Source organism: Phalangium opilio, unplaced genomic scaffold (genome assembly GCF_054372755.1).
Source record: "Phalangium opilio isolate 3A_F unplaced genomic scaffold, DU_Popi_V2 ptg000217l_1, whole genome shotgun sequence".
In the NCBI taxonomy this organism is placed as follows: Eukaryota; Metazoa; Arthropoda; class Arachnida; order Opiliones; family Phalangiidae; genus Phalangium; species Phalangium opilio.
In genome coordinates this window covers 10,751,265-10,823,353 of record NW_028324218.1, presented here as the reverse complement: position 1 = coordinate 10,823,353, position 72,089 = coordinate 10,751,265, and the positions used below count along the sequence as shown (strand labels likewise).

Genomic DNA, 72,089 nt, shown 5'->3' with positions numbered 1-72,089 from the left:
ACTAGATGACAAATGAAAATGGCAAGGGGATAAGTTTACTTAAGTCAAGGCCAATGTTATGTTTATCTGTTGATTGGCGCTATAATTGCCTCGTTTTTATTTCTTAACCCTTTTCCCTTGAACGAGAGAGGGAGATAGCTCAAAGTCGCGTGGTCACGTGATGCTAGTAAGAACGCTAGATTAATAGGTGCGCTTGAGCTAATCTACTGATGAGAGGCCGAAACTTGAGATAACAACATTCAATTGAAGTCCCTTAACCCTTTATTCTCCTAGGTTCTAATATTTAAGTGTTAGGTAATTATAGCTACTAGTATGGGAATGTGTAATAACGCAAAGCTCCTTGAAGGGAGCAGACCAAGAGAAAGATTGATTCTTCTGGAGGTACTTACTGACAAATATTCTAACAAAGCTGCATTTTCACGAATCGCAACTTCAAGATAGGGTGTTTTTAAAATATCGTCTATGGTTCTTATGTAGCGATTTTCCAAGACAATGGTTGTGCTACTAAGGCATCCATAATAGCACACCATAATAACATGGAACATGAAAAAACAGACGACCAACAAAATATTTAGACTAAGATTAGAAGACTGGCAATGAGCTAGAAATATGTTCAATTATAATCCATGACTTTACTAGAGACACGCTTCTTGTCTTTTACCATTATTGAAAATCAGAGATACAGTTAGCCAGAGCGAGTTTAAAATAGCCCTTGAGAAGCTAATTGTAACATTTTTCTTTATGAAATAGGTCAACAGAGAGAATACCAAGGTGACAGATATAACTGTCAACATAAAAGCAATCCACACCTGTAAAGTTAAAATTGTATTTTTAAGTATTTTTTGCCTAGGAACTATAAAATTTTAGAGAAATCACCTCAAAAGAAAATGAAGTAAGAGAAATACGTTGAGAAAATGAAGATTCAAATACTCTAGAAAAGAGCAGCACTCTTCCATAAGTAAAGGGCTGTGTTGGGGCAAACATAAGAAATGCCACTTCCTTTGTCAATGACTGGGGTTGTAAAAGTGCGTCAACTTCCTATAAGATTATAAAAACATTATTTGCGTGATATCCAACTGTATTGATTGTTTTGCTTTGAAGTATACAACGTTTAATGTTATAAATAACATAGGGCGCTGTTCGAACGACACATAATTTTTGCTAGGTGTGGTAATGTAACCACACCTAGCCTTGTGATATATGTGTGTGTTTTTGTTTGTTTGTGGCCCCTGGTACCAAAAAAGAGCGTGGATAGTAAACGATTAAGGCAAGATTTACTACCACCTTGGAGGTCGTAATGTGAAAGAATTGGGAAAGAAATAACATTAACGCTATGGTATGAGTTAACAGCCGATTTCCCTGCCTTCGGATAGATGAAAAACAAGTTGGGCAGGACCCGCTTCAAGAAAATATCTGCGTTATGTCCAAGTCTTTGAAATATACGCGTACAATCTTTAATGCTAGAAATAACACCAGGGATTATATTAGTCAAGGACTTCTAAAGCGGTCCAACCCCTTAATAATTTCTTTCCCCCAGAAAAAAAAACATTTATCACATCTTAAAGGAATACCGAACTGATTTAAAAATTATCTCAAATCTAAAGAAAACCTTACTTTTTTGAGAGTTTAAACTCTTCTGATTCCAAAAATATACTTAATAAATATTTAAATATGAGGGAAAACACAGAAAAAACACTTCGAAAACTTGAAATTTGGGGGCAAAAGCAAATTTGCGGAGAAGATTTTTGGCGGGTTTTTCTCCTTGCTACGTCACTCACGGCATCTCGCGGAAAAGCCAAGCGCGCGCGCCCGAGACTCCTGCCGCGCGAATCTGAATAGAATAGGCTTAACGCGGCGCTGAGACACTAACAGGCGTTACGTGAGCGACATCAAGAGAAAATTTCTCCTTACTACGTCATCAAACGAAACAAAATTTAGCTAAGCCTTTTCCAAACACAAAACTTTGATTGCAATTTTATAAATTTCTACGAAACCAAATACAAAAGTAAACATATCATAATAAACTAGATTTTTCAAGAATTTTTTTTCGTATTTTAAGTTTGTGGATGACGAAAATTATGGCAGTAACTCTTTAACAGGGGAAAAACCCCAAATGTTCCAAAATGGTATACTACCGCAACGTAACTTTATTTCAAGACATGACCATCTTTACTTTTTGAATATTGGTGGTCAACATGCCATATTGGCTTCCACACCTGCAACAACTAAACATACCCTACTAGCAGTTGTTAACGGAACTTCGTCAGCTTGTTTTCCATTCTGCGGTCCTGGAGCTATTTGTATACTGACTTAATCATGATGCTTCAATTAGGTTTTAATTCGTGTCCCTTATCATTAAGTTAACAATTTTGAAATATCCACGATTAAAAAATATAATGGCAAACCTACTCTTAAGCAAGGACTAAAATTATTTTGCAGTACTCCTATGTACAGCACCCAACAACGATCTAAGGCTGTCAATTTTACCAGTCCCCTTTACGATTGCAATATTCATAGTATCACGTGGGCTGCCTTTTCAGTGCATCACAGGTCTACTAAATAACTAACGAGGCATCAGCGTATAACTCCGTTGGTTATTACATAACCACACGGGATTAAAAAATAAATCTAGCTGACAATGATAACGCTAAAAGCGCAGGCTATAAGTAGGTTACTTCCAACGACTATCTTTGTTGGGGAAACTTACCGCACACTGTAAAAAAAAGGGGTCGGAAACGCTCCTTTAAAGGTGTTTTCTTCCCCCACAGGAGACGCACCCTTTTAGGTACAAATTCGCACCCCATATATAGGGTGTTTATAAATACCCTAGTATATGGGGTGTTTTTATATACCCTAAGGTGCTTAATAGAACCCTTAAAGGAATTTAACTGGACCTCAGAAATTCTGCTTAGGGTGTGAAAAAATACCCTTTCATCTTTTAAGGGTGCGAATCGAAACCAAATATGGTATTTACCTGTACCTGATAAATTCGGTTGGGGGGTTCGAAAAAAAACCCCTTTCAATTGTTGGGGTGTGAATTGAAACCATTTATGGTATTTAAATGTACCTGATGAATTCTGTTATGGGATGGAAATTGAAACCAAATGCATTGACCTGTTCCTGAAAAATTCCCCCTGGGGTGCAAGAAATGGCATTTCGGCCATTTACGGGTACTAACAAATATAAAATTTGCTGTGAAAGGTTTAATTATTATCATACATGGTTCTTTCTTATAGCAGAAAAATGTTGTTCACTGGTGTGAAAAACTTTGGCACTTTTGTGTGCCTAAATCGCTACGTAATTTATATTACACAAGAAGTAATAAATTAACTTTTACATTAAGTCTTTAATTCGAGGTTCAGAGACAACAGTGTTATAATTCATTAAAAATAGTGAAATGACTTAGACCGCGAAATTCAAAACCAAAAACTTTAAATCATTTAAAAATGCAACAAAACTAGTATACAATCAGAACGTCACTTCGCAATTTTTCGGTTTCTTCGTTATCTGTAATGGAGTACTTCTCAGAGGCAAGTTACGTTCACCATCGGCTTTATTAATCACCCGTTCTATAGCTGTTCTGTGACAAAATGGTGACAAGTCTTAAAAACTTTGCTTGGCACTTTCTATCCATTATCTACACCATTTGTATCTCTATCCATACTGAAATATTATCCAGAGAAGTTGTATTATAATTCTCATATATCCACCACTATGTTTATAAGGAATTAATGAATAGCCATGCCTAAATCTACACGCAAAAAGAATTAAAAATTTGTTGTTCGTTATTTGATTTAATCTTTTAATCATAAATTAGTCTGATTTATTATTCATGGGCTCACGGCTTTTATTGAGACGTTGAAACTTCTCGAAGAAAACTTAAGTCAAGAATTAAAATGGTTCACATCCGCATTGGCATCAGGGCTACGGTTGTCTTCAAATGTCCACGCGATTAGAAGTAGGCAACCTAAACCACAGCAAAATGAACCCAAACTTAAAAAACCTAGCCAAAACGTAAACCTAACCAATCGAACCTAACCCTAACCTAATTTAACAAACCGTGATTACTATGGATAGTTGCGAACGTATCCCGGTCCAAGCTGTTAAAAAGGTTGGAACATTTTCATAAATAGAAGTTAAACTTACAGAAAGTTTAGTTAAAATAATTACCTTTCTTAAGTGGTTTGATAACAGTGAAACACAGACGCAATTACACCGACCGTTAAGCCTATTTTGAATTTGAAAATCATCGCGCCTCGTGAATCTGCGTTCGCGAGCTAAATAAAAGAGTGCAACAGCGCGTGCGCTGTTGTTTGGGGTATAAAAATACACCCTTTTCCCATTAAAAACACCCTTCGTGTGTTAAACATTTACTAAGGGTATGATAATACACCTTCAAATTTTTAAAGGGTTTTTATTAACACCTCAGGAGGTGCTAAAACACACCTAAAGGAGTTTTTTGGCCAAAAATACCTTTTTAGGTACAGATTCACACCCCCAAAATACCCTCTTTTTTTACAGTGCATTTATCAGAGCTTCAGCCTCATCGACTCGCGAATCCACGGGTATAATCCTACTCGTAAAAAACATCAGTCAATTTTAAAATAGTCCAAGATTATTTCACAAAAATATATTCTGAAGAGATTTGTGTGAAGTTACAGCATACATAAAACAGTTTTTCAACAAGTTGGGGAACCAAAATTAACCTCTCCGGGTCGAGCCGCAATTAAGAGGTTTTTCTTCAATAATTTAATAGTTGTAATTGATATTTATGATTTTAATCGTCATTAGTTTACCTTAATTCTAGTAAAATCGTTTTAAGAAACTTTATTCCTAAAATCATTTTAAACGTAGCTTTTGTTGACGTTTGAATTCAAGCGTATGCCTCTTAACAATTTTTGGAAATTTAGGGTATATAAAGCGATTGATTCACAATAAATGATTAGAAAAGCCGCAGTTGCGTGAACCTTTGGCGGAAGCCCTGCCATTGGGAGGCTAGACGTTTGTCGTAACCCTATCCGATCGCCGCGTACTTTTAATCCAAATGATGGGAGTATAAGCCAAAAATTTCTTTCTGCGAACGCGGTTACAGACACACTCACTCCCAATGTCCAGTGTAATACCTCTCCGTGACGTCATCGTCACTCGGAGAGGTAACAAACGATGGGAGTATAAGCCAAAAATCTCTTTCTGCTCGGATTTGCCAACTGCGAACGGGGTTTCAGACACACACACACCCCGACACGTCCAGTGTAATACCTCTCCGTGACGTTATCGTAACTCGGAGAGGTAAAAAGTGTTTTCATTTGTGCATTGGAAAGCATTTTATATAGTGATTCAAACACTTGTAAACAAAATGACACAATATTGCGACTCATTCATGCGAAACGGAAAAACTTTCGTTTAAGCCACGCATGGTGTTTTGCTATAATTTCTTTAAAAACTTGACTTTTCAATAAGTTCAACTTACGTGTATCCTAATGTGAAAAATATAAACTTTACAACAGTTTAAAACCCATTAAATGATACATCTTTAAAAGTATAAAAGTTTAAATCATTCAATTCGTCTTTAATACCCATCAACGGCTGTTAAAATGTTCTCAAAATTACAATTATGAACTTATAAATTAACATGCCAGTTTTCGTAAAGAAATATTTCACCTCTGATAGAAGCACACGTAATATTCGTGAATTATTTGCCATTTCTATTGAAGAAACCCAATAAACTTGGTTGGTATTGATATGAAAATTATATGTTGAGTTCAATTTCACGGTAAATTCATAAAGGTTGGAAAACTTCAACTAATCCGAATAGGAAAGCTTTGTCAAAGGAAATGAAGTATCTACTTCTCCGAACTGAAAAATGGCTTCTTTTTAAATACATAGAAAAAATAGCAAGGACATTGATTTACCACCCTCAGTAGTAGCTAAATTCATCACGCGCTGTTAGTATGATTCTTGATAGACTTGCGTATTCTTAAAACCCTATTCTTCATCTCCTTTAACGACCTTACACTGAACGGATGTTATTTGTTTTGTAACTTATATTTCAAAACACAAGTGTTACTATTTTAGAATATGTGTTCAGTTTTTACAAATTGTGCATAATTGTCCTTATGGTCTGTTTGGCTATAGTATATTGAATAAAACTAGCGTTAATGCATGGACGAACCAATACTGAAGGACCGATGGCAGCCCATAGAGCCCCATACTAAGCGACTAAACAACTAATGTTAAGCTTATTTCCCCCTTTTCAGCCCCAAAATGGAGGGGGGGGGGGTATAAAAAATACAGAGTCAAATCCCGGACAAAGCTAGCGCCATCTAGACAAAATAAGACGTAAGATGCTTCCCTCTTTAGAACGTTGATTCCCCCACTATCCGGTTTGCTACTATTTGCCGCTAGAAGGCGAATTAACCAGTATTTTTCAACTTTCTCCCTCTGCCATCCGTCCTTCAGTATTGGTTCGTCCATGGTTAATGCATGCGACGAAACGCTTGCAGGATTGAGTGCAGAAAGCAATTATGGATAACATGTTTCCAAGCGTTGAAATGTTTACCAAAGTATAATAGACGTATAAAAAAATTCATTTTTTTTATTAATTTGATTCCAAAGTGAAACATACGCTACTATGGAAACCAACCATCGCAGAAACGTTTCATATGACGATAAACAAAACGAAACTCAATCGAGTTTCTTCTCCCCTTCACATAAATGTATAAGCCACTCTTATACTCTTAGTCTATATTGGAGAAATGCTTCTTTGGGGGTCGCTTAATTTTTGGCGGCCAAACCTAGCGTCATTTTCGGAGGCGCAAAGCTACCTTTGTCTACCAAACCCTGGTTTCAGACACTTTTCCCCAGTATGTTTGGACTTATTGCCGGCTGCTATTCATTCCGTTTTCAGACAAAGAAAATTACTTTCAACTACTTTTTAACTAAATTGGGAACATTAATTTCAAAACGTGAATGGAAATATTAAAAACTCACAGAATACAACATAGACGATGCCAATTGTAATATTGTGCCCTCTAGTTCTCTGAACTATGAATCAGACGATAATCAGCTAACAAAACCACAGTCCACTTCCTTACGGACGTGATCGAGTTAGCTATGAAAAAAATCTTCTCTCCGTAAATGGCGTCTGATCACGTGATCATAGTTTTCCGCTGGATTCTTGAGACATGAGCGACGATCAAACGGACCAGTACTATTCCCTTCTTATTTTTCCCTACCATGTTAGTTAGTCAGGGCTGCATTTAACAACTCTCAACCTGAAAAAACGCTGTTTTTCCTCTGTTGATTTTATTTTGACATCGCTAAAATTATATTTGCTTGTTCAAAATAGACAGGGGTGTTCCATTTTAGGGTTGATTGTTCCAAGTTATAGCTTTCATCTAGCATTTTTTTTATAACACTCGAGTTGTTTGTTTATTATTATAATTTTAACGGCTGTTGCTCATCCACAAAAAGCAATATAAAATTGCGTATTCATGAATAAGTGGGGAGATAGCCGTCCTCGAGGTAAAATTTCAACTTGTCATTTTCAATCTAGGCTTAACAGGTAAAAGTTCTTGGAAAATTTCGACGAAATATAAGTTTTCAATATCAATTTCTGGAAATATGTTTTAACTAGCATTTTTAATCGATAGTGACATATTAATTCATAACAACAAATTTTTTGCATAGAAGCCATTTATTTTTACGTAAAATAATTTTGAGACATTATTGTTAATTAAAAGTAAAATTTGGTTCACTTGTAAATGGAGATAGGAACACCAAGAGACATAATGTAACAAATACTGAAACCAGTGGCCATAATCAATCAAACTAAGCTAGTCATATTTACAATGTAATCACGAATTAAACATTTTAAATTAACAGTTGTCGGAAAGATTTAAGTTATTTGGTATCTTCAAACATAACAGTGTAATGCGTAAGCAAGAAGCGATATCTAGTTTACTAGGGAGAAGGTATAAATTCGCCACATTTCTAGCTTTATCCCCAGTCCAAACGTAGGTCCGGAATTAATCCTGCCTCTAAATTACAACCAGTATCTCATTGGTTCTTGAAAATCCACTTCAGTGCGACGCGAATGCCGAAGATTACATATTTTTCGACTGAGGAGAGGCGAAATAGCCCGGCCTCCTTTTATGTGCCCCCTTGCATTTTGAATGGGGGACTGGGACTATGTCGCGCGAATACTTAGACATCTTATACCATTTCCCTAATAAACTAGATATCGCTTTTTGGCGTAAGTATGAGTCTAATATTACCGTCTACGCACAGTAGATCCAAAAATAGACAGTAATTATACAATTTCTCATAATCATTATTTTTACAACCTCTGGCGAGGCTCATTTTATTTTTTTACGATCGAAATCATTGCTTCTGAACACGCGTGAATAATATGTTTACATATGAAAGAGAATCCCGATATGGATAGACCAATAATGAAAATTGAAAAAACTGGTCTCAAATATTCAAACGAGTATCTTTGAATTCCGGACGACAAAGAGAAACTAGATGTTTTGTCACATAGATGTTCTTTATATTGCATAGAAAGATCCCGACGACAGCCCAGTTCTTGACCCGTGGATATGTAAGTGATGATTCTGAAATTCGAGCGTTAAACCATTTCAATCATATTCACAGTGTACCCAATTTCCGCAAGAAACCATTATTTTGCACCCAATTTACATATTAAACCGTAATTTTGGACCAAATTTCCTTAAGAAACCGTAATTTTGGACCACATTTCCTTAAGAAACCGTAATTTTGGACCACATTTCCTTAAGAAACCGTAATTTTGGACCAAATTTCCTTAAGAAACCGTAATTTTGGACCAAATTTCCTTAAGAAACCGTAATTTTGGACCAAATTTCCTTAAGAAACCGTAATTTTGGACCAAATTTCCTTAAGAAACCGTAATTTTGGACCAAATTTCCTTAAGAAACCGTAATTTTGGACCAAATTTCCTTAAGAAACCGTAATTTTGGACCAAATTTCCTTACGAAACCGGAATTTTGGACCAAAATTCCTTAAGAAACCGGAATTTTGGACCAAAATTCCTTAAGAAACCGGAATTTTGGACCAAATTTCCTTAAGAAACCGTAATTTTGGACCAAATTTCCTTACGAAACCGGAATTTTGGACCAAAATTCCTTAAGAAACCGGAATTTTGGACCAAATTTCCTTAAGAAACCGGAAATTTGGACCAAATTTCCTTAAGAAACCGGAAATTTGGACCAAATTTCCTTAAGAAACCGGAATTTTGGACCAAATTTCCTTAAGAAACCGGAATTTTGGACCAAATTTCCTTAAGAAACCGGAAATTTGGACCAAATTTCCTTAAGAAACCGGAAATTTGGACCAAATTTCCTTAAGAAACCGGAAATTTGGACCAAATTTCCTTAAGAAACCGGAAATTTGGACCAAATTTCCTTAAGAAACCGGAAATTTGGACCAAATTTCCTTATGAAACCGGAAATTTGGACCAAATTTAATTAAGAAAGCGTAATTTTGCGTTCCATTTCCTTAACAAAGCGTAATTTTGCGTTCCATTTCCTTAACAAAGCGTAATTTTGCGTTCCATTTCCTTAAGAAAGCGTAATTTTGCGTTCCATTTCCTTAAGAAAGCGTAATTTTGCGTTCCATTTCCTTAAGAAAGCGTAATTTTGCGTTCCATTTCCTTAAGAAACCGTACTTTTGCGTTCCATTTCCTTAAGAAACCGTACTTTTGCGTTCCATTTCCTTTAGAAACCGTACTTTTGCGTTCTATTTCCTTTAGAAACCGTAATTTTGCGTTCTATTTCCTTTAGAAACCGTAATTTTGCGTTCTATTTCCTTTAGAAACCGTAATTTTGCGTTCTATTTCCTTAAGAAACCGTAATTTTGCGTTCTATTTCCTTAAGAAACCGTAATTTTGCGTTCTATTTCCTTAAGAAACCGTAATTTTGCGTTCTATTTCCTTAAGAAACCGTAATTTTGCGTTCTATTTCCTTAAGAAACCGTAATTTTGCGTTCTATTTCCTTAAGAAACCGTAATTTTGCGTTCTATTTCCTTAAGAAACCGTAATTTTGCGTTCTATTTCCTTAAGAAACCGTAATTTTGCGTTCTATTTCCTTAAGAAACCGGAATTTTGCGTTCTATTTCCTTAAGAAACCGGAATTTTGCGTTCTAATTCCTTAAGAAACCGGAATTTTCTACCCAATTACAGCCTCATAAGTTATGGTAGATGATAACATTAATTCTTGTTAATTACCTCAGTGAATTATAAAAATTAGGGCTAATTTAATCTAAAAACATTTGAGACTTAGGCATACCTGTAATCAATTTTTTCACGTAATTGCCGGGAAATATTTTTGGTTAAAGCAAATGAAGCCCGTGTCAAATAATCAACGTTACTTTCTTCATTGATCAAAATTTTCTTTCCATATGTGTTTTTGCTATATCTATCGATAAAGAAGAAAATTTTCAACCACACAGTATGTGCTTCATCCATAACCACACTTCGTCCTTCAAAAAATTTCTTTATATCATTGTCATTCATTTTCTTGTTAAAAAAGTTGTCTTGTGTAATTCTTTTCAGAATTGATATCATCTTAGGGTTCCTTGACTCCTAAAATGAAAATATAATGTAAAATCAGGGATATATTTAATTTCAGAAGACGGGCTGAATGGTCTTTTGGGTTCGATTTGTTGCCATCTTTTTAAATGGCGGCCAGAAATTTAAAAACCCTTATTTATGGAATAATGTCCGCATGATAAGTAATAAAAAATGTCCCGACGGGCTGATGGGCAACGCCGAGTGCCTTCGCTCCTATGGTGCTACAAAGCACTAGTCATCAGTAAAATCTACCCATTCTTTGTATCATTTTGATGGAAGTTCTTATTACACGCGAGCGACGCCGCGGGTAACAGTTAGTTATAAATGGGAAACCTAATAGACTTGGTGAAGACCAAGAGGAAGCTTGATTTCTTATTCTAGAGATGCATACCTTGAAATACTGTAACACAGGTGAATTAGTACGAGTGAAAACCTCTAAATTGGGCGTCCTCAAAACATCGTCGATTGTTTTTATGTATCGATTTTCTAAGACTATGGTTTTGCTGCTAAGGCATCCAGAATAACAGACCGTAATAACGAAGAACATACAGCAACAAACAGTCACAAAAATATTAAAACTAGGTAAGTTGAGTAGACTGATAGTGAGCTAGAAATATTTTCAATGTAAATTATTGATTTAAGCACTGACATCTTTGTTATCTCATACCATTACGAAAAATCAGAGATATTGTTAGCCAAAACGAGTCAAAAATAGCTTTCAAGCTCCCAGTTTGATTATTTTTCTTGACTAAGTACGCCAACAGAGAGAACACCAAGGTCACAAGTAAAGATGTCAACACAATAGCAATCCATACCTATTGATATAAATGGTGTCATCCAATTATAATTGGTTTAAATAAAAATAATCAAATTAGAGAAATGACCTGAACAGTAAAGGATGCGAGAGAAATAAGTTGAGAATATGAAGATTCAAATACTTTGGATAAGATGACCACTTTTCCATAAGAAAAGGGCTGTGTTGGGGCAAACTTAAGGAATGCCTCTGCCTTTGTCAATGCCTGGGGTTGGATAAATGCGTCGCCCTCCTAAAATATTATTATTACAAAAAAAATTATAAACTGTTCATAAAAACGAATAAGAATTGAGTTACTATAAGAGCAATGATTCATACAGTGCCCGGCGTTGGCAATGAAACTATTCCGAAAGCCCCCGCCCCCTTTGTAAGTTTAAACTGGGTGAAACATTTTACCCCTATTAAAGTCGAGACACAGCTCGACATCAGCAGATTATAGAGGTAGTTAACACAACTTTATCCGATGAAAAATTTAATTAAATAATATTCATTAAATTCGTTAAAATTTACTTCTATTTAACTTTTGGGAGTTTTTTAAAATAAACTATTTCGTTCATCAAGACTAAAAAATTCCCCATAAGAGCGCTGAGGTCGCCACGGTACAAAAATTCATCGCCAACGCCGAACTAGGGGAGGCGTCTGATGCCAACCTTGAAGGGGGGATTTATAACGCAGTGAAACTTACCTCGTTAATCAGAGCTTTAATCACCTTCACGATGGAATTTGATTGCATATTAACGAGTTTAACCCTGCTCGTAGAAAGTGTATATTGAAAAAAAAGGTCAGTTAGAACATTTTTGTAATACGGGATGATGTACCACAAAGTTGATATCTGTGAGTGCTGGGTGGAATATATAGGTACCGAAGGGTCGGCCATTCATGAAATCCCGTACACTACCCGATAAATTCAACTTAAGAAATCCGAAATCAATAACAAAATCAGAAATCCGGAAAGAAATCAAACGTATTTTTACTGATTTTGAAATCCCATAAAAAAATCGGAAATCAGTGAAAAAAATCACAAAATCCATAAAGTAATCTAAAAAATCACAAAATCCGATAAAAATCTCAAAATCCGTCAAAATCACGAGAAAAATATCGAAATCCGACAAAATCAGGAGAAAAATATCGAAATCCGACAAAATCAGGAGAAAAATATCGAAATCCGACGAAATCAGGAGAAAAATATCGAAATCCGACGAAATCAGGAGAAAAATATCGAAATCCGACGAAATCAGGAGAAAAATATCGAAATCCGACGAAATCAGGAGAAAAATATCGAAATCCGACAAAATCAGGAGAAAAATATCGAAATCCGACGAAATCAGGAGAAAAATATCGAAATCCGACAAAATCAGGAGAAAAATATCGAAATCCGACAAAATCAGGAGAAAAATATCGAAATCCGACAAAATCAGGAGAAAAATATCGAAATCCGACAAAATCAGGAGAAAAATATCGAAATCCGACAAAATCAGGAGAAAAATATCGAAATCCGACAAAATCAGGAGAAAAATATCGAAATCCGACAAAATCAGGAGAAAAATGTCGAAATCCGACAAAATCAGGAGAAAAATATCGAAATCCGACAAAATCAGGAGAAAAATATCGAAATCCGACAAAATCAGGAAGAAAAATATCGAAATCCGACAAAATCAGGAAGAAAATATCGAAATCCGACAAAATCAGGAGAAAAATGTCGAAATCCGACAAAATCAGGAGAAAAATATCGAAATCCGACAAAATCAGGAGAAAAATATCGAAATCCGACAAAATCAGGAAGAAAAATATCGAAATCCGACAAAATCAGGAAGAAAATATCGAAATCCGACAAAATCAGGAGAAAAATATCGAAATCCGACAAAATCAGGAGAAAAATATCGAAATCCGACAAAATCAGGAAGAAAATATCGAAATCCGACAAAATCAGGAGAAAAATATCGAAATCCGACAAAATCAGGAGAAAAATATCGAAATCCGACAAAATCAGGAAGAAAAATATCGAAATCCGACAAAATCAGGAGAAAAATATCGAAATACGACAAAATCAGGAGAAAAATATCGAAATACGACAAAATCAGGAGAAAAATATCGAAATACGACAAAATCAGGAGAAAAATATCGAAATACGACAAAATGAGGAGAAAAATATCGAAATCCGACAAAATCAGGAGAAAAATATCGAAATCCGACAAAATCAGGAGAAAAATATCGAAATCCGACAAAATCAGGAGAAAAATATCAAAATCCGACAAAATCCGGAGAAAAATATCAAAATCCGAAAAAATCCGGAGAAAAATATCAAAATCCGACAAAATCAGGAGAAAAATATCAAAATCCGACAAAATCAGGAGAAAAATATCAAAATCCGACAAAATCAGGAGAAAAATATCAAAATCCGACAAAATCAGGAGAAAAATATCAAAATCCGACAAAATAAAGGGAAATATCCCAAAATCACGGGAAAAATATCAAATACGACGAAATCAATTGGATTTTAACGAATTTTTAAATCAAACGAAATCCGAAGAAATCAAATTGGATTTCGAAATCCCGTACACTTTTTCCAAAACGTCCGACCCCTCGATAGTTACTCTAAATTAAGTCAGTCAAAATTTATAATAGTACGAAGTAATTTTTAAAAATCTAGTTATGTATCTTTTATCAAAAGTGTACCTCTTTGGCTAAACACATTAATACATGGAAGCTATAGGAGTGAGACAAATCAGCCTTCATCTAAGAAATTTATTGAACCTCTATCTGTGGGCAGGTGTGAGCTAACGCTGGTAACGTGAAGCTAAGAATTCCACATGTGGGACTACCTCCTGACCCCCATAATTTCTTACAAACGTTTCAGAAACACCCTGTATATACCTTTATTGTCAGTAGCAATACGTTTGAGGATCCTTGCTAGTAGTATTACGAATTCGTTAAAAATTAAAGGTTTTAATCACACCAACTTACTTGTAACCTATTGAGATAAACATAAACTTCACAGCAATTAAAAAGGCATTTTTGGAGATTTTTTGGAATGAACAGAATTCTAAATCATTAATTGAATCGTCCATCAACCTCTGTAAAATGTTTCATAAAATTTCACATACGAATTTTAAATTAATGCAACAGTTCGATTTTTGTAAAAATAAATATATTACTTGTGTTATAAGCAGTCGGAGTGTTTGGGAATTATTGGTCATTTTTATAGTATTTATTTCAAATTTCTATATTGAGTAACAGTAAAACAAATTCTAAGAGAAAAGTTACTTTTCCACCAAACGAAATGACACAATTTCGACAGACAAAATCTGTGACTTGAAAAAGCGATTTGAAAATCCATAGAAAGATAAACAAGGACATTGATTTGATACCCTCACTAGTAGCAAATTACATCACGTGCTATAAAATTGATTCGTGAAAGATTTCCATACTCTTTCATGAATTTTTCTTTTCAATCAGGGCTGGATTAAGCCATTTTGCACCCGGGGGCCGAGATAATATGCACCCCCTTAAGCAGGGAAAAAAGGGAACAGCACATGTTGTTAGTGGGGAATAGTTTAACTCAATGCGCTCCCAACAAGCCTTGCGCCCGGGGCCAGTGCCCCCTCGCTCCACCCCCTTTAATACGGCCCTGTTTTCAATCCTAGCTTCGACTTTTCACCGACAAAGATTATTTTAATACAACACATGTAACCAAAATCTTATAGCAGCCATGGAAGTTCACATCAAAAGCCTTGACTCAGCTCGGCGTTTACGATGAATTTTCATTTCCTGCCCGTCGAAAAACGAAAAACAAATCCACTAGCTAAAAGGGGCATCGTATTTTTGTGAAAACCAGCTAGAGGGAAAGGAGGATGAGGAAAAATCCTTCTGCTAAAAAATAGATATATGCAGAGGGTACTGGGTAATAAAGTGTTTAAAATCGAGATTTGAATTTTTGATTGAATTTTACAATGTTCTAAACCCTTCTACTTTAAAAGGGGAAACGTTTTTCATTCGATGTGTATTAAAAATAGAAATGTGAAATTACCGTAATTTTTTAAAATGGTAATTTACCGATTAAAATTTTGAAATAGCAAAAATTACCGTAATTTAGGGCATTTTATATTTTCACAGGTTTTTTACCGCGGTAATTTACGTAATTACAGGTAAATTACCATTTTGAAATCACGGTAAGATATACGTCGGTAATTTACACGGTATTTTTCAAATTGCCGGTAATTTGCGGACGGTAAATTACTCACTCACATCTCTAATTAAAAAGAAGGGTTCGAAAAGTTTTTATAGCCAACGCCTGTCTCAGTATAAAGCAATGCTCATAGTAACTCCCTGTGTGATAAACTCCCGATTTTCGTAACACAAAATGTGTGCACTGATATAGCCCATTCTTCAAAGACACGTTTCGTTTTGCGAGATGGTAGATGGTAGCCCTTTTGACCAGTTTGTCTATTGTAATTAACTTAATATTAGCACGCGACACAATTCTGGCGAGTGGCATAGATTTGCGGGAAATTAGTTCTCTAGTGTCAATACCAAAGTATAATAAACTGCTAAATAAATAAATGATATAATTTTCTTCTAAAATTTATGCAAGCCCCAAAAACATTTGTTACTATGGAAACCAACCAGATTATATCGACATCGTTGAAACGTTTCACATGAAAAAACAAACAACGGGTTGAATCTAGTTCCCTTAGATTTTACTCTAACTTGCAGTGAGATGTGTTAGCAAACTCTAATCCCCTTCTTATTTGCACCTCCCCTTTTCTTTAACAGCTAGATTAGGAGCAAAATTACGTGTTTGCCTTGCTTGAATACCTAAACACAAGACGCTTCATCATTGCAGCTAGGGTCTGTGGCAAGACTAAAAATCTTTCTTTAGAAACCTCTTGTAATCCGCTGTCTTCTTGGAAAATGCATCTTCCTAACACTAAAACTGCAATTAATATTTTGATTAGTCTATAATATTCCCTTTGTTTACACTTTTTAAAAACATCCCTTTTTTATAAGTTCAGCTAGCTAATTGGACCAAGTCATCTTGCGACTTATTGCCACTTATCTAACGCCTTTACAATGCATAAAGGGGTGGTGGCTAGCCCCTATGCCACAGCTAACCGACAGCGCCTTATACTAACTATTTCCGTTAACCTCTGCAAGTTTTTGTTGGAAAGGAGAAACCGGGTTAGACCGCGGAGGAAAACTCCTTTAACAAGCGGGGAGAGAACTTGCAAACTCTACGCAGAAGGATTTCTTCCCAGATTTTTCACCCGGTGCCACAGTCCGGGATCGAACCCGTGATCCTCTTGCTGCGAGGCGAAAGCGCTAACCGCCCCTCCGTTTTTCTTTAACAGAGAGATTAGGAGCAAGATTACGTGTTTGCCTTGCTTGAATACTCAAACACAATGATTTTCATCATTGCAACTAGGGTCTATCGCAAGTTGCTTTACTATGTAATGTTTATACAAAAGATGGTAGCGTCGGGAGTGTGGCGCACTCTTTAGGCCAATTGTCTCTGCGACAAATATTCAGTGAATAGGACACATGGTTGTGGGCCTGCATCCTTTCCCTGAATGGCCATGCCCAACCCGTAGGTGGGGACTTACTTACTTAAGTACCTGATCAAACCTCTTTTCAGATACGCGAATGAACCCTAATTAATCTCACTTGACATGAAAGACCTTTGCCTTGAATATGAACATATTGAACATATCTTCATATCTACCATTACTTATCGTCCAAATATTTTTAATTATGGTACAATATGAGCCTAAAATCATCAGAATTCTATCTTATAAAAGCTTTAATTTTTGAAATTAACTTACATTTAGTGTAACAATGAATACTACAGATTCCGATAATATTATCGGTTCTCTTGCGAAATTGAAAAATATGCTCATCAGCAGAAAATCAATTAAGACCTTAATGGTTTATCACTATGTCTGCAATAAACGCAATTTGAAATCCAATTACTAGAATGGATATTACACGTGCTAACAACAGAACTACTCTTCGCGTTACATAAATTAATTTATACGTTAAAGTCTTATTTAAAATACATTTTTAAATCCAATTTAATGAGGTAGGGGGAGGGTATTTTTCTCTTTAAAATATAAGAATTTTCTTTAAAATCGGTTACCATTTCACCAACATACAAATTTTTGAAATAATTTAAAAACCAAAAATCGACTGTGATATTCGAAATGAGAGGGAATTACTTTTTCTTTTCCCTTTTGTGTCATAATTACGTAAGTGGTTGCCTCTAGCACGACATGTTTAACGGCATGTTTCAAATGCTACGATTTAAATGACGATTTGCCCTTTAATTAGAGCACATATAAATGAGAGTGCAAAAGAAAGACAGGAGAATGACAATCCATAAACCAGATTTAAGATCACAGGACTCATGAAAACTAACGAAAAACTTTCAATTTCGGATGGCAAAGCAAACTTAGGGATTTCGCTGCGAAGATCTTTTCTGAATCTCATCAAATATGCTTGGTGACATCCCAGTTCTTGATTTGTAGAAATGAAAGTGATAATTCTGAAAAATTAATATTCAACCGTTAGTCAATGCAAACGCGTTACAACAAGGGTTTAGTCATGATATGATAGAAATTGGGAACGTCCTTTTTAAGGCTAAATTATGCTTATAAGGTCTGGCATAAGTTAAAGGTGTGTTCTTTGGATCAAACTGAGTGTAAAGCGAGGGGTCGGTCATTCATGAAATCCTGTACGATACCCACGAAATCCAACTTTAGAAATCCGAAATCAGTAACGAATTCACAAAATCAGTAAACAAATCCCAAAATCAGTAAAAAAAACCACAAAATCAACAAATAAATGACGAAATCAAAAAATAAATGACGAAATCAAAAAATAAATCACGAAATCAAAAAATAAATGACGAAATCAACAAATTAATCACGAAATCAACAATTTAATCACGAAATCAACAAATTAATCACGAAATCAACAAATTAATCACGAAATCAACAAATTAATCACGAAATCAACAAATTAATCACGAAATAACAAATAAATCACGAAATCAAAAAATAAATCACGAAATCAAAAAATAAATCACGAAATCAAAAAATAAATCACGAAATCAAAAAATAAATCACGAAATCAAAAAATAAATCACGAAATCAAAAAATAAATCACGAAATCAACAAATAAATCACGAAATCAACAAATAAATAACGAAATCAACAAATAAATAACGAAATCAACAATTAAATCACGAAATCAACAATTAAATCACGAAATCAACAAAGAAATCGCGAAATCAGTAAGGATATCGCGAAATCCATTACAAAATTCACGAAATCCAAAATCAAAGGAAATCACAAAATTCAACGAAATCACGGGAAAAATCTCAAAATCCGAGGAAATCACGCGAAAAACCTCCGAATCCAACGAAATTAAGGGAAATATCGCAAAAAGCGTAGAGCTCGGCATTATCAGAAGTGAGATGAGACTAGAAGTACTGAGCTAACCAAATTCTTCACTTGGCGAAAGTGAATATACTTGATAACAGACCCTCTGGTAGCGGTTTCTGAATTTTCCCTCCAAAACGTGAGACGCTCGCGGCAGTAGACGGCCGAATTAGATTCAAACACCGGCTTTCGTGATCCGCGGCTTTAGGTTGAGGGGAAGGGGTAGGAAATGTTTTTAGAACTCGAACAATTTTTTTCTCTGTAGTGTAGGCGCGATGGAAGCGGCATAAAATCCTCAAATAGACCCAACCAACAAATTAACAAGCTGGTTCGGTCTCGTCTCCATCTAAGGGATAGGACTAACGAAGTTGACTGTAGTACCATCTGTCGTTGAGCGACGAAAATAAATCTCTTATTTTTCTGATTCGATTAGAGTCTGACTCTTGGGGTAAAACCGAGGGGGCAGACACTTAGGAACTCAGGTGTACAAGACGTGTATGACTCAAGTGAACTCAAGGGAACTCAATTGAACTCAGGCAACTCTCGCAAACTCAATCGAACTCAGGCGAACTCATGTAAACTCTCTGTACAGTTGTAGGCTTAAATTAGGAGAACTCCTGAGAACTCCCGTAAAATCAAGGGAACTCCCGAGAACTCTAGGGAACTCCCGAAAACTCTAGGGAACTCCCGAAAACTCTAGGGAACTCCCGAAAACTCTAGGGAACTCCCGAAAACTCTAGGGAACTCCCGAAAACTCTAGGGAACTCCCGAAAACTCTAGGGAACTCCCGAAAACTCTAGGGAACTCCCGAAAACTCTAGGGAACTCCCGAAAACTCTAGGGAACTCCCGAAAACTCTAGGGAACTCCCGAAAACTCTAGGGAACTCCCGAAAACTCAAGGGAACTCCCGAAAACTCTAGGGAACTCCCGAAAACTCTAGGGAACTCCCGAAAACTCTAGGGAACTCCCGAAAACTCTAGGGAACTCCCGAAAACTCTAGGGAACTCCCGAAAAACTCATTAGGGAGACCAACTTCTTGGAGGTTGCAATGCTTTTAAACTTTCATTTGAATCACTAGAGCATAGGATATGACTATCCTACCACCTTCCATAAAAGCTAATGTTAATTTTGGCCTCTGTTATGTTCGAGCTAGGGTAGATCAAACTAAGTAGGCCTAGTGCTTAAAATATACTGAATTTGCTGACTGATAATCGCAATTTGCTGCGCATCATATCCATTTCAATTTGTTGAGTCTGAAGAGTGATTTTAACCTGTCACATAGTAACCAGAGAACTCGTTTTACATTGATTGATAACTTGGTATTTTGGTAGTTCGGTCCAGTTTAGTTCTTTGATGTAACAGCCTCCTTTCAGTTTCCCGCCCAAAATCCTTGATTCGCGCGTTTACTTTATACTCGAATTCTTTGAAGGGGCTGCTATAGCCACAGCCCACTCGATCACGCTTTGGCTTTAAGCTCTCTAGAAGTCTGTCCAATTTGCCTCAAAACGCGTATCACGCATTTTAAGCCATAAATCAGAGGAATCAACTTTTAACAAGCCGTCGATGGGAGGGATCGCGTTTTTTGACCATAATTCCGAAAAACATTGTTTGAAATCTCTTGAATTTTAATGAGATTTGCAAAATAAGGTTTCTTATGTTCGTGAAAAGTTACAAAAGTTTTTTTACAGTGTTTTCGTAGAAAAATTAAAACGAAAATTAGCCATAATTAAAAGGCTTAGTCTTCAAATGGTGTAATTGAGTTTGCTTCGGTTTCACAGCTTCGAATCTCTTGAAATTTTAATGAGAGGTAAATTAAAGAGTTATACATTATCGTGCAAAGTTTCGAAGTTTTAAAACGAGTAGTTCTTTCCCTAAAAGTTACCTAAGTTACTAAATAGATCGTGATCATGCTCAGACAAAATTTTAATGAGTTTTTCGAAAAAGAACTATTTATTTTAAAACCTCGAAGCTTTGCACTATAATTCAAAACCCTTCAATATCCCTCCTTCTAAATTTTCCAGAGATTCGAAAAAGTGAAACCGAAGAAAACACTTTTAAACCGTTTGAAGACTGAGCCCTTGAATTATGGCTAATTTTCGTTTAAATCTTTTCATAAAAACTTAAAACAGGGTTTCTCCAATATGTAAATATATAAAGTAGGAGGAGCTAATTGAAAAATATAACAAATCGTCACGAGTGACGTTTCTAGTCTGGAGAAATGACGCTCGCGAAGAACGGCCATGTTAAAAGATGACTCCATTGATTTTTAGAGCGAAAAAGCCGAAAATCCCCGGTACGCGCTTTAACAAAGAAAAAATTCAATGGAGGGGCTTTTAAAGCGCGTGAAGCCATGGCGTGATTGAGTGGGCTGTGCTATAGCGAGCAGCTGAGCGCGTGATCAAGTGAGCTGTGGTTAACCATTTTCGACCAAATTTTCAGTCAATGTGTTTAGTGTTACTAGTGTAGCCGTGTAGCTCTGTCTAGGTAGTTTTCCATTTACTATCAACAAGGGAAAAAACAATGAGTCTTCAGATTTAATCTGCATACAAGACCCAATACATATGGGGACTAAAGCTAGAAATAGGCTAACTAAGCCATCCGTGGTGCTACCTTTGGGAAATAAACTTGCAAGTATAACCCATCTCAAAACACTCCAGAAGAGCGTCTCTAAGGACAAACACTTTCTTTGTGTTCAAGATTTGGATGGATCTGACCGAATGAACTTCAGATCAGTCGAAAAAATTTGTTCTACTCATGTACGTGAAAATCTCCAAAAACATGTGCCAAAGTGTGAAGGAACATTGGCTTACCTTTCTCTCATGACAAACATGATCGAAGCTTTTTTGGATAAAGATCTCAAACCATTAGAAAGACTAGCTAAAATATGGTACGCCACTTTCTTCGCTCGCATGTGGAAGATTTGGGTCAAAAACCATCCCGAATATACCCTAGAAGCTAATTTCCTCACATCAAATCTCTATTCCTGCATTGAATTAAACGCGCACGGAATGGTCAACATAATCAGAATACTAAGAGATTCTGGATGTTGTGAAAATTTTTTACCCTGGCTATTTTCAAGTCAGGCTTGTGAAGAATTTTTCCGACCTGTTAGATCACTGACAACAACGTTTTCTACCGTTGTTAGTTTTACAATGTTAGATCTCCTTCACAGACTCAGGCGCATTGAGCTACAAAACGAAATAGCTTGTAAATTATCAGGCGATTTTGTTTTTGCTCAAAATAAAAGAGCCGAAAGGAAAAAGCTAAACAGTGGTTACATACCCGATGTTTTGCCGTCAGATCTGGAAATTAAAAGGGAAGTAGAATTTTCATTGGTTTGGGCCAAAAGAGAAGCTAAAAAACTAGGAATTATTTGCAAAACTAAATTCCCACCTATGGATTTCCAACCCTTATGCACCAAATCTTCCGAAGTAGACACCTTATATACGCAAAATGACATAGAAGATCACGACATCGAAAATTTGATCCAAGAACCATCCGAGAAAACACGCCTACATATTGATGATGTCTTTAACGTAGACCCTTCTTTACAGCATGATTACCACACTCTTTCATCGGTTTCTGGTAATACTTTACTTTCATTCTCATCACTCAGATCAAGAGGTTTGTCGTGATATGAATAATGTTTATCCCAATCCAGGTGAATTGAATCTTCACGAGTTCAAACAATACTAAACCATTGACAGAGACATGCCCATTCATCCGTGTTTCGGACGCAACCGGTAAACACTTTGTCATAGGAAAATCAACACTGTGCTGGCTTTTGAGCGATGAAAAATGTACATTAAGTAGTGATCGTTTAAAGCGTGTAGTAGAGAACTCTCACGTTAAACCATATAGTATTGGTCCTAAATCCCGGCAAAATTCTAGTCAAGATGCTTGGAAGGCAGATGAAATAATAAAAGGCGATTGGTGTGCCTTTCGCAAAGAAAAGTCAAAAGAATTTCTTATTGGCTGTACAATAGATTTCAGCTATTTGTCAGGAAAAGGGAAACAACAAATGTATTCTTTAGACAGCGCTCCGATTAAGCCATCTCCTTTTATCAAATGTAAAGGTCTTGGAGTCCTCTGTACTTGGTACGAAATAAATAAAGCTGGAAATTTACAGGAGATAATAGTTGCGGCTCACGGTTTCTATGACATCAAAAATTATTTGTGTCACGTTCCAGAACCCATTATGGAAGAAAATAAACTTCGCTTTGAAATTAAAATTCTTTCTGCTATTTCACACTATTTGTAAAATAAACATAATAAACGAACAAGAAACGAAAAACATCTTTATAGTTTATTTTCTATATACTTTATTAACCAACATTAGGCTAAGATTACTTGTGAAGTCATGGGAATTCTCGCGAACTCGTGAGAACTCTAACGAACTCGTGAGAACTCTAACGAACTCGTGAGAACTCTAACGAACTCGTGAGAACTCTAACGAACTCGTGAGAACTCTAACGAACTCGTGAGAACTCTAACGAACTCGTGAGAACTCTAACGAACTCGTGAGAACTCTCTCGAAGTCGTGGGAACTTTCTTGAACTCCTTGGAACTCCCGAGGACTCGATGAAAACTCTTCCGACTCGCGAGAACTCTATCGAACTCGCGAGAACTCTATCGAACTCACGGCAACTCTAGCGAACACGCGAGAAACTCCAGCGAACTCGGGGCAACTCAAGGGAAATTCAAGTCAACTCACCCGAACTCTCGCAAACTCACACGAACTCTCGATAACTCACGCTAACTCTCGATAACTCACGCTAACTCTCGATAACTCACGCTAACTCTCGATAACTCTCGATAACTCACGCTAACTCTCGATAACTCACCCTAACTCACACGAACTCCTGCAATTATGAACTCTGGTGTACACCAAAAAGTTATGTGTCTACCCCCTCGGGTAAAACCGGTTCTGCGCATGGCAAATTCAAGCCAATCGGGCTATCCCTTTCTCACCTCAAAACCCGCGAACGAGATCTGAGCCGTTAGAAAAATTCAAAAGATTTGTTGGTTGGGTCTATTTCTTCACTAGTGCCAGGATCTATTACCAATGCTAGAGCTCTTTACTTCTAGTCTCATCTTCCTTCTGCTATCCTTACCTGTTATCAATTTTTTCTCGTAAATGTTGCGAGATGTTCCTCGACATTACAAATCCGCCAGGCATGTAAAAGTCAATATTAGTATTTTCACTGATCAGAATTTTATTTCCATCTGTGCTCATGTAGTTGTGCTTTTTATTTTCCTCTAAAAACCACCCAATGTTCATAAAAGATGTGAATGAATCATCCAAACTGACCAATTTGCCATCATTGAATTTTTTTATTTCCCCTTCAATCGAGTTCATAGACCATACGTTTTTAATAGAAATTCTATTCATCAATGACATAATTTTGGAGTTCCTTGAATTCTAGAATAAAACGTAACGTGTGTTAAGATTTTGCAATAAAAAATATTTATTGCTTGCTTAATTGTATTTCAAATGATTATGATTAATTAAATCATCCATAGACAACAAATTTCATAGCTTTTAAAAAGTTTTACTGTGAGCAGCTGTTGGTTTTCAATAGGAATACAGCATAACGTCGCCTAGAAAACTGGCGGAATTAAACTCAAGTGATCATCAATAGCATTTATGAACAAGTTGGTAAACCAAAATAAACCTCTCAGAGTCGAGACGTAATTAAGAGGTTGTTTTAAATAATTAAATAAATATAATTGATATTAATTATTTCAATCGTAATTTTTTTACCTTAATTTCTAGTTAAATCGTTTTATTCCTAAAATAATTTTAAACATATAGCTATTGTTGACAATTGACATCACTTCAAGCCTTTGCCTCTTTAACCATGTCTGTAAATTTAGGGTTTATTAGGCGATTGATTCACAATAAATCATAATAAAACTCGCAAATCGCGTACTTCTTAATGCTAACGAAGGGAGTAGAAGTCAAAAATTGCTTTCTGAGAAACGCGTTCGCTCCGATTTGCCAACTGCGAACGCGGTGTCAGACATACACAAAGAGACGTCCAGTGTAATACCTCTCCGTGACGTTATCTTTGTCAAATATTCCTACGTTTAGTAAACTAGACAGAAATAGCGTCAAATTTTGATTCATGTAGAAAATTTTACTTTTCATATGGTCAAATTATTAGAAACATTAAGTCCTGGAAACTTTAATTAGAACCGTTTGTTGTAGCTTGCTTATTTTAAATATCTTTTGCCATATTTCATAACTTACGTGTCTAACATTCTCTGCAGAAACCAAATTTTAGCACTTTGTTTCAAATGGATGGGTTCATGATAACAGTAATTTTAAAGGGAATGCGAATTTACATTTCCATATCATATTTCCCCACGAAAGTGGTATTATGTTACACTTTCAAGTCTTTACTTTCAAAATATCAAGTTTTTAATATAATTGAACCAAAGTTTCTATTTTTAAAATCCAATGAAAAATCACGATAACTCAATTTTGATATATCAATAATTTTGTCTTGTCGAGCTTGTTCGCCCGTTTGATGACATCACTGTGACGTGAGGTAAAAAAGCGCGGGAATCCTATACGCGTCTCGAGCTTCTCGCCAGCCTAAAGTCTGGGTCTAATAGCGGAGAGAGTGGCACCATCTCACGTGAAAAATACTGTATATCTGGGACTTCAGCCTACGGGAACGTTTAAGCCTTTCATAAGAAGTTGATTTCAAATAATTTCATATGAAGCATTTTCAAATGCATATTGCCAAATAACCAGGAATCGGAGAATTATAATCTTGCTATTTTTGAGTTCACAGAAATTAATTCTATCTTTTGTTATACAAATCAGGGGTTTTTCAAACGATGCTTCTCATTCCCTTTAAATTAGCAAATTTTCATATTAAATTTTGCCAACAATATTGAGTATTCTTGAAGAATCATTTCTTATTTGTTTAGAGCAACTTACTTTCAAATACAGTAACACAGGAGAAATATCACGTATCGCAACCACGAGATTGGGTGTGTTTAAAATATCTTCGATAGTTTTGATGTAATGGTTTTCCGAAACTATGGTTTTACTGCTAAGATTACCGTAGAAACAGACCATAATAGTATGAAACATTAGGCAACAGATAAATGCCAAAATATTGAAACTAAGCTGACTTGACTCGAAGTTGGCTAGAAATATGTAAGTTATCATTTATGTAATCAACCAATTTACCATGGCTTATACTTACCATTAAACAATATCAGAGTAATAGTTAACCAAAACGAGTTTACTAAAGCTTTAGATGAACTAGTTTGAGCATTTTTCTGGAATACGCGAGTCAGAACATAGAATGTGAAGGACACAATGAAAATGGTCAGCACTAAAGCTATCCACACCTGTATATAATAATCACGTTTCAATTAGTAATTCATAGATTACTTGGAATCTTTAACCGGATATTTTCTTGTCTTTCTGCTTCAAATAAATGGGCAGGAGAGTTAGAAATCATCATAGTCATGCATAATGAATTCTAATTTAGAAACAACGTGACACTAGCGTCTCTTTAACGGGACATTTTCTAGTCTCTCTGCTTGAAATAAATTGGCTGGAGGGTTAGAAATCGTCACACATGACGGCAAGTATGATGAATTCCAATTTAGAAACCACGTGACACTGACGTATCTAGCGACCTATGAGCGCTGAACCCATAGGTAAACAAGCTCTTTGCGGCCTTAGGTCGATGGTGTTCCCATATATTTAAATAGCCAATGAAGAGCGTGCGGTTTAACAAAGTTCAACCCCTTCCCATTGACTTCAATCAAATATTAGTATAGGCAGAAGTAGGATAAGGGACCACTTGGCGAAAGTGAATGTTCTTGATAACACACCAAAAGTTGGCCCTCTGGTAGGGGGTCGACTAATCTGCAGGTACTCTGAATGTCTGAAATGCAGTCCACGGTAGGAAACCTACTATTTGTAGTATGCAGGTTCGGTTCACATTTACAAATATAAGAAAGCAATTCTAAAATTCATTGCCTAACATACAGTCGAACAAAATTAGAGTCTCAACTCTGAAATCTTTTGACTAAAATGCAGTACTCTGAAATGCAGTTCTCGAAAATTATTAGTTAAACTCTGAAATCTATTGACTAAATGCAGTACTCTGAAATGCAGTCCTCGAAAACTATTAATTTCAACTCTGAAATCGGTTGACTAAAATGCAGCACTCTGAAAAACAGTCCACGAAAATTATTAAATACTACTCTGAAATCTTTTGACTAAAACGCAGTACTCTGAAATGCAGTCCTCGAAAATTATTATTTTCAACTCTGAAATCTTTTGACTAAAACGCAGTACTCTGAAATGCAGTCCTCGAATATTATAAATTTCAACTCTGAAATCGGTTGACTAAAGTGCAGTACTCTGAAAAGCAGTCCTCGAAAATTATTAATTTCAACTCTGAAATCGGTTGACTAAAGTGCAGTACTCTGAAAAGCAGTCCACGAAAATAATAAATTTCAACTCTGAAATCGGTTGACTAAAATGCAGTACTCTGAAATGCAGTCCTCGAAAACTATTAATTTCAACTCTGAAATCTCTTGACTAAAATGCAGTACTCTGAAATGCAGTCCTCGAAAACTATTAATTTCAACTCTGAAATCTCTTGACTAAAATACAGTACTCTGAAATGCAGTCCTCGAAAACTATTAATTTCAACTCTGAAATCTCTTGACTAAAATGCAGTACTCTGAAATGCAGTCCTCGAAAATTATTAATTTCAACTCTGAAATCGGTTGAGTAAAATGCAGTACTCTGAAATGCAGTCCTCGAAAATTATTAATTTCAACTCTGAAATCTTTTGACTAAAACGCAGTACTCTGAAATGCAGTCCTCGAATATTATAAATTTCAACTCTGAAATCGGTTGACTAAAGTGCAGTACTCTGAAAAGCAGTCCTCGAAAATTATTAATTTCAACTCTGAAATCGGTTGACTAAAGTGCAGTACTCTGAAAAGCAGTCCACGAAAATAATAAATTTCAACTCTGAAATCGGTTGACTAAAATGCAGTACTCTGAAATGCAGTCCTCGAAAACTATTAATTTCAACTCTGAAATCTCTTGACTAAAATGCAGTACTCTGAAATGCAGTCCTCGAAAACTATTAATTTCAACTCTGAAATCTCTTGACTAAAATACAGTACTCTGAAATGCAGTCCTCGAAAACTATTAATTTCAACTCTGAAATCTCTTAACTAAAATGCAGTACTCTGAAATGCAGTCCTCGAAAATTATTAATTTCAACTCTGAAATCGGTTGAGTAAAATGCAGTACTCTGAAATGCAGTCCTCGAAAATTATTAATTTCAACTCTGAAATCTTTTGACTAAAACGCAGTACTCTGAAATGCAGTCCACGAAAATTATTAAATACAACTCTGAAATCTTTTGACTAAAACGCAGTACTCTGAAATGCAGTCCTCGAAAATTATTAATTTCAACTCTGAAATCGGTTGACTAAAGTGCAGTACTCTGAAAAGCAGTCCACGAAAATAATAAATTTCAACTCTGAAATCGGTTGACTAAAATGCAGTACTCTGAAATGCAGTCCTCGAAAATTATTAATTTCAACTCTGAAATCTCTTGACTAAAACGCAGTACTCTGAAATGCAGTTCTCTAAAACTATTAATTTCAACTCTGAAATCGGTTGACTAAAATGCAGTACTCTGAAAAACAGTACACGAAAATTATTAAATACTACTCTGAAATCTTTTCGCTAAAACGCAGTACTCTGAAATGCAGTCCTCGAAAATTATTATTTTCAACTCTGAAATCTTTTGACTAAAACGCAGTACTCTGAAATGCAGTCCTCGAATATTATAAATTTCAACTCTGAAATCGGTTGACTAAAGTACAGTTCTCTGAAAAGCAGTCCTCGAAAATTATTAATTTCAACTCTGAAATCGGTTGACTAAAGTGCAGTACTCTGAAAAGCAGTCCACGAAAATAATAAATTTCAACTCTGAAATCGGTTGACTAAAATGCAGTACTCTGAAATGCAGTCCTCGAAAACTATTAATTTCAACTCTGAAATCTCTTGACTAAAATGCAGTACTCTGAAATGCAGTCCTCGAAAACTATTAATTTCAACTCTGAAATCTCTTGACTAAAATACAGTACTCTGAAATGCAGTCCTCGAAAACTATTAATTTCAACTCTGAAATCTCTTGACTAAAATGCAGTACTCTGAAATGCAGTCCTCGAAAATTATTAATTTCAACTCTGAAATCGGTTGAGTAAAATGCAGTACTCTGAAATGCAGTCCTCGAAAATTATTAATTTCAACTCTGAAATCTTTTGACTAAAACGCAGTACTCTGAAATGCAGTCCACGAAAATTATTAAATACAACTCTGAAATCTTTTGACTAAAACGCAGTACTCTGAAATGCAGTCCTCGAAAATTATTAATTTCAACTCTGAAATCGGTTGACTAAAATGCAGTACTCTGAAAAACAGTACACGAAAATTATTAAATACTACTCTGAAATCTTTTCGCTAAAACGCAGTACTCTGAAATGCAGTCCTCGAAAATTATTATTTTCAACTCTGAAATCTTTTGACTAAAACGCAGTACTCTGAAATGCAGTCCTCGAATATTATAAATTTCAACTCTGAAATCGGTTGACTAAAGTACAGTTCTCTGAAAAGCAGTCCTCGAAAATTATTAATTTCAACTCTGAAATCGGTTGACTAAAGTGCAGTACTCTGAAAAGCAGTCCACGAAAATAATAAATTTCAACTCTGAAATCGGTTGACTAAAATGCAGTACTCTGAAATGCAGTCCTCGAAAACTATTAATTTCAACTCTGAAATCTCTTGACTAAAATGCAGTACTCTGAAATGCAGTCCTCGAAAACTATTAATTTCAACTCTGAAATCTCTTGACTAAAATACAGTACTCTGAAATGCAGTCCTCGAAAACTATTAATTTCAACTCTGAAATCTCTTGACTAAAATGCAGTACTCTGAAATGCAGTCCTCGAAAATTATTAATTTCAACTCTGAAATCGGTTGAGTAAAATGCAGTACTCTGAAATGCAGTCCTCGAAAATTATTAATTTCAACTCTGAAATCTTTTGACTAAAACGCAGTACTCTGAAATGCAGTCCACGAAAATTATTAAATACAACTCTGAAATCTTTTGACTAAAACGCAGTACTCTGAAATGCAGTCCTCGAAAATTATTAATTTCAACTCTGAAATCGGTTGACTAAAGTGCAGTACTCTGAAAAGCAGTCCACGAAAATAATAAATTTCAACTCTGAAATCGGTTGACTAAAATGCAGTACTCTGAAATGCAGTCCTCGAAAATTATTAATTTCAACTCTGAAATCTCTTGACTAAAACGCAGTACTCTGAAATGCAGTCCTCTAAAACTATTAATTTCAACTCTGAAATCGGTTGACTAAAATGCAGTACTCTGAAAAACAGTACACGAAAATTATTAAATACTACTCTGAAATCTTTTCGCTAAAACGCAGTACTCTGAAATGCAGTCCTCGAAAATTATTATTTTCAACTCTGAAATCTCTTGACTAAAACGCAGTACTCTGAAATGCAGTCCTCGAATATTATAAATTTCAACTCTGAAATCGGTTGACTAAAGTGCAGTACTCTGAAAAGCAGTCCTCGAAAATTATTAATTTCAACTCTGAAATCGGTTGACTAAAGTGCAGTACTCTGAAAAGCAGTCCTCGAAAATTATTAATTTCAACTCTGAAATCTTTTGACTAAAACGCAGTACTCTGAAATGCAGTCCACGAAAATTATTAAATACAACTCTGAAATCTTTTGACTAAAACGCAGTACTCTGAAATGCAGTCCTCGAAAATTATTAATTTCAACTCTGAAATCGGTTGACTAAAGTGCAGTACTCTGAAAAGCAGTCCACGAAAATAATAAATTTCAACTCTGAAATCGGTTGACTAAAATGCAGTACTCTGAAATGCAGTCCTCGAAAATTATTAATTTCAACTCTGAAATCTCTTGACTAAAACGCAGTACTCTGAAATGCAGTCCTCTAAAACTATTAATTTCAACTCTGAAATCGGTTGACTAAAATGCAGTACTCTGAAAAACAGTACACGAAAATTATTAAATACTACTCTGAAATCTTTTCGCTAAAACGCAGTACTCTGAAATGCAGTCCTCGAAAATTATTATTTTCAACTCTGAAATCTTTTGACTAAAACGCAGTACTCTGAAATGCAGTCCTCGAATATTATAAATTTCAACTCTGAAATCGGTTGACTAAAGTGCAGTACTCTGAAAAGCAGTCCTCGAAAATTATTAATTTCAACTCTGAAATCGGTTGACTAAAGTGCAGTACTCTGAAAAGCAGTCCTCGAAAATTATTAATTTCAACTCTGAAATCTCTTGACTAAAATACAGTACTCTGAAATGCAGTCCTCGAAAATTATTATTTTCAACTCTGAAATCTTTTGACTAAAACGCAGTACTCTGAAATGCAGTCCTCGAATATTATAAATTTCAACTCTGAAATCGGTTGACTAAAGTGCAGTACTCTGAAAAGCAGTCCACGAAAATAATAAATTACAACTCTGAAATCGGTTGACTAAAATGCAGTACTCTGAAATGCAGTCCTCGAAAATTATTAATTTCAACTCTGAAATCTTTTGACTAAAACGCAGTACTCTGAAATGCAGTCCTCGAAAATTATTAATTTCAACTCTGAAATCGGTTGACTAAAGTGCAGTACTCTGAAAAGCAGTCCACGAAAATAATAAATTTCAACTCTGAAATCGGTTGACTAAAATGCAGTACTCTGAAATGCAGTCCTCGAAAACTATTAATTTCAACTCTGAAATCTCTTGACTAAAATGCAGTACTCTGAAATGCAGTCCTCGAAAACTATTAATTTCAACTCTGAAATCTCTTGACTAAAATACAGTACTCTGAAATGCAGTCCTCGAAAACTATTAATTTCAACTCTGAAATCTCTTGACTAAAATGCAGTACTCTGAAATGCAGTCCTCGAAAATTATTAATTTCAACTCTGAAATCTTTTGACTAAAACGCAGTACTCTTAAATGCAGTCCACGAAAATTATTAAATACAACTCTGAAATCTTTTGACTAAAACGCAGTACTCTGAAATGCAGTCCTCGAAAATTATTAATTTCAACTCTGAAATCGGTTGACTAAAGTACAGTACTCTGAAAAGCAGTCCACGAAAATAATAAATTACAACTCTGAAATCGGTTGACTAAAATGCAGTACTCTCAAATGCAGTCCTCGAAAATTATTAATTTCAACTCTGAAATCTCTTGACTAAAACGCAGTACTCTGAAATGCAGTCCTCTAAAACTATTAATTTCAACTCTGAAATCGGTTGACTAAAATGCAGTACTCTGAAATGCAGTCCTCGAAAATTATTAATTTCAACTCTGAAATCGGGTGACAAAAATGCAGTACTCTGAAAAACAGTCCAAGAAAATAATAAATTTCAACTCTGAAATCTTTTGACTAAACTGCTTTTCAGCGTACTCCATTTTAGTCAACCGATTTCAGAGTTGAAATTAGTTTTCGAGGACTGCATATCAGAGTACTGCCTTTTAGTCAAAAGATTTCAGAGATAAAATTAATAGTTTTAGAGGACTACATTTCAGAGTACTGCGTTTTAGTCAAAAGATTTCAGAGTTGAAAATAATAGTTTTAGAGGACTGCATTACAGAGTACTGCGTTTTAGTCAAAAGATTTCAGAGTTGAAATTAATAGTTTTAGGGGACTGCATTTCAGAGTACTGCCTTCTAGTCAAAAGATTTCAGAGTTGAAATTAATAATTTTCAAGGACTGCATTTCAGAGTACTGCGTTTCAGTCAAAAGATTTCAGAGTTGAAATTAATAATTTTCGAGGACTGCATTTCAGAGTACTGCGTTTTAGTCTACCGATTACAGAGTTGAAATTAATAATTTTCGAGGACTGCATTTCAGAGTACTGCAATTTAGTCAAGAGATTTCAGAGTTGAAATTAATAGTTTTCGAGGACTGCATTTCAGAGTACTGTATTTTAGTCAAGAGATTTAAGAGTTGAAATTAATAGTTTTCGAGGACTGCATTTCAGAGTACTGCATTTTAGTCAACCGATTTCAGAGTTGAAATTTATAATATTCGAGGACTGCATTTCAGAGTACTGCGTTTTAGTCAAAAGATTTCAGAGTTGAAATTAATAATTTTCGAGGACTGCATTTCAGAGTACTGCATTTTAGTCAACCGATTTCAGAGTTGTAATTTATTATTTTCGTGGACTGCATTTCAGAGTACTGCATTTTAGTCAACCGATTTCAGAGTTGAAATTAATAATTTTCGAGGACTGCTTTTCAGAGTACTGCACTTTAGTCAACCGATTTCAGAGTTGAAATTTATAATATTCGAGGACTGCATTTCAGAGTACTGCGTTTTAGTCAAAAGATTTCAGAGTTGTAATTAATAGTTTTAGGGGACTGCATTTCAGAGTACTGCCTTCTAGTCAAAAGATTTCAGAGTTGAAATTAATAATTTTCAAGGACTGCATTTCAGAGTACTGCGTTTTAGTCAAAAGATTTCAGAGTTGAAAATAATAATTTTCGAGGACTGCTTTTCAGAGCACTGCATTTTAGTCAAAAGATTTCAGAGTTAAAAATAATAATTTTCGAGGACTGCATTTCAGAGTACTGCGTTTTAGTCAAAAGATTTCAGAGTTGAAAATAATAGTTTTAGAGGACTGCATTTCAGAGTACTGCCTTTTAGTCAAAAGATTTCAGAGTTGAAATTAATAATTTTCGAGGACTGCATTTCAGAGTACTGCGTTTTAGTCAACCGATTTCAGAGTTGAAATTAATAATTTTCGAGGACTGCATTTCAGAGTACTGCATTTTAGTCAACCGATTTCAGAGTTGAAATTTATAATATTCGAGGACTGCATTTCAGAGTACTGCGTTTTAGTCAAAAGATTTCAGAGTTGAAATTAATAATTTTCGAGGACTGCATTTCAGAGTACTGCATTTTAGTCAACCGATTTCAGAGTTGTAATTTATTATTTTCGTGGACTGCATTTCAGAGTACTGCATTTTAGTCAACCGATTTCAGAGTTGAAATTAATAATTTTCGAGGACTGCTTTTCAGAGTACTGCACTTTAGTCAACCGATTTCAGAGTTGAAATTTATAATATTCGAGGACTGCATTTCAGAGTACTGCGTTTTAGTCAAAAGATTTCAGAGTTGAAATTAATAGTTTTAGGGGACTGCATTTCAGAGTACTGCCTTCTAGTCAAAAGATTTCAGAGTTGAAATTAATAATTTTCAAGGACTGCATTTCAGAGTACTGCGTTTTAGTCAAAAGATTTCAGAGTTGAAAATAATAATTTTCGAGGACTGCTTTTCAGAGCACTGCATTTTAGTCAAAAGATTTCAGAGTTGAAATTAATAGTTTTCGAGGACTGCATTTCAGAGTACTGTATTTTAGTCAAGAGATTTCAGAGTTGAAATTAATAGTTTTCGAGGACTGCATTTCAGAGTACTGCATTTTAGTCAACCGATTTCAGAGTTGAAAATTATTATTTTCGTGGACTGCTTTTCAGAGTACTGCACTTTAGTCAACCGATTTCAGAGTTGAAATTAATAATTTTCGAGGACTGCATTTCAGAGTACTGCGTTTTAGTCAAAAGATTTCAGAGTTGAAATTAATAATTTTCGAGGACTGCATTTCAGAGTACTGCATTTTAGTCAAGAGATTTCAGAGTTGAAATTAATAGTTTTCGAGGACTGCATTTCAGAGTACTGTATTTTAGTCAACCGATTTCAGAGTTGAAATTTATAATATTCGAGGACTGCATTTCAGAGTACTGCGTTTTAGTCAAAAGATTTCAGAGTTGAAATTAATAATTTTCGAGGACTGCATTTCAGAGTACTGCATTTTAGTCAACCGATTTCAGAGTTGTAATTTATTATTTTCGTGGACTGCATTTCAGAGTACTGCATTTTAGTCAACCGATTTCAGAGTTGAAATTAATAATTTTCGAGGACTGCTTTTCAGAGTACTGCACTTTAGTCAACCGATTTCAGAGTTGAAATTTATAATATTCGAGGACTGCATTTCAGAGTACTGCGTTTTAGTCAAAAGATTTCAGAGTTGAAATTAATAGTTTTAGGGGACTGCATTTCAGAGTACTGCCTTCTAGTCAAAAGATTTCAGAGTTGAAATTAATAATTTTCAAGGACTACATTTCAGAGTACTGCGTTTTAGTCAAAAGATTTCAGAGTTGAAAATAATAATTTTCGAGGACTGCTTTTCAGAGCACTGCATTTTAGTCAAAAGATTTCAGAGTTGAAATTAATAGTTTTCGAGGACTGCATTTCAGAGTACTGTATTTTAGTCAAGAGATTTCAGAGTTGAAATTAATAGTTTTCGAGGACTGCATTTCAGAGTACTGCATTTTAGTCAACCGATTTCAGAGTTGAAATTTATTATTTTCGTGGACTGCTTTTCAGAGTACTGCACTTTAGTCAACCGATTTCAGAGTTGAAATTAATAATTTTCGAGGACTGCATTTCAGAGTACTGCGTTTTAGTCAAAAGATTTCAGAGTTGAAATTAATATTTTTCGAGGACTGCATTTCAGAGTACTGCATTTTAGTCAACCGATTTCAGAGTTGTAATTTATTATTTTCGTGGACTGCTTTTCAGAGTACTGCACTTTAGTCAACCGATTTCAGAGTTGAAATTAATAATTTTCGAGGACTGCTTTTCAGAGTACTGCACTTTAGTCAACCGATTTCAGAGTTGAAATTTATAATATTCGAGGACTGCATTTCAGAGTACTGCGTTTTAGTCAAAAGATTTCAGAGTTGAAAATAATAATTTTCGAGGACTGCATTTCAGAGTACTGCGTTTTAGTCAAAAGATTTCAGAGTAGTATTTAATAATTTTCGTGGACTGTTTTTCAGAGTACTGCATTTTAGTCAACCGATTTCAGAGTTGAAATTAATAGTTTTCGAGGACTGCATTTCAGAGTACTGCATTTTAGTCAATAGATTTCAGAGTTGAAATTAATAGTTTTCGAGGACTGCATTTCAGAGTACTGCATTTTAGTCAATAGATTTCAGAGTTGAAATTAATAGTTTTCGAGGACTGCATTTCAGAGTACTGCATTTTAGTCAAAAGATTTCAGAGTTGAGACTCTAATTTTGTTCGACTGTATGTTAGGCAATGAATTTTAGAATTGCTTTCTTATATTTGTAAATGTGAACCGAACCTGCATACTACAAATAGTAGGTTTCCTACCGTGGACTGCATTTCAGACATTCAGAGGACCTGCAGATTAGTCGACCCCCTCTGGTAGTGGTTTCTTAGTTTTCCCTCCAAAACATGAGAGGCTCGCGGCGGTAGACGGTCGAACTAGATTCAAGGACCTGCGTCCGTGTTCCGCGGCTTTAGGATTAGGGGAAGGGGATAGGAAATTTTTTGGAACTCGGCCAATTTTTTCTCTCTTGTGTAGGCGCGATGGAAGCGGCATAAAATCCTCAAATTAGTTCACTAGTGCCAGGATCTATTACCAATGCTAGAGCTTTTTACTTCCTGTCTCATCCTATTTCTGGTATAGGGTTTATGGCTGCTGTAAGATTCCAAGTTCGAGAAATCTACGTGTTCTTGGAATACATCTGAGTCGGTCTAGTTTCGAAAATCACCTCGATCGAAAACGACATGAGAGAAATGAATCTTGAAAACGAAGATTCAAAAACTTTAGATACGATGGCCGCTTCGTTATACCAAAAGGGTTGAGATGGGGCGTAGTTTTGGTACAGTAATTCATTCGAAAACGACTGAGGCTGTAGAAGTGCGTCTGCTTCCTGTAAAATCATTTCAAAATATATTTGCGATAAACAGCAAAAACAATAAGCAATAATATAGGACAAAAGACCAGGGTTGTTTGATTTAAAGGAAAGCGCGGCTCCGTTGGTGCCCCTTAAAGATGGTTTTACTGCTACACAGTGGCTAAGCTTGCTAAAGGCTAGTTAAGCCAAAGGCAGGAACCAATGGGAACTAGTGCATTAGGTCTGATTGGTTCCTGCCTTTGGCAAGGTAAAATTATTTATTTATAAAAAATGTTTTCTAAGATTCCCAGAAATAGTTTAAGAAACTTAACTAGAAAGACCAAAAATTAAAAACAATCATGGTTTGGACATATTTCAGTTTAAATTTATCCCAGAACTCCAGTTCGTCTTGCCACTCGTGGTCAATTTTAATTGCAAAGGGACTCAAAATAGGCTAGGAAATTAAATGGCGGTCATGCTAATCTGTTTGCACATGCATTTGAATAGTAACAATAAAAATAACTTTGTAGAAAATATCTAGTAGCTGCTTAAAAGTCATGATTCTTTTTTTTTCCTTTTTTTGTTAATTTTGACTCAAAAGTTTTCATGTTGGTAATTTACTAACGAATAGTTAAATAAAAATTAAAAATAAATCAAATAAAACAATAAAAATAAAAAAAATCCGATTTAAATCAAAAAATCTATTTTTTGAGAAAGTCAAAAAAAATCAACTACCCTGCAAAAGACCCTTATCTTCATTGCTCACAATGCAGATTGTATTTTTAATCATCAACAATAGATAAATGGACTTTTTAACATGAAGTTAATTTCATGACCATTTTTATCGATGGAAGCGTGAAAATCTCTTTTCGTATTTGAAAGCGAAGTTGTTTACACCGCACCCGGCGGACTGTATGTATTGTAAGTGTTTGTATGAAATGCTAGGTGCTTTTAACGAAAATAAACCAGGTGCATCATGTGTGACGTTAAGCGTCATGTGACGTCTCTCGCGAATCATGTCGGTGCAACTCTACCAAGTGCCATATGCAGTGACATTTCGTTGTATTTTAACATCCTGATCTAGCCACAACTATTCACCAATTGGGAAAGGGATATATCTATTTAAGTCAAAAAACCGTTGAATATTCTTAATGTGTCGCCTCAAAGAGCTAGGGAACCCAGACATCACTTACACTCTTTCAAAAGAGTTATACAGGATACTCAGGCCTATTCTCGGAAATAGGTAATGTTTTACACTCGGGAGAACGTTCACATATTCAAAAATTCTTTCTCGATGAGAAACTGTGATTAATCTTTCGAATGAACCTAAGGATCTATTTTGTTTCATTGTGCAGTAAGTACAAGCGTGCTGTGTCTTTTTTCACTGCAATTGCCGAGGCAATTGCAGAGATTTTCAAACGCACAACGAAAAGATTTAACGTTCGAACACTATAGTTGAAATTAATTGTTGGACTTACTCCGTTACGTAAAGCTGTTCCCGCATCTAATTGAGAATTAGATTTCAAATGAACCTGTTCAACCCTTTCGTCGTAAAAATTAAAAAAAGGGAGATAAATTTGTTATGTAAGAACTACAGAAAACGTATGGCAGCACTGATGCCAGAACATTCTATGAAAAATACAGTGAATTTGGCCTATCCACTTGTCTGAACAATCCCGTAATATTAACAGATTTTTATTTTTATTTTTGAAAAACCCCAAAATTTCAACTCCTGCAGAATTATTTCAAAAATATGTTTCAAAAAATAGAATTCTGTACGTAAAAAAAAATTCTACCCGAACATATAAAATTTGTCAGCAAATGGGAATCATTGTGAAGTCATTTTCTCAACGTATCTAGGCGGATTTTGTGTGGAGTACTAGACTAATCATTATTGTGACGAATTTTACCTCGCGAATAATATATCAGGAGCCTTCGAGATATCTAGGCCCCGTGCCTATCGCGAAGCGAGAATATTTTTTTAACTAATTTAGTTCGAATGTAGGACATAATCCCCCTGGACATAATCCCCCGAACATAATCCCCACATTTGAGAAGAAAAGGACATAATCCCCTCAGGTAGGAGACAAAATCCCCCGGACAATTTCACTCCAAATGGATGCCGAAGACAAAATACCCCCAGCCCCAGGACAAATTCCCCCCAAACTGTGTTCTTCGGAAGAAAATAAATGTAAAAAATAATATTTTGGAAAAGGCGTACCATTGTTACAATATTTCGAAAATATTACGAACCGAACCGAACCCAACCCAACCCAACCTAACCAAACCTAACCTAACCGGGGATTATGACAGGGAATTTTGTCTAGAGGGTAGGGGGATTTTGACTAGAGAGTAGGGGGATTTTGTCTACAGAGTGGGGGGATTTTGTCTTGATAGGGGGGGGGGATTTTGTACTCTTAACTTGGATGGGGGGAAAATGACCGGGAGATTTTGTCTTGAGAGAGGGGGGATTTTGTACGTTTTTAAAAATGGGGGGATTATGACCGGGGGTCTTTTGTCTTGGGGTATTTAGTCCGTATACCATTTAGTTCGCCGTGTTTCCTCGCTTGGGGGCGCTTTTAGTATCGTAAAATAAAAATAAGTTCAGCCTCGTGACCCCGTCGACTGCTACAATATTAGGGCAAGGCATAGACGTAAAGCGGTGAAACCGAGGTCGCGGATAGTAAAAAAACGTTTTAAAAAATTTCCGAAGACTTTTATTAAACAATCATGCCAAAGAAGCTAAGGTTAAAAAATGAAAGGTTACGAAGGAGTAAAAAAAATCCTCTTATGGTATAATAAAATTGTGAATTAGCAACTTCAAGAAGTTTTGTTTTACTAAAAAAACAACAATGTTAAAATCTCATAATTAATTTTGATGTCCACACAATCTAACCAAAAGATTCAAAAAAAATAAATATCCCCTAAAACAATTATGTTAATTTAAGAGTGAAACCTTTCTCTTTCATAAAAGTTTTATAATTGGCCCCTAAAATATCAACGACAATTTATGGAAGACCCCCTTCGCAACTGTAATAAGAGCGCCATCTAGTACACATATTTCCCCACATAAAAATCAACACGCACGGGCCTGGATACCTCGGAGGCTCGGCCGGGGGCACAATAATTTCTACTTGGTTTATGTATTCCTGACTTTATTACTAAACATTCTGAAGGAATACACTTAAAGTTCCTATAACATAAAACATGTTCAAAAATAACTCTATTTCAACTCACTTGTAACCTAGAGTATAAAATACGAATTTCAGAGCTGTTGCAAATACATTAAGTCTATGGTTTGCGAACGAACCGAGTCCAAAGTTTGCGAAACGCTTCTTATACTTCTGTAAAGAAATATTCTAAACAAACTATGTTTTAAAGAATATTTTTGTTAGTAAAAATGGAAATTACCTCTTTGACAAGCAATTTTAATATTTGTGAATTATTGGCCATTTTCAATCCTGGTTAAAAAATCTGTAAATGTTATCTAATACAGTGACGTTTATACCAGCCAGTCGAGTCGGTCGCTGAAAATAAAACTAGTTTTTATACGTTTGCTTAGTTGCAAAGACCGAGATTTAAAGGGTTGTACCAGGGATAGATATAATGTTAGAGTCAGGAATGGAAAACAGAGTAATCTGGGCGCACTTCAGAGTCCCGGACCCCTTTCCCTGTGACGGGGTGAATGAAAGAAGAGGCGGCTCATAGCGACAGAGGTAGAAAGGGATTACGTATATTTCGTCGTCCCCGTCAGCAACGTCATCAAAACGCAGTTTAAGAAAGCCAATGAGATAATTTAAAATTTTCGTTACGTGTTGGAGGGAGGAGCTCTATACTGTAGAGTCGGACTGTAGTAAATACTAACCCTTCTCCAATCCCGCTTCTAAAATCGTATCTATCCCTGGTTGTACAGTGTTAATATTTCTTATTTACACTGTTTTTAATGAAGGTAAACTAATCTGCGATGAAACTAAGATAAAATATTGACGAACAACTAAATTTATTCTTAATACGTATATGGATTTATTTACTTTGAACATAAAAAAGGAGGTCCTTAATATTGATGTTTTTCTAAATATGAGAAAAGAAGTTTCTGTAACCCAAGGTTATTTGGAGGATATACAGGGTAGTAGGACCGAACGATAGTGCGTTATATTGTCAAAAATGCTCGATGACATTTTGCCCTAAGGGTCACCGTAAACACTGTTTAACTGAAGACCCCTAAAATTTAAATAAGAAACTGAAAGACAATGCTTATTTCATTAAGGAATCATTCGTAAAACACGAACTGGTAATGAAGAGGATTTAAAACTATTAAGCAAACAAGTTTAAAACCGATTCCCGTGTAAGTGTGAACATGGCTTTGAAAGAGAAGAAATATGGATTAAATCCTTTGTTGATAAAATCTTTTAAGCGCCCTCTAGGGTTAAACATATTTTTCTTTTTCAAATAGGGCTTTGCTGCAAACCGTGTTGTAAATATAAAACAAGGCTATTTTATGAATAAATTAATTTTGATATGAAGCGAAATGAATATATAACTGCTAAGCCAATAATTTAAAAAAATTGTTAAGTCTCAAAAGCCCAAAATAGAAGGCGGTAAAAACAGTTACTAAATATAAATTATTTACTTTACGCATGGACGAAACAATACTGAAGGACGAATGGCAGCGGGAGAAACTTGAAAAATACTTGTTAATTCGCCTTCTAGCGGCAGATAGTAGCAAACCGGAGAGTGGGGGGCATATGGGGGAATCAGTGTTCTGAAAAACCGGGGTAAGGACATTAGGCACGTGACAAAAAAGTCAGTAATCATTGTTCAACGGATTCAGGCTGGTTCCAAATTTCAAAAACTGAAATGGGAAAAATTTAACTCCTTTCATATAAACCTTATCAGCGTATCGCGAATCGCTGTTGCAAAGCTTGCAAACACAAATTTTTTTCCTGCCCATTTTCTTTAAGCCTTGGACAAAATTTAGAATAAAATCAATGCCGATTTTAAAGAGAAGAAGTTGTATTAATTAAAAATACATTGAATAGCCTTTTAATTGTTATGATTAAACATATAGAGTATAATAAGAACATACCTTTAATTTCATGCAATTTAAAAATTTGTGATTGCAAAGTTACGGCAAAATTTCAAAAATCTTTTTTTTTTTATTTTTTTTGAAGTAGTTAACGTCTTATTTTGTCTAGATGGCGCTAGCTTTCTCCGGGATTTGACTCACTATTTTTCATAACCCCCCTCCGTTTTGGGGCTGAAAAAGGGGAAGTAAGCTTAACATTGGTTGTTTTGTGGCTTAGTATGGGGCTCTATGGGCTGCCATCCGTCCTTCAGTATTGTTTCGTCCATGCTTTACGTAAGATATGCGTGCTACGGTGCTAGATTGTTGGAGCTAACTAGATATATCGGTTTTCTGTCACGTGATAAATTTTTACCCTGCTCGCAATTGGCACTTATCATCGGGTTAGAGTGAGGTATAAACAATGTAGAACAATTAAAGCCGATTAATTATCAAACGATATAATTAATCAAATCACGTTTCTATTGAATCAAATCATCATGTAAAATTTATTCCACGAAGCCTTAGCCATTAAGACCTCTCAAATTTTAGCTTCGGTATTAACACCTCCTTAATTAAGCGTCGTTTTGTTGAGGCTGAAAGTTTTAAAATAGACCAACCCAAAGACTATTTAGGGTTTAGTGTCAGCATATACATTAAACCTTTCCCTCTAAACAGCCGGGTAAATAATTTGAGGATTAACACTTTAAGACTTGAGGGTTTTAAGAATTATCGGGGATTAAGAACTATATATGTTCGTCTTGTATATCTTTATACAGGGTGTTTCAGGAAGGTCTGTAAGAAATTCAAATTATGGGGGTGTTCTTACTCTTTGGTTAATTTTCGGTTCAAAAATGTTCTATGTTATTTTACAGTGTTTCAAGTTATGACTAGAGTGTTGACTAGAGTGTTTTACCAGGGGTAAATAACGAAAGGAGTTAGAGACGCTAGCTTCCGTAGTGTAGAATACAGTGGGACCTTGAAACCTCATAGAATTTGTAACTAACGTAGTGCCATCTTTGGAACTGTATAGGGAGCTAACAGTTCTGACCCTGAAACGTCACACCCTTCTATCTCTTACTGGAGTTTCATCCCCCCTAACGGTTGGAAATAGTATTCTACGCGCAAAAATTCCAACCAGAGAGGGGCTGCGTGACGTCAGACTATCTCTTCCCCCTAGCCAGTTGTTAGCTCCCTATTGTAAATAAGACCAGAACCTTAAAAGTTTTGCCTTAAAATCTCGCTCCGCAAGGTATTCTGGGTAAAGTAAAATGGCGGGTGTCGATGTTGTGAAGTCGTCTCATAAATCAACCCAATATAATAATTATATTCAATCGTGAGTAAACAGCGATTTAAAGAAGAAAAGACAAGTCAACAATTTGCAATTTGAAGCCGGGGAAATCCTCAAAATGTGTTCAAACTTGTTTTGTCGTCGGCCCAGTGAGCCACGGCTTAGCGATTTTTCCGAGTGAGTGCCAGTGGGAACTGTGGGATCAGGATCATCGACTGATCTATGACTAAAGAAATTAAAACAACTAAAACTGTATTGAAGGATGCAAAAACGACATTTAATTTTATTTCATTATCGAATAAGGAATTTACCAACTTTAAAGTTGCATGTTTCAAATTCAAGTGCACCTTAATGAATAAACTTTACTCTAAGCCTAATTGTCACTCAGTCGTAAGCAGACGAACACTAGCAGACAGGAGAAAATCGATATCCCAGCATGACTTTCGAAACTTTGCTGCCACGCTATTGGTTGGAAAATATCATACTTATTTTGAATTATAGACGGCGCGACCGAGGCGTTTTCTCTTTTCTGTGTCTACGTTTGAAAGTCCCACTGTATTCTACACTACGGAAGCTAGCGTCTCTAACTCCTTTCGTTATTTACCCCTGGTTTTACTTATTATCCCTTAATTTAATTAGCACTGTCCAGCATTTTCTCGTGTTAATTTTAAGAAGTCATCAGTAAAACACACCGATCATAACTTGAAGACCGCTGACTGGACGGCAAAATGTCATAAAACATTATGATTCGAAATTGCCCCCCCCCAAAAGAACAATTTCTTGCAGGCCTGTCAGAAACACCCTGTATCCTGATTCAACTCATAATACACATGAAAATAAGTTTGTAAATAATCCTTACAATTATCATTTGGGTAGAATCGAATTTGACCTAAGTAAAAACGCTTATCATAAATGTGAATGACATGTTGTAAAACTATTTACGAGGCATTCTAAAAGACAGTTAATAAATTAATTCTTATCAAGCCAGGAAGTATTATCTTACCTATACTTAAGCTGACTAAAAACAAAAAGACTTTCTTCAGAAGTTCAGACTGACAAATACTCTCATTTGGAAAATGTGTAGCTTTGTTCAAAATGTATCCTTACGTTTTTGTATTTCTAACTACAATTCTGGCAATAAGAATTCAATATTTGTTAGCGAATGGTGTTCCATTTACAGAAAAATGTCAACTTAAACGTGAAAATAGTGATAGAAATGCAGACGTGATGACTTGTGATCAAATAAAGTCGGAGGAATTACTACAGGCTTTGAAAATGTACCGCGATGAAAACCGTAAGAATATCTTGCGACTTGAAATAAAGGATACAGATAATATGCCTTGCTTTCTTGAAAGGGAGGATTTTGATAAAATTTATTTAAGCGTAAGTTCGTTATTATTAGCTTCCTTCGTGTTACTAAGCAGGAAAGCATTCGGAATATCGTAAGAACGTTGAGAAAATATATTTAAATATATTCAATGTTTAGCCTTGTTTCCTCCCAATGGCGTTGGAAAAGAATTTTGTAGTAAGAGATCAATGTTGCGATTCGACGTTCTTACTGTATCCTGAATATGTTCTTGGTGTTACATGTATCCCAAAGTGATTGTGTTTGTGCCTCCCCCCTCCCCAAATGTGAGCACTTTGTTGTCTTAAAACGGAACATCCCGTGTATGGATCCAAAGACGTTAGATATGGCTTCAAACAAAATGACTAAAGTGGACTAGTAACTTCTTATCCGCTTCTACAGTCTTTCGGTTCACACACAGGATGTTCCGTCTCAAGCAGACGATACGGCTACCCCCTATTTTCAAAAGGGTCTCTTGTAAGCAAGATGCCGTGAAAAAGTAAAAAATGAAAAAATTCTTTTTTTTTTAATAAAAACGTTTTTACAATAATTTTGCCAGAATTTATCGTAACTTTCATAACGATGCGGTTAAAAGTTCAAATTTTGAAATTTATTTAATTTCTCAAGTTTTTGGTGAGTTTAGGTCTTATCTAGGTTTAATTAGAGTTAATTTCGATTTCTATAAAGTGACACAATCAGATTATAAGATTATTTTGAATGTGTCCGATCGCGTATAATTTCAACATATCAACGCAAATGTTTTTTTACGGTAAAATTACACAAGTTTATTGGTACCAATTTGGCGCTACTTTTCCAGTGGTGCTTGAAGTATAATGTGTGAAATTTAAATTTACAGGGTATAGAACTAAGAAACGTGTTTATGCCATTCTGGAAGTGTCCACAGAGTAAAGCGTTTCAAGCGAAACCCAATCCAAGATTTATAAACTTGTTTGTTAAAAATGTGACTGGAGTTCAAAATTGGAACTGGGAAGAAGTGGCCAAATTCGCTGGTGATCAAGTTGCAAAATTGACAATTTTAAACAATCGAATCAGACGCTTACCTTCGACACTTTCCAAAATGTACGGAGCGAAGATTGAGAAACTCGACATCACCTACGATCATGTGAGATTTATAGATGACGGAGCCTTAAATTGCCCCACTTGCTTGGAGATTCTTCTAAACGATAATGATATTAAGAATCTTCGTCGAGAAATGTTTGGAGTTGGACCGATGAAGTTAAAGACATTAGATTTGAAGTGAGATCATTTAATAATTTCGACTAATTGTTCATATGGGCCAGCGAATATTTTGTATTACCCCAAGTTATTTTGAAAAGACATTACTCAATTGCAATTATATATTAAACGTCAGCTTTCCCAAAGGGTGCTTGAGCAAAAGTAACACGTATGTGTGATCTTAGAGAAACGTTCTACCAAAAGCGGATGGTTCTACTGACGTAAAATAACTATTTAATGTAAGACAGACCAGTGGGTTCCATTTAGCATAGAAACCGTCTCTAGAGTCGGAGCGGTTGGGATCAATCCGGGAGCAAACCGGGAGGGAGCGACTGGGCCAATGTAAGACGCGCCTCCGTTTAGGAGCAGCTCGTTTTTTCCCAATGAAAGACTATTTTTTTTTTCGGAGTGCTCCGGGAGCGCTAGGATCACCTCAAAGAAAAACGCTATTAGTTGGGGTCAAGTCGCCTCCGGAGACCGCGGGGCAGTCGGCACCAAAAGACAACGTGTGTCGTATTCCCTCAAACTTTATCGACCAAAAGCTTTGCTTACAAGAGTGTGCCACACTCACGACACCCATTTTCACGCTACAGCTACTGACCTTGAGGAAAGTTCTGAATTACTCTTACATATTTAGAAGGGTTCGTCGTAGAGCAGGACGCCAGATAAAAAATATCTAAATGTATAAAACGTGCGTGCGTTTGACGAAATAGCTAATGTTAAGGAGAATAAACACATAAGCCACAGACTCGCAGAGAAAGGGTGAAATATTGTGTATTGAATGGGAAAAATAGCTAGGTTCTAGTGTATTAAAGCTAGAATGGTTAATATCCTGTACATTGCAACTCTTGATTCGGTGTGATATTTAACACTTTTCGAACTCCGCATACGAAAAGAAACAGCCAATCAGCTATAGGGCCGGAACAATACTTTTGCAAGCAAAACAAAAGAGTAAAATATTAATAATTGACGGGATTTTTACTTCATAACTCAATTGCAGAAATAATCACCTACGGGAATTGCCGGACAATCTATTTGAAAACTTCCAATTCAATAATGGAAATTTCAATTTGAATCTTAAATATAATCGAGAACTTACGAGTTTAAAGAAGGAGCTTTTCCAGCCTTTAATATACTCCGGAATTAAAGAAATAAGAATCGAAATGCGAGGTAGGTAGCTATGACGTTGGACCAATAAAGGGAGGACACGATTCTAGCATTACATTTCAGCCAGTCTGGGAAATAGCACACTTCCTCTGGTCCAAAACCAGTTTATTAACTGCTTGGACTAGTTTTTTAATTCAAGAAGTGGGGGTTACTGGTCCTCGGGACCAGTTTATTAATTGCAAATCTATAGGAGAACAAGGCTAGGACCAGTCAGGAGACCAGTTTATTATTTCAGACACTAGGGGGTCACTGGTCCAAAGGACTAGTTTAAAAATATCCTTATTTCCCAGACTGATTTCAGCTATTGAGAGAAACGAACATCTGTTAGTGGCCCCTAACGGCAAGACAGAAAATCAATCCTATGATAACAACGCGCAGGTATAACTTGATCTTCTTCTACCGTCAGAAGAAACGGTTTTAACAACTGTAACTGGGTTCATCAAACTAGGATTAAAAACTCATTAATTTAGCTATAAGCTAAGTAACATCAAAAGTATATAATACTTCTCTTCGAGAGAAGTGTACCGCAAAGCGGAGTAAGTGTAACGTCACTCTTCCCAACATCGGAACATTTGAAGCAAGGTCACTAAACCGTGCGATAAATAGTTCCCTCATCATTAGTCTATTAGTGTTTAACTATTTAACTATGCGCTTGGGGATTTTTGTCCCACCCAAGACGTGGTTTGTGGGTTGATTTCTGGGGATTTAGTGCCAAGCAGTTACAGAAATCACCTTACGGTGCGATGCCCATCTGAAGTTTGATGAGCAGAAAAGCAAACAAAAAGAGTGAGCCTGGGAAGAATGACGTTACATAACTAAAGTATTAAGAGGATACAGAGTGTCATCCTTCTTCTATTATCCCCTTCTGGTAACATTCATTTTACTGTTTTAAATAAAGTGATTTAATTTTTAATGTAAAGAAACTGACACAAAAATAAGTAACCCTTTCATCACATAATTGGTGAAGGGTGCTCTTGGATAGCAGTTCCTAATGAATATTCTGACCATTTGCGGTGAACTGAAATAAACTGAATATACAGGGTGTTTCTAATAAGACTGCCATAAATTAAGGGAAATGTTATGACATTTTGCCTTCCGGACTACAGTTTTTAAGTTAAGATTGCCGTATTTTACGGATGACCCCTTAAATTTAATTAAGACACTGAAAGACAAGGATTTCGAATTTAATAAAGGGGTCATCCCTAAAACACTCAAATCATGACTCGAAAACTGTGGCCAGGACGACAAAAATTCATAGAACATTTTCGACTGAAAAACACCCCCTTAATTTAAGGTAGGCTTATCAGAAACACGATGTATGGTACCATTTCGTTTATGTCCAGGCGTGTCGTTCGTTTTTTCTTTAGAGAGAGATAATTCTCGGTGCTATAAGAATCGTGTCCTTATTATTATTGGCCCATGATCAAAAGAAGTTTTATAATTCCATATTTTACTATTTTGCTTTTTATGTATAGGTACTGGTTTGGTTTGCGATTGCAAATATAAATGGCTTCAAAATGGGTATTTCGACTTAGCAGATATGTACTGCTTGAAACGGGTTGGTGATAACCGTGACATGAAAATACAGAAGTATTTGAAAGATTCCTGTAGATGAACCACGCGTTTGCGTGAAGAAAAAATGTTTCGATTCCATATTCATGATCTTTTATGTACAAATGTACAAATACAGACCTTTTATTATTAGAACATGTTAAAGTGCAATTAAATCTTGTGTAAATTGTTTTGTAAATCGAAATGACAATTCGTTCATAATGAGCTTATAAAATAACAAATATACTAATTGGAACCATGTTTCTATCTACAATACTAAAGAAGATACAAGCAATTAAGTTTCTGAAATGAATGAATCGAGTAAATCTAACATATATAATCCGGTGTTTTATTAAATCGATCAATAATATCGAACGATTGTCAAAAACTAAAGGTGTTCCTAAATATCTGACCTAAAACCATCTCCGCAATTAGAACCACAACGTTTATCGCAAATCCTATGTAAAGAACCCATACTATTCCTTGAATGTCTTCGAACGACAATGGCTTTTCTTCAGACGACGGAGCTTGCCAAATTAGGTGTTTAACTTTAAATTTATTATCCGAGAGATAATGTTCGAATATTTTACTTTCAAATGTAACTCTAACCCTGAAATAAAATTAAATGCATTAAAAATAGGGGTGTGCGAAAACCACATTTTGGGTTTCGAACCGGATACCGAATAGCAAAATATTTTAGTTTGAAAAGCACTCTTAGAGTCAAAATAAGATTTGTATTCGAACTTACTTTTCATTGAAAGAATTCTTAGCGTACGGGCAAGAAGAAAAATTGTATGAAAGTGGCAATACCATATAATCTTCGGTTATCGGTTGTGAAAATTGAAACCTTTCCAAGTTTTCATTATCGAATAAGATGGACAAAATTACGGTTATCAGATCTTCAGCGAAAAATATGATTTCTCTATTTGTAATGGATTTATAAAACTCATCCAGAATTATATCACCCTCGGAGATGTAATTCTTTAGTGGTGACGTTAAAATATGCTTGTAGATTTCGTCAGATTTGGCCTGATTACAAAAAATTCGTTTAAATAATAACAAACTTAACTTACGAAAACGTACATATAACCAAAAATAAATATATAACAAAACCTTACTTTGTTCTTAAAAACTCTTTCTACAATTCCGTTCTTTAAGAACCGAAATATTAATTCCGTATCTTGCGCCAAATCACCTATTGTTTTTAGCGAATCGTATGACTTGATGCAAAATTTCGAATTCATGGCAGGTGACAGTTGTAAACCGATGATAGTTATTGCTAAAAGCCATGATGCGAGTAGGACACGTTTCTTTGAGACTCGCTCAACAATGGCTGTAAATATATGGTACTTAATTACCTTTAAAAGAAAGTGCCATACAAGTTTTTATTTTTGAAAGATCATGTTCAAATTGGAATCATGAATACGAACGATGAACTAATAAAAAAAATGCAGTTAACCCTAGGGCCTCTCTGCGAAGATGACGGCAGAGGATTGGACAAATACGTTTTGTGAAACTAGTGGTCCAATAGTACTCGTCCATTTGGGCGCCGCTTATGTCTCAGGAATCTCGCCGCGTTTTCTGCAGGAAAAATATGACCACGTGATCGGCCGCCATTTATGAAGAGAGGATTTATGGGCTAGGCACGAAGCGAGGGACTTGTTTGACGGAAATTCAATGGGCAGCTACTGTTGCTCAAGAAGTTAGACAGGCTGGAGAGGCCTTTTGGCGCCGGGAAGTGCGGGACAAGAGAAGTCTTGTCGTATACGCCAATAAGACAAGCCCTGGTGTGGAACCATTTTATGATGGGTCATGGAGCAGCGGTTTGTTATTTGATGCTCGCACGGGCTCTCTCCTTACGGGGGCCCGTCAACAAGAGTTGCTCGGTTTTGATCCGTCATGTAAGCTTTGCGGAGCTCCCTACGAAGACGTGGTTCACGTTTTGTTATGGTGTCCTGTCGTGGGAGCGACAGCTGACGTGGATATGTGGAGAAAGGACCACCGAACTGGCAGCATTGCACCTCCGAAATTGGCACCAGGGCCGGAAATAAGAAAAATTTCTTAAAAGACATGTGTCCAGTGATACCCCCTTTGACTGGAAAATTTATTGGACATTGTCCACTGGAGTGCGAAAAATTGTGTCGCGTCTCCATAGTCAAGCTATCAATACTTCGGAAAAATTTACTGGTCAACCGTCCAGTGACCCCCTTAGTTTTTAAAAAAAATAATGAGACATTTTAAAATTTTATTATACAATGTCCAGTGTCCTGTGCTTATTTCCTGCCCTGAATTTGGCGTTAGGTTTCGTCGCCGAAAATCGTAGCGGCGGCGTTACAATAATATAGACCGGGATTTAGAACTTTATAACCCTCTTACGTCATCTTCGCGAATATGATAGTTAGATAGATGGTTCCCCTTAATTGAAGTATTCATAATTTAACAAGCTCTTTCGAATGAGAATAAAATTCTAGCATGAATTTTTGATATGATTATTTTGAAATATTTAGAGTAACTATCACTTACGTTCGAGAAACAGCAGAAAAAACATGTTCCATAAACTTAGGAAAAATTCCTGTAAATTTCTAAGCTTGTTCCAATATCTACTCATTCTTGACATTAACGCTGATACAGTGATTAGTGATAATACAAAACCGCACAATACCTATAAGAATTATAATTGTTTGCGCATTTAATTTAACCCTGACCCTTAGCTTGTAAAATGGGAGTGTCTTTTTCTTCTAGTTATTGGGTTAAAACAAGAAGCGATATTTAGGTATAAATGGGCGACCATTTCTAGCTTTATCTCGAGTCCAAACGTAGGTCCGGAGTTAATCCCCGCCTCTAAGTTACAACCAACATCTCATTGGTTCTTGAAAACTCACGTCAGCTCGACGCGAATTTCGAATTCCGAAAATTACATATTTTTGGACTGAGGAGAGGCGGAATAGCCCCGCCTCCTTTTACGTTCCCCCCTGTATTTTTAAAGGGAGACTGGGACTATACTTAGGCATCATACCTTCTCCCTAGTAAACTAGATATCGCTTCTTATTGTAGATAGAAACATGGTTCTAATTGATATATTTATCATTTTATTCGGTTCGATTAAAAAAGAAATCAATTCTAGTCCGAAATGTCTTCTCTCGCTCATTTTCGGTTTTTGTGGTGCTTGACTATTATCTCGCCTGTGGGAAAGGAGATGATGAACCACAGTTTTGGTAGCTTATGGGTTAACTTAGTTCTGCCAAGTTGAAGTTTTTCAAGTATCATATGACATGCATTCGAAGAAAAGCCGGGATTTGAATTTGATAAGGCCATTGCACGCTGATAAAGTGTGGGTTTTGTGAAAACAAGAGGCGACTGCACTTCCATTCAAAGTAGGTACCGCTTCAAAGGCTGCTAAATGAATTCAAATTGTTTGAGACAGCAGTGTCTAGGCCTATTTAATGACGTGATAAACGCCACTTTCCGCTAACATGGTGTCAAAATGTTGGAATTTTGTAAGCCACTTTAAGTTTTGAGGTACTCATTTTAATGGCAGAAGCCTAAAGATAACTTTGGTTTAAATTTTATAAAACGACAATACGTTTTGATAGAAATCGACCACTTTCACTGAATAAGAGAATACCAAAGAAGGTTATTTTTTATGTATATATCTCACGTATTTATCAGCATGGAAAACTTCGGACGAAGTGGTTGACATTTGTCGAGGTGGTCCTGACACCATAATTATCGAGTTAAGGAATGCCACAACCGAAAATCCTCCAATTCTTTTTTCCATTAAAGACATCATGATAGGGAAACCCAGAATATCGACTTCCTAGATGTAAAATCCGCATTAATTTTGGCTTTAAAAAAATTAACTATTCGAATTTTATTTCCGCACCCTGGGAAGAATTTTTTCTTCACTCTTTAGTTCAAGTAATTCTTTTACAGGAATATATTCATAAGTGACGCTGTTAATAAAAATAAATAACATATGTTCCCCAAAAAGTAAGTCAGTGCTATAACCAGAAGTAAGATAAGGGACTAGAAGTAAAGAGCTCTAGCATTGGTAATAGATAATGGCACTAGTGAACAAATTTGAGGATTTTATACCGCTTCCATCGTGCCTACACTAGAGAGAAAAAAATTGGTCGAGTTCCAAAAAAATTTCCAACCCCCTTCCCCTCAACCTAAAGCCGCGGAACACGGACGCGGGTGCTTGAATCTAGTTCGGCCGTCTACATTTGGAGGGAAAATTCAGAAACCGCTACCAGAGGGCCAACCGTTGATGTGTTATCAAGAATATTCACATTCGCCAAGTGAAGAATTTGGTTACCTCGATACTTCTAGTCCCTTATCCTACTTCTGCTAAAACTAAAGACCAAAAATGCAAAATTTCACGACATTGCCCGTGTTAAGGCTGGTTTTCACCGACCAAATTTTTCACGAAACCGTAGAAGCGATAGCTTTCTAAATAAATTTCTCTCTTCGTGGTTTCCTTCCCCCACCCGACATGAGAGAAGAGGGGAAACTTTGAGAGAAAACTTCTGGTCTGCCGGTTCATAGCGCACCAGGTCACGCGCTTCACGAGGCAAGCAGTAGAAGAAATATGTGTATATAAGCGGCTAGATAAGGGCAGTCCCAAGTTAGAGGCCATAAAGTTACTCTGCCTTAAAACTCTAGGTAGATGTCATTCTTTAGCAGTGACACTACGAAACAGTTTCGAAGAATCAAGTGAAAATTTTAGTTTCATCAGAAGTGAGATGAGACTAGAAGTGAAGGGCTCTAGCATTGGTAATAGATCCTGGCACTAGTGAACAAATTTGAGGATTCTATGCCGCTTCAATCGCGCCTACACTATAGGGAAATAAATTGGTCGAGTACCAAAAACATTTCCAACTCCCTTCCCCTCAACCTAAAGCCGCGGAACACGGACGCGGGTGTTTGAATCTAGTTCGGCCGTCCACCACGGCGAGCGTCTCACGTTTTGGAGGGAAAATTCAGAAACCGCTACCAGAGGGCCAACCGTTGGTGTGTTAGCAAGAATATTCACTTTCGCCAAGTAAAGAATTTGGTTAGCTCAGTACTTCTAGTCTCATCTCGCTTCTGGTTTCATTAATTATGTCATTGGAGATACGCATAGCTGGGCGTGTTTTAAAGACTGAAAACACCATACAAACCTGGTATTTAAAAATTTTCGACAAAGAAACTCGACATCCCTCTGTATTTTAATAGCGAGTTCTATGACTTGTGACTCCTTCAACATATTTTAAGAAAATCATCATCAATATGTGAATGAATTCAATGTAAAATTTACATACTTCTGTCACGCCAATCCTTAGAGTTTCCGGGATGCATCGATTTCTATATTTGATGCAAAGTAACAATACGTAATATTTGATAGTTTAATCACCATTCCCCCCCCCCTTAGCAGGCCCCTCCATTCCAGTTGTATTTTTTAACTGAATGTTTCCTTTAATAATTCTGTAATCTCTCATGGCAAACGTCTCATTGTATCGCTGCTCACGCTTAAGCCACCCAGATGGCTTTGTGGGCAATTGTTATTTACGAATAAATAAATAAATAACTGCCTGTTCGTTGCTTGTGCAATAAGAGCTGCGTAGAGCCGTAGACAACGGCGTGTTTTACAACGCCAGCAGAGAGAATCGATAGTTAAGATAGTAATTTAATCCATATAGATACGCGCTGATCCCGAGAAATTGACTAAAGTCCACCCTGTCTATAAGCCTCTCCTAAAAATTACAGTCAAGCAATAGGACCTTCGCAATTCAGGCGTTGCCAATGCTACATATCATGCTAGCCCTCATCTTCGCTCTGGTCGTATACGTAACTTGTTCATTTAGTAGACCATTTCGAGGCGGAAAGAAACGAGGGTAAAACTTTGGCTTCCATCTCGCTTTTTGGCGCCTGCGCAGTGGTATTTTTGTATCATGCGAGTGTGCAGAGACGGATGGCAATGTATTAACCCCTTTGCATGTCCCGACACTGAGGGTTGCCTACCCCCTTTTTTATTGTATAGATCTATCGTATAGTTTCTTCCGTGAATTTCATATAAAATTCCCGATACGCCCACATTACCCCTCCCTCCCCTGAAGTAAGAATACTATTAGATAATCACTGGAAAATTTGAATTCAAATTAAAAGTTAAATTTAAGTAATGACGAGTCTCTTTTAAAACGAAAATTAAAGGTTAGGCGTATTTATGATGTGAAACTCGGTTTCTATAACTTACTTGAAAAAATTTTCCATTTGAAAAATTCGTGCTGCTGAATTAGGTCCAAACTAGCTTAGAACTGCTCGCTCAATTTTACAGTATGCTGGCTATCTACTTATCTGTCAAGCACTTGCGTGTTATTTCGAGTGTCACAGCTGTCAACGGAAACTATAAAGCGTGGTTCAGAATCATGAACGTAATGGATATATGAAAGGGAAACAATATCGTATAGTTCTTGTCACGCGAATTGATTTTTCCTCTAACATTGCCCATGAACAATTTTTCTGTTACCTTATAAATTTAAAAGCGGAATATAAAGCGTGGTTGAGCCAAATTAATTCCATTTCTTCTGTGGAACACGATTCTTTCGTTTGAATTTCATATTCTCTCTCAAGTGAACTTTTGTAAATATTAGTAAACAAAAAGATAATATTGACCGAATAAATATTCATGTAGAATTTAATTCATACTAATCAGGGATAGATTTAATTATAGAAGTAGAAATGGAGAACAGGGTATACTGGGCGCGCGTCAAAGTCCCGGACCCACTTCCCCTTTATGAAAGAAGATGCGGGTCATAGCTAGAGAGGTAAAAAGGAATTACGTATTTTTCACCGTCCCCGTCAGCAACGCCATCAAAATGTAGTTTAAGTGAGCCAATAAGATAAATTAAAATTTTCGTTACGTATTTGAAGGAGGGGCTCTATACTGCGCTATAAGTCTGACCAGAAGTGAGATGAGACTAGAAGTACTGAGCTAACCAAATTCTTCACTCGGCGAAAGTGAATATTCTTGATAACTCACTAACGGTTGGCCCTCTAGTAGCGGTTTCTGAATTTTCCCTCCAAAACGTGAGACGCTCGTGGCGGTAGACGGCCGAACTAGATTCAAGGAGCCGCGCCCGTGTCCGCAGCTTTAGGTTGAGGGGAAGGGGGTAGGAAATGTTTTTGGAACTCGACCAAATCCTCAAATTTGCTCACTAGTGCCAGGATCTACTACCAATGCTAGAGCCCTTCACTTCTAGTCTCATCTCACTTCTGGTCTGACTGAAGTAAAGACTAACCGTTCTCCATTCCTACTTCTAAAAATAAATCCGAGTAAATCTATCTCTGTATTTATATAAAAGTAGCAGTCACCCCAAAAGTCATCTAAAGGATATAGGGAACCCACATTCGTGGCTATTAGTTTGACCTGGTGGGTAGGAAGAAGAAGAAGATGATGATGATGACAATGTTTCGTTCGTTATTTTTAAATTTTACTTCGCAGAACTACCTTTAGGGTACGCTGGCTTCTAGCTGTATCGGCAGTAAATTTTTTGTCAACGATTTTTAAATTGCACCACTACCGGGAATCGAACCCGGGACCTTCCGACAGCCAGCCTGATAAAGTACTGCCTCGTTTACAATTTCTGGTTGATAGGCTGGAGGCTCCATTATAATTTGTTAATAACAGGACACGTAAAGTGATTCGACCAGTAGTAAGGCCCTATTTATTTATTAATATTTCAATCCACAAAGTCAGCAGAGTGGCAAAGGCTTTCGATACATATGATATAAGGGTAACAACAGGGTAAATGTTATAGTCAAACAAGATTTATAATAAATAAAAACAAAACATTTTTAAAGCTGCTGTGAACATCCTAGGGCAAGGGAGTAAAAGCGGCAATAATTAACTAGTTGGGAAACCAAAATAAACCTCTCCTAGTCGAGACGCAATTAAAAGTAATTAAATAAATATTATTGATATTAATTATTTCAATCGTCAGTAATTTACCTTAATTCTAGTTAAATCGTTGGATCTTTCCTATTTACGAGGCCGCCTTCGATAGTGGGATTTTTTTTTAGTAGGATAGTAGTAAAAATAGTAGTATTTTTCCTAGATCAAAAAGCTAGACCGATGACGGAGAAAATACTATGAACAGCTCTATTTGAATACTCATTAGGCATATTTCAGAAGCAACGTTTTCGTAGGATTTTACTGTTTTAACAGTTTTTGATTATTTAACCTAATGTTCTCATCGAAATTTCCCAAAAGAAATTCATTTTGTACTATTAATGCGCTCAAAATAACGAAACATATGTCACCAAAGGGAACTTCCCCACATCTTGGCCTCTCAACCAGGTGTCTATAGTCGCCCTATTGTGAGGCCACTCCTAGTCTCGTCTGTCTCTACACGGAAATCAGTAAACCCCATCTCTACTGGCCTCTCAAGTAGGCCACTACTGACGCCTAGTTGAGCGGCCAGTGTAATAGTCCATGGTTCCATTTTGCTTGACTATTCTCTACTGGCCTCTCAAGTAGGCCACAACTGACGCCTAGTTGAGAGGCCAGTGTAATAGTCCATGGTTCCATTCTGCTTGTTTATTCTCTACTGGCCTCTCAAGTAGGCCACTACTGACGCCTAGTTGAGCGGCCAGTGTAATAGTCCATGGTTCCATTCTGCTTGTTTATTCTCTACTGGCCTCTCAAGTAGGCCACTACTGACGCCTAGTTGAGCGGCCAGTGTAATAATTAGTCCATGGTTCCATTCTGCTTGTTTATTCTCTACTGGCCTCTCAAGTAGGCCACTACTGACGCCTAGTTGAGAGGCCAGTGTAATAGTCTATGGTTCCATTCTGCTTGTTTATTCTCTATTGGCCTCTCAAGTAGGCCACTACTGACGCCTAGTTGAGCGGCCAGTGTAATAGTCCATGGTTCCATTTTGCTTGTTTATTCTCTACTGGCCTCTCAAGCAGGCCACTACTGACGCCTAGTTGAGAGGCCAGTGTAATAGTCTATGGTTCCATTCTGCTTGTTTATTCTCTACTGGCCTCTCAAGTAGGCCACTACTGACGCCTAGTTGAGAGGCCAGTGTAATAGTCTATGGTTCCATTCTGCTTGTTTATTCTCTACTGGCCTCTCAAGTAGGCCACTACTGACGCCTAGTTGAGAGGCCAGTGTAATAGTCTATGGTTCCATTCTGCTTGTTTATTCTCTACTGGCCTCTCAAGCAGGCCACTACTGACGCCTAGTTGAGAGGCCAGTGTAATAGTCTATGGTTCCATTCTGCTTGTTTATTCTCTACTGGCCTCTCAAGTAGGCCACTACTGACGCCTAGTTGAGAGGCCAGTGTAATAGTCTATGGTTCCATTCTGCTTGTTTATTCTCTATTGGCCTCTCAAGTAGGCCACTACTGACGCCTAGTTGAGCGGCCAGTGTAATAGTCCATGGTTCCATTTTGCTTGTTTATTCTCTACTGGCCTCTCAAGCAGGCCACTACTGACGCCTAGTTGAGAGGCCAGTGTAATAGTCTATGGTTCCATTCTGCTTGTTTATTCTCTACTGGCCTCTCAAGTAGGCCACTACTGACGCCTAGTTGAGAGGCCAGTGTAATAGTCTATGGTTCCATTCTGCTTGTTTATTCTCTACTGGCCTCTCAAGTAGGCCACTACTGACGCCTAGTTGAGAGGCCAGTGTAATAGTCTATGGTTCCATTCTGCTTGTTTATTCTCTATTGGCCTCTCAAGTAGGCCACTACTGACGCCTAGTTGAGCGGCCAGTGTGATAGTCCATGGTTCCATTTTGCTTGTTTATTCTCTACTGGCCTCTCAAGCAGGCCACTACTGACGCCTAGTTGAGAGGCCAGTGTAATAGTCTATGGTTCCATTCTGCTTGTTTATTCTCTACTGGCCTCTCAAGTAGGCCACTACTGACGCCTAGTTGAGAGGCCAGTGTAATAGTCTATGGTTCCATTCTGCTTGTTTATTCTCTACTGGCCTCTCAAGTAGGCCACTACTGACGCCTAGTTGAGAGGCCAGTGTAATAGTCTATGGTTCCATTCTGCTTGTTTATTCTCTACTGGCCTCTCAAGCAGGCCACTACTGACGCCTAGTTGAGAGGCCAGTGTAATAGTCTATGGTTCCATTCTGCTTGTTTATTCTCTACTGGCCTCTCAAGTAGGCCACTACTGACGCCTAGTTGAGAGGCCAGTGTAATAGTCTATGGTTCCATTCTGCTTGTTTATTCTCTATTGGCCTCTCAAGTAGGCCACTACTGACGCCTAGTTGAGCGGCCAGTGTAATAGTCCATGGTTCCATTTTGCTTGTTTATTCTCTACTGGCCTCTCAAGCAGGCCACTACTGACGCCTAGTTGAGAGGCCAGTGTAATAGTCTATGGTTCCATTCTGCTTGTTTATTCTCTACTGGCCTCTCAAGTAGGCCACTACTGACGCCAAGATGAGCGGCCCGACACCTAACCAAACCTGACCTAACCTAACCTAACCTGACCTGACCTAACCTAACCTAACCTGACCTGACCTAACCTAACCTAACCTGACCTGACCTAACCTAACCTGTCCTGACCTAACCTAACCTAACCTAACCTAGCCTAGCCTAGCCTAGCCTAGCCTAACCTAACCTAACCTAACCTAGCCTAACCTAACCTAACCTAACCTAACCTAACCTAACCTAGCTTGAACGTTAGGACATATCTGTACTGGCCTCGCAATTAGGCCACTTAGGACACCTAGTTTAAAGGCCAATGTGATACTTCCATTTCGTTTTTAATATTTATTCACGAACGGCAAAGTAGCCGACGATAAAAACATAGATAAGAGACCCATGTATTGTCCCTAGTTTAATTTTGCGTGTTTATTCTCTACTGGCCTCTCAAGTAGGCCACTACAAACGCCTACTTGAGAGGCCCGACTTGAAATTTCACCCGCCTCGCCTAAACCAAACCTAACCTACCCTGGTCTAATCTCGTTTGAACCTAAGGGCATATCTGTACTGGCCTCGCAATTAGGTCTCTTAGGACCCCTAGTTAAAAGGCCAATGTATTATTCCAACATTTCGTTTTGCATGTACATTCTGTACTGGCCTCGCAATTAGAACACTTAAAACGCCTTGTTAAAGTGCATTACCCCATTTCATTTTTCCTGTTTATTCACGAAGTATGCGCCTCTTTACACGGAAAAAGACAGTAATATAGCAATATTTTGGTTAGTCAGAAATAATTTGGAAAAGGCGGCAATTTATTGTTAGTCAGCAATATTTTGGAAAAGGCGGCAATTTATGGTTAGTCAGCAATATTTTGGAAAAGGCGGCAATTTATGGTTAGTCAGCAATGTTTTGGAAAAGGCGGCAATTTATGGTTAGTCGGCACAATGTAGCAATTCATACTATTTTCTCCATCATAGGTTTTGCTTTTCCATGTAGGGGGAATACTACTATTTTTACTACCATCCTACTAAAAATTTACCACTATGGAAAACGGCCTCTAAAATAGGAATGACCCAAATCGTTTTAAGAAACTTTATTCCTAATATCATTTTAAGCATTGACGTTTGAATTCAAGCGTATGCCTCTTTAACAATTTTTGGAAATTTAGGGTATATAATACAATAAATGATAAGAAATCTCGCAATTGAGTGAACCTTTGGTGGAAGCCATTGGGAGGCCAGACGTTTCTCGTAACCCTAGCCGATCACCGCGTGCTTCTTTATTCTAACGATGGGAGTAGAAGACAACAAGTCGGGAAAACCAAAATATTACCTCTCCGTGTCGAGAAGATTATATAACCTTAAGTATCCAATGAAAACGTCGACCTTTTTGCCCTCATCCTTTCCCGCGCTTTGCGCTTCCGCATTTCATCCTTACTCTCAACATTATCTTCCTCCATTTTACATATAAAAATCAAATACTCACAAAAAGAAGCGGCAAAAACCTGCTGGCTCTTTACAACCACTTAATTTGACTTAATATCCAATTTCCAACAACAATAATATACCGGTAGTTTAATTGACAACCTACTAGCATCGAAATTCTCATTAAGAATGGCTCCCGCGGATAAAAAACGGCAATTTTCAACTAGGTGGGCGTTATCTCATAAGATTTGAAAAATATCATTTGTCTTTTTTACCAATGCCTAACCGTTTGGATTTTTTAAAGCAGTCTTAGCACCAAAAAATATTTTTGAATGAGGATAAAAAAGGTCTGTCCTCTCGTAATTTTTTAAGCTTTTATCATGATTACTCTATACAACAGTAACAAGGAGTATAAACCCATTAGTGGAAGCAGTATTTTTTTCCCAAAACAATCTCGCTTATGTTTATGCAATGAATGAAATATATCACAATGCACGGGCCTTGATCGATATAGGAGGCAATGAAGGAAATATATCGCATGCACGGGCCTTGGTAGATATAGGAGGCAATGATAATCTCTCTCTTTGCACGAGAGGTGTATCTTTAATATTTAAATAAATATAATTATTTTTAATTATTTTAATCTTCAATAATTAACATTAATAATAGTTAAATCGTTTAAAATAAAGTTATACTTATTATCTTCTCAAACTTTGCTAATATTGACGTTTAAAGTGAAGGGTACCCCTCTTCCCGCTTTCTTCAAATTTTGGGGTATATATACGATTCGTTTCCATTATAATAGTAAGGAAAAACCGCAAATGCGAAAACCTTTGGTAGCGATCCTACCTTAGGGAGGCTAGACGTTTCTCGTAACCCTAGCTGATCGCCGCGTATATCCTAAAACCAAACGATGATAATGGAGTAGAAGCCAATGATACAGATTGGTGTCTATGTGGAATAGACGGAAGACCAGTGGATGGTGGTGTTAGAAGGCAGTGTAAGTGCAGACGGGTGTCAATGTGGGATTGACAAAGAACAGAAGATGGTGGTGATTAGAAGCCAGTATGTACAGACTGGTGTCCACGTGGAATGGACGAAGACCAGAAGATGGTGGTGATTAGCAGCCAGTAAGAACAGACTAGTGTCCGTGTGGTGTGGACAAAGACCAGAAGATTGGTGGTGTGAGAACTCAAGTAGAGGAGCCATTTCCGTGACTGTGAAAGCAGTTCGGAAATGGCGAACACGTTTGCTCCGATACGCAAACTGCGAACGCGGTCACGTGGGTGTAACAACGGACAGACAGACAGACACACACACAGACAGACAGACACACAGACACACAGACACACAGACAGACAGACACACAGACAGACACGGCCGTTACAGAACCTCTCCTGGACTACGTCACACGGAGAGGTAAAAATTTCTTTCTGCGAACACGATTGCTTCCATGTGCCAACTGCGAACGCGTTGACAGACACACACACACAGACTCTCCAGTCTAATATCTCTCCGTGACGTCATCGTCACTCGGATAGGTGAAACTAAAGGGGAGATGACAATGGGAATTTAACGCGTTTAACGAAATAAATCTGCAAGTTCATAGCCAAATTGGGGTTTAGAAATTAGAAAGGTTTTCAAAGGTAAAGAGTTGTTATTATAAAATTATTGATAAAAGTTTAATTTCCACTAAAACGTCTCAGAAGCACAAATTTGGAGAACAACTCAAAAGACCTAGGTCTAATGTTTGCCAACTACTACATAATAACCAATAAGATATATTGAACTTGAATACTTTAACCATCCTGTATAAGTCATTATGGTACATTGCATGACACTTAATTGACTGCGCGCTTGTTTACAGTTGAAAACTAATTTACGGAAAAAACCTTCGACTACAATATTTGGTTATTTATTGAACCTTGAATTGAGTAGTTGTAGTTTGAGATATATACCTAGTTTGTGGTTAAACACATCATTAAGCGCTGTTGCTATGGATACCAATTAAAACCGGGAAGTGGAAACTTTTCAAACATACTATTTTGGAAATTACATACAGAGAAAGAAACACGCAGGGGGCGAGAACGCCATTGGGGTATTCTCCCTCTAGCCAAGAAGCACCGCTAGAGGCAGTGCGAGTTGGTTAACTTCCCGCCTGTATTGATCTCGGGCTCCGTCCTGCGTTACTTCTTCGCACGAGGGATGCAACCGCAATAGCGGCCTCGCCCCTTTGTGTTGGTTTCTCTGTATAAAATTTCCGAAATGGTCTTTTGAAAGTATTGACGGATAAGTATACCTCTTACTTAAAAATCATTATATTATATTTATTTGATAGCAAGCTACTTAAAAGGGGGTGATTTTCATTGATCGTTCTGTAGTTAAACGACAGTTTAAGTGTTCTTCAAAATACGTCTTATTCATGAAGCAATTAACTATCGGGCCTTTGTAGCTTTTGGCAATGTTCAGATTCGAAACTCTTTATTATTAACATTGTTATTCAAAAATTTGACGATTGTATATAATAATTGTTTTGGCGGTTTTGAGCTACGAAGCTTGTTCTATTTTTAGCAAGGTGTAGTTATGCAATAAATATATCTATTTTTCACGTATATGTATATCCTTCATACAGGCCACGGTCAATTAGTTGCAAGATTTTTGGGGTTCAAGGATTTTTCAGATTGTATCTTTTATAATCTTGTATATAAAAACACGGTTCACATTGGTATATTCAATACATTATACGCTCTTTCGATTCAAATAGAAAAATATTCTAGCCCAGAGTATCCCTTTTACCTCAGAAGTCAGGGTGCATTCGACATTTTCAAAACCATTTTCTTGTTTTAAATTTTAGGGCTTATTTTTACATGGACTTAGTTTACCAGAATAGACTCTCCACAGAATTGGTACGCTCACGCTGTAGAAATGTGTAAATGGGTTCAATGAACATGAATTCTTCTATATTTCAAATTCACTAGTAGCCCTCCTGAACTTTATTTCGTCCATTTTGAAGATTGTGCAAAGTTTAAAATCCTGAATTATCTAATCAGGGAGGAGCCTTAATCCCTGATCTAATCATTTAGTTTTACACAAAGGGCAAGGAACAGACCAAAATAATGTGATAACAACATTTTTATAATAAAATAAAATTTAACAATTTTTTATGTTATAGTGATCTTGAATATATACGAAAGTTCATCCAATTTAGACAAATGAGGTGTCAGTGAAAACTAGTGGTCGGCGTTTGGACAAGATAATCCACAGAATTTTGGTTAATCAGTTATCCATGAATAATAATCAGATTCGTGATTACATTGCCTTAATCATAGACTTCCCGTGGATAATTTCAAATTATGGATAAAGATAAAACAAACAGATATAATCCTATCCAAATGCCGACCACTAGTGAAAACCTTTTGCCACTAGATTAATACTAAAGCTATCGGTTTCTGTCTTTGCGTTCAGGAAACCATCGAAACATGTCATTCTCATTCTTTACTTATGCATTTTCGCGTGTGAATCAAATACTTACAAATGAAGTGTCAATGGTAAGCTTACTTCCTTGGGGGGATTCTAAAGATATTAGTTTTTGGCATCAGCTTAACAAGGGTCACAATATATATTTGAACACTAGTCGGCACTTAGCGAGTAATCCAGTGTTTTAATAAATGAATAATTTATAATAACTAGGGATGAACCGGTACCTATACCATATCGGTATCGGCACCGATACTCGGGGTTTCCCGATAATATCGGATCGGTTGGTTCGATACCGATACTAAACCGATACCATGGAGAAAGGGGGAGGAGTCTAATTGAGTAGCGTTTCTCGGTCACTATGCGTAGTAAGTTTCACCCCCAAGTGGGAGAAAACTGTGGGGGATGGAATGGGAAAGATTCTTGCACATTGGGGTAAAACCACCATGATGCTTCTTTGGCTACATTTATCACGCCCTCTCTCGACCATGTCTCGACTTAGCAAACTCAAAATATAGTGGCAGCATGGTTCCAGGCTTCCATCGTTTTAGATAATAACGTTGGCTTTTATACACGCAGTATATGCCCATATTCAAATATTTAATACGTTGTAACTAGGGATGAACCGGTACCGATACCATATCGGTATCGGCACCGATACTCAGGGTTTCCCGATAGTATCGGATCGGTTGGTTCGATACCGATACTAAACCGATACTCGTTTAAAATGCGTTACATGACGCTACATGACATTTTTAGGTCTTTTATAGATGGTGATAATATCTCATTTCTATGAATTTCAATCGTGACGAGTTCTCATTTATATAAAAAGTACCTGAATTCAGTTTATCTAACAACTAATAAGCGAAAATCTTTCTTAGTACGCGCCTGTAGGGATGAACCGATACCATATCGGTATCGGTTCATGTTTGTACCGGTATCGATCGGTATCGGGTTAAGTCTGGTATCGGCCATCTCTAGTTGTAACCTTCCGTAGTAATTAAGGGACCTCCTGAGTTTCTACTCCAGGGGTGTAAGGTTACATAGAGGATTTACACCCTGTGTTACCTCTGACCTTTCCCGTACAATATAAGCGTCGACTGCTTATCATTATTAAGTCAGTCTTTTTTCACTACTAAGATGTAGTAGTATGCTCGAGCATAGGGCTTTGTCCCTGGTATTGGACTTCATCAAAATTAGTAATTATTATTTAAGTTCTTTAATTGTATTAATGCAAGTCGGCATTTAATTATAATTTAGTTAATTAGTTAGTTTAATAAAAGTATGATTGAACCTAAGGAACCGGAGTAGTTTATTCTTAGTAGTAGCCAAGGCTTTTATGGCCACATGGGGCGAGTTTATAAATATCGCAAGCGTGGTTACAACCTAATTCACAAAAGCTTGCCTCCGTTTTTTTTTTACCACCTACTAGCACTAGTGCTTAGCCGTTAGGCCTTTAGCACCAGGAAGAATTGAGCGGGAGACCCTACGCGGTCCAGCACTGACGGGGGCCGCTAGGTCGTATGTGTAGAAGCAGGGAAGGATTGAGGTTTACTTGGGAGGTGACGGAAGGTGGAATTGGGATAAGTCACCTCCGGCAGAAACGGGACAGCCGGCACCTATAGGGTAGGATCGCCGACTTGTGTCGTATTCCCTCAAACTTTGCCGCCCAGAAGCTTGGCTTACAGGAGTGCGCCATACTCCCGGCGCTTGCCTCCGTTCCTCCGTTGAAATCTACGCGCCTCGAAGTAGCAGAAGACAATTAAATTAGACTCGCCACCATGGTGCCACAGACGGCGCCAGCTAACTAGGTCACGTTTGTTTACCACGATGTGGATGATGCGACCCCCACTATTTCAACCCACCCCGTCCTCCCGTTTTTGTGGGAAATTATATCGCGGGTCGGGGCAGAGTTCGGCTCAAGATTTCGACTCCTCCCCCCTTTCTCCATGCCGATACTCGTTTAAAATGCGCTATATGACATTTTTAGGTCTTTTAGTAACGTAATGATGGTGATAATATCTCATTTCTATGAATTTCAATCGTGACGAGTTCTCATTTATATAAAAAGTACCTGAATTCAGTTTATCTAAAAACTAATAAGCGAAAATCTTTCTTAGTACGCGCCTACTACTCTAGGGATGAACCGATACCATATCGGTATCGGTTGAAGTATCGGGTTTTGGATCATAAAGAGTAAATATCGGTATCGGTTCATGTTTGTACCGGTATCGATCGGTATCGGGTTAAGCCTGGTATCGGCCATCTCTAATAATAACGATTGTTAAAAACTATAAGTGCTCTTAAATTTCTGATCTAAAGCCATCTCCGCAATTAGAACCACAACGTTTAGCGCAAATCCTATGTAAAGAATCCATACTATTCCTTGAATGTCTTCGAACGACAATGGCTTTTCTTCAGACAACGGAGCTTGCCAAATTAGGTTTTTAATTTTAAATCTAATTTCCGTCAGATAAGATTCGAATATTTTACTTTCAAATGTAACTGTAAACCTGAAATTAAATGAAAATGCAGGAAAAATTATTTTATAGAAATCTCATAATCGCTGTAGAATTTAACAAGTGACGTTAAAGATAACGTAATAGCTACGTGTGGTTGGCTAAGGGCACGTCACTATGTAAAACGCCACAGGGTAACTAACCCTTAAACCAGAAATACGTACAACCAAAAGTTCATTAGATGTGTTCCATAAATATGACACTACCTATACTTACTGAGAGCTAGTTCGAGATAGACAAGGGAGAATTGACAACACGCGGTTTTGTACTCCACCTTTATATTTAATCTGTAGTAAGCAACTCACCATGAGAGAATCTATGACGTTTCACCTACGTCACTTCATGACAAGCTCTCAATAACCAGTGATAAACTTTTGTAACATATCATATGATCTTCTGATACAGCTTATAGTAATTATATAATATCCATGCTAATTTCTAGCCTCTGAGTGGTGGGTTTGAAATTTTGCCCATGCGCAGAGGGAAAAAATAGGAACTGAAAATCGAACAGCTTAGCCCTTACCTCCCTCACTCTGTGAGATTTAAACCAATTTTGGTACTCCCGTAGGATTAAGTGGTTCTATTTAGCAGACGCCACTAAACCAATGGCAGCGCAGTAGTCCACGTTTTTAAGACTAATTGGGGCAATTCTCTAACTTTTTAAACGAGTTATCGCAAGTGATAAAATATCGTCTATCGGGCTGTTGTCAACCTCGTGCGTTCTATGAGAGCGCGATATATAAATAGGTGATTACCGGTGATTACTCATAAGTGTCATCAAACCTTGAACGAAAAGTGGCGGATGTCTCGCGAATTCCCCTCGGGCTAATCAAAAACAAGTTGGTCTAGTTTAAATCTAACCATCTTTAGTTATAAAGCCAGCGATAACTTATCGACTAGTTATCATTCTCGTGATACTTAAATACGGTAAAATTTTAACTTCCCCACCTTGTTTTTCATTAGCACGAGGGGAATTAGCTAGACATCCGCCACTTTTCGTTCAAGGTTTGATGACACCTATGACTAATCACCTATTCAGACATTGAGCTCTCATAGACGGAACGAGGTTGGCACCAACCTTTTAGACGATAGTTATCACTTGAGATAACTCGCTTAAAAAATTAGAGAATTGCCCCCAATATATGCTAATTACTTTGTAATAAGAGATCATTTATTTATTTTGTTTAATTAATATTTTTCGTTTTATATTTAGAGAAAGGCCGTTCCTTTAAGGTATAATGTTATCTTCCTTGAGATTTTTTTAATTACAGGTAATTTAGCGAAGGTTAACTACCGACTCGCATTAAGGCATACTTAAAACACTCTTGGAGGCAAAAGAGGATTTATAATCGAACTTACTTTTCATTGAAAGAATGGATAGCTTTTGGGCATGATGAAAAATTATATGATAGTAGCAATACCATATAATCTTCCGTTATTGGTTGTGAAAAGTGAAACTTTTCCAAGTTTGTATTATCGAATAAGATGGACAAAATTGCGGTTATCAGATCTTCAGAGAAAAATATAACTTCTTTATTTGTAATGGATTTATAAAACTCTGGCATGATTAAATCATCCTCGGATATATAATTCTTTAGTGGTGACGTTAAAATGTGCTTGTAGACTTCGTCTGATTTGGCCTGATTACAAAAAATCCGTTTGAATAATAAGAAACTTCAACTTAAATAAATAGATAGACCTATAGTAAAAAGTGTGGGACTAAACCTTACTTTGTTCATAAAAACTCTTTCTTCAATTCCGTTCTTTAAATACCGAAGTGTTAATTCCTCATTTCGCATCAAATCATCTATTGTTTCTAGTGTATCGTAAGACTTGATGCAAAATTTCGAATTCATTGCAGGTGACAGTTGTAAACCGAAGATCGTTATTGCTAAAAGCCATGATGCGAGAAGGACACGTTTCTTTGAAACTCGCTCAACAATGGCTGTAAAGATCAAGTATTTAATAGACCATTTCGACGAAACTAAGAAGAAAATATTGCCTACTCCGTTTAAGTCAAACCAGAAGTCCATTAAATTAGCCAAGGAAGTGAACAATTACAATAGCTGGTATAGCGTACGTCTCTGCTGGGGTAAAAACTCCTTTTAGCTCCATGGATGGGGGGGGGGTTAAATTTTTCCCCCTTTTCTAATCCTGTTGGAAATCTCGAGCTCCTCTCTAGGAAGTCTTTCTTGACGTGAGCGGGGCGGGACTTCTTCAGCCCATGAACGCTAGATCTCTAAAGGTTAGATTGTTTGCTTTATAAAAAAAATAAAAAAAAGGAACGGCAACGGGCGTTAAATAGTTTTTTTTCAATAGTTTTATGAAGAGCCATAAAAACTGAATGACCTTGACTGTTCCAAAATTCACACCCCCATCCCTTCTCCTGATTCTATGCTAAAGAGGGCTCGGTTTTACAGTGGAAAGGGGCGTTTTCCGGTCCCTTTAGAGATACAGTGTTCTTTTTCAGCCAATAGTTTTTTCTCTCTCAATAGGGCAAATTTTGGCGTACGAGTCGCACCTAAACCGGAGATCTGAGGAAAAATTATCGCGAGGTGGCGAATGTGTCGCCCTTCTTCAGTATTGCTACACAAGAGAGGGGAGTCCCAAACCCCGCTTTTGGTTACTTCCTAGGCTAATTTAATGGACTTCTGGTCAAAGAGATACCCTTAAAGCAAGGATGATGGGATCTGTGGAATGGCTCAGGTCCGGTGGGACGGTAGAAAATTGAGGAGGAATGCGTGGGAAAAGGTCGGGCGGTCTCCTTGATTCGTCTGACGGAGACCACCCGCCATTTCTCCAAGTATTCCTCCCCCATTTCTAGCGTCCCACCGGACCTGAGTCGTTCCACAGTTAGCGTGCCGATTGAATTATCATATTTAAACTGGAATCATGTCTTTAATATTAACAGAAGTTTATGACTTCTTATCCTGGGAAGTATTGGACTGTAACCATATCCGGAACCATCTCTGTTAGCCAACTTCCTATTAGGTCCGATCGCCGCGCCACCTACAGCGCTTCTCTCATTTTGAGCTGGCAGTCTGATATGCGCGCCAGCAGCGGGCAAGTAACGAAACTGTGGTTTGAGGTAACGAATCAGAAAAGATGACAAGAACAGCTTTTTGCTAGAAATTCCGTTCAAACTAGCGTGGGGTCCTAGGCCCAAGGGATTATAATGGATTTTCAAAGAGTTCTAGACAGACGGCTTTTCAACGATTGGCGGTGAAGAAGTTTTGAACACGCCCCACAGTTTGAGAGCCACAGCCTCTCGGTGTGGGATTTTTTTTTCAGTAGACTAGATCGTTTTTCCTGTGTGGAGGAAACTTTTGACCCTCTTTCACGATTGCCACAGGCAATTTTGACTAGCAGAGATGGATACTATATAAAGCCTTAGTCTCCAATACTTCCCAGGATAAAAAGTCATTAACTTCTGATGTTAAAGACAGATGCTCGCGAAGATTTAGGATAGATACATATTCATAACTTTACATGCTCTATCGAATGAAACTAAAAATTCTTCCATGAAATTTTCATATAATTATATTTCAGTATTTACTTACGTTCGAGAAACAGGAGAAAAAACATGTTCCATAAACTCAGGGAAAATTCGTAGATATTTCTAAACTTGCTCCAATATCTACTCATTCGTGACATAAGTGCAGACACAATGATTAGTGATATTACAAAACCGTACAATACCTATAAAAATTATATATATATGTTGCCAATTTTATAAAGTACATATATTATAGTTTTATTTATTCTTTTTTAGGTTTTGATATCTATACTCTTTTTAATGGCAGAAGCCCTATAAACAAGTTTACTATTTATAATTTGGTGTAAAAGATATAAAACGACGAAAATGGGTCGTTAACTTCAGGACTTCTTGAGCTGAAAACTGATCACTTTCGCTCAATAAGTTCAGTGAGCATGTAAAAGAAGGAGACTCAAAGCGGGTAAGGGGAAGGTAACTATAACGGCACAGCCCCATATCTCTATCACGCGCACCTACCTCGGCGCATGGCCGAGGAGCCAGACGTCACGTGATCAATTTAGAATACTGGCCAGAAACAAACTTCCTTGATTATTTTTGTCTCTCTGTTGCGCCGACTGCGCATGTGCGGAACTCTGATACCGAGCAACAGCTCAGTACCGGTTTTGAAAGGGGGGGGGGATTTCCCCAGAATTCGGTCTCTCAAAGACTCCTCATACGTGCTCACTGAGTAGTCACTACAAAAAAACCATATTTTTTTTTATAAATCTCACGTATTTATCAGCATGGAAAACTTCGGACGAAGTAGTTGAGATTTGTCGAGGTGTTCCTGACAACATAATTATGGAGTTAAGGAATGCTGCGACTGAATATCCTCCCATTCTATTTTCCATTAAAGACATCATGACGGGAAAGCCCAAAATATCAACTTCCTAAACGTAAAATCCGCATCAATTTTGACTTTAATTAACCTAGCCAGTCAAATTGCATTTCCGTACCCTAGGAAGTATTTTTTCTTCACTCTTTATATCAAGTAATTCCTTTACAGGAATATATTCATAATTGACGCTGTAAATAAAATAAGCATTTTCTACCAAAATATAGCCAGCAGGGGCGCCGATCATGTGGCGGCAGTGGGGGCCTGGGCCCTCACGGGTTAAAATCAGAGGGGGCCTGTGACGCCCAACAGGGGTATAAAAATGACTGGTATATAAACGGGAGTCTCTGCTAGATAACAAGAAAGAGCCAAGACAATAAAGTTACTCTGCCTTGAAACCCTAGGCAGGGAGCAGAAACAGGAGAGGGAGTTTTAGACTAATGTTAGTGAAGCAGTAATATAAATGGAAGGGGAATTAAGGAGAGGGTAGGTATTTTTATCTCTCTCTTCTTCGATTCTAGCTAACGCGCAAGCGCGATAGGCGTCGGTTACCACACTACCGCCAGCTCCCACTTCCAGTTCAAAGCCCGTTTTTAAATTTGACGCATGCGCACGGACACCGCGGAGAGTGACTGAGCCAGCGCCAGAGACAGACGAGTTTAGCCGCGAAGCGAACCAATCCGCCTATTCACATTATTACTCCCTCTCAAGTCTCTCCTCCCTGCCACTAGGTGTCTGTCATTCTTTAGGGCAGGTCAAACTATGGCCCACATCATAGATCTTCATCATACGATGTGGCTAAAAACGGCTTCGAAGTTTCAAGTGAAAATTTTAGTTTGATTAATTATGTCATCCGTATGGATTAGCTGAGCGTGTTTTAACAAAAAGAGATTTACTATAAGAAGGTATTAAAAAAGCGTCCGGTGCTCGAGCGATAGTCGGCAATCCCCCTTCATTTCATGGGTGGGGAGAGGGTGGAAACGGGGGGACTTATTATTTTATTTTACTCTATGTTTTCCAGCAACTATCTCTTTTACCTCTTCATTAATCCATGGTTTGGGTTTTGGAGCTCACGAAATCATAAATATAGTACACTTGATTCGATTTAGAAACAATTACAGAACGAACGATTTTCACGTAGGGACACATACTCAAAATCCATCAAGATAGGTTCAAAACCCTTAACTAACTTATTAATGGCAATTAAAAACCATTCGCGCACCGTTTCAGCACCGCTGGCCTGGCAGCCTCCATTTTCTGTTTACTATGCTCGAGTTTTTTTTCCTGTAGTCGGAATACGTCATTCGCGTCTGTATGACCTATCCCCACGTCATCCAATGGGAAAGGACAGAGCAATGACGGACATGGAAGGGGTGATGCTTACTTGTCCACTAACACCGGCGTAAGAGTAGAAGAGTAAAATCTCCACACCTGTGCCTTGTTTAGTAAATTCCTTCTTGGTTTTAATTACTGAAACCACCAACCTTGCATTTAAAAATTTTCGGCAAAGTAATTCGACATCTCGCT

General features: G+C 37.0%; 3 protein-coding genes and 1 long non-coding RNA gene across 6 annotated transcripts; 1 reads left to right on the top strand and 3 right to left on the bottom strand.

Moving 5' to 3' along the window:
* Positions 1-3,330: 3,330 nt before the first annotated feature.
* LOC149616260 (uncharacterized) lies at positions 3,331-4,518 on the bottom strand. 2 transcript variants are annotated; one of them, XR_016375819.1, is made up of 3 exons: positions 3,843-4,518; positions 3,644-3,751; positions 3,331-3,580 (listed from the first exon to the last, which is right to left on the bottom strand). It is a non-coding gene; the product is annotated as an uncharacterized LOC149616260 (long non-coding RNA). The 2 variants fall into 2 exon arrangements; XR_016375818.1 differs by having other exon boundaries at positions 3,331-3,751.
* A 19,664-nt stretch (positions 4,519-24,182) lies between these two features.
* Positions 24,183-40,156, bottom strand: LOC149616259 (uncharacterized). The gene is made up of 7 exons (XM_089856176.1): positions 40,115-40,156; positions 26,084-26,231; positions 25,813-26,024; positions 25,114-25,723; positions 25,005-25,046; positions 24,794-24,929; positions 24,183-24,725 (listed from the first exon to the last, which is right to left on the bottom strand). Exons 1-4 carry the CDS (start codon positions 40,154-40,156, stop codon positions 25,703-25,705), a joined length of 423 nt encoding a protein of 140 aa, XP_089712302.1. The 3' UTR covers positions 24,183-24,725; positions 24,794-24,929; positions 25,005-25,046; positions 25,114-25,702.
* Positions 40,157-42,976: 2,820 nt separating this feature from the next.
* LOC149616258 (uncharacterized) lies at positions 42,977-48,487 on the top strand. Of its 2 annotated transcripts, XM_089856339.1 has the most exons (5): positions 42,977-44,153; positions 44,237-44,439; positions 45,258-45,658; positions 46,638-46,807; positions 48,280-48,487. In XM_089856339.1, exons 2-5 carry the CDS (start codon positions 44,284-44,286, stop codon positions 48,417-48,419), a joined length of 867 nt encoding a protein of 288 aa, XP_089712465.1. In that variant the 5' UTR covers positions 42,977-44,153; positions 44,237-44,283; the 3' UTR covers positions 48,420-48,487. The 2 variants fall into 2 exon arrangements, with proteins under 2 accessions (XP_089712465.1, XP_089712463.1); XM_089856337.1 differs by having other exon boundaries at positions 42,977-44,439.
* Positions 48,482-49,777, bottom strand: LOC149616257 (uncharacterized). The gene is made up of 3 exons (XM_089856340.1): positions 49,474-49,777; positions 49,104-49,384; positions 48,482-48,965 (listed from the first exon to the last, which is right to left on the bottom strand). Exons 1-3 carry the CDS (start codon positions 49,597-49,599, stop codon positions 48,737-48,739), a joined length of 636 nt encoding a protein of 211 aa, XP_089712466.1. The 5' UTR covers positions 49,600-49,777; the 3' UTR covers positions 48,482-48,736.
* Between the last annotated feature and the right edge of the window lie 22,312 nt (positions 49,778-72,089).

What these genes read in the sequence shown, in the direction of transcription:
- LOC149616259 (XM_089856176.1), bottom strand. Translation starts at nt 40,156, where the DNA reads ATGGCCAATAATTCACAAATATTAAAATTGCTTGTCAAAGAG. An exon ending in TACTCTGATATTGTTTAATG is followed by an intron (nt 26,025 to 26,083) that starts GTAAGTATAAGC and finishes ACATATTTCTAG; the next exon opens with CCAACTTCGAGTCAAGTCAG. An exon ending in CTGTGTTACTGTATTTGAAA is followed by an intron (nt 25,724 to 25,812) that starts GTAAGTTGCTCT and finishes GCTAATTTAAAG; the next exon opens with GGAATGAGAAGCATCGTTTG.
- LOC149616258 (XM_089856337.1), top strand. Translation starts at nt 44,152, where the DNA reads ATGTATCCTTACGTTTTTGTATTTCTAACTACAATTCTGGCAATAAGA. An exon ending in TTGATAAAATTTATTTAAGC is followed by an intron (nt 44,440 to 45,257) that starts GTAAGTTCGTTA and finishes TTAAATTTACAG; the next exon opens with GGTATAGAACTAAGAAACGT. An exon ending in AATAAGAATCGAAATGCGAG is followed by an intron (nt 46,808 to 48,279) that starts GTAGGTAGCTAT and finishes TTTTATGTATAG; the next exon opens with GTACTGGTTTGGTTTGCGAT.
- LOC149616257 (XM_089856340.1), bottom strand. Translation starts at nt 49,599, where the DNA reads ATGAATTCGAAATTTTGCATCAAGTCATACGATTCGCTAAAAACAATA. An exon ending in AAAGAGTTTTTAAGAACAAA is followed by an intron (nt 49,385 to 49,473) that starts GTAAGGTTTTGT and finishes TTTTGTAATCAG; the next exon opens with GCCAAATCTGACGAAATCTA. An exon ending in AAGAATTCTTTCAATGAAAA is followed by an intron (nt 48,966 to 49,103) that starts GTAAGTTCGAAT and finishes ATTTTATTTCAG; the next exon opens with GGTTAGAGTTACATTTGAAA.